Genomic DNA, 72,089 nt, shown 5'->3' with positions numbered 1-72,089 from the left:
AGGCAGAAAATACGCTAAAGCAGTGAACGTTCACAAACTAGCAGATTCAGCCGGCTGCTGAAAAACAGAAAGCGTATTACTAAGAATACGTTTTTGGAAGAAGAAAGCGTAAACTTCACTGAAGAAGCGGAGAATACGTTTCCAGAAGAAGAAAGCGTAAAGTTGGGAATTATGCTTCCACTTAATCCGACGTGGCAGGGCGAGTCAACGCCGTGCGGCTGACTGGTGGGGACGGGGGCAGCGCGGGGCCTGCCTGGACCATGGTCGTCTTCTACCTTGTTCGCACCCGCGAGGCAGAGGCACAACACGCGGCGCCGGAGCTGGCCCGGGCGACTCCGGCTGCCTCTGGTTTAGCTCCGACCACCGGAGTGCTCGAGAGGGGGAGCCGCATCCATCAAGGGTGAAAACTAGCGCTGAAGAAGGGCTGGGATGGCAGAAATGTGCAGCAACCGAAAGCAGGGGCGGCGGCGGATCTTGGGGATGGCAGCAACAAGGGCTCCGGCGACTCGATGAGGGGATGGGGAGGAGCGCAGGAGTGGTGGGGGCCTACTGGTGGTGAAATGAAGGGGTAGTGAGACGGGCGTCGAGGCAATTTAGGCGAGCCGAGGCGGCGGCCATGGCGGCAATGGAAGGCGAGGAGGGGCTCTGGAGCTCGGGCGAGAGGCTGGGCGGGGTCCTGGGAGTGAGGGGACGATGCTAATGCGCTTGGATGAGGCCGGGGATGGCTATATATAGCCGGGCGAGGAAGGGCGAGCTTGGGTGTCACCGCGGGGATCCGGCCAATGCTCTGCTGGCCGCAGAAGTCACGAGGAGGCTCGAGAAGGCGACGAGGGGGAAGCGGACGAGTGGTAGAGGCTCACGGAGACGAGCAGCGCTCGGGGACATGAGCAGGAAGAAGCCACGGTGCGAACAGAGACGGTCGGCTACAGGTTTCCCGTGGGCGCGCGACGACGAGCGCCAGCGAGGAGGTTTCCGGGGGGAGAGAGGTCCAGGAGGACGGCGACGATGCGGTTGAGCTGGTAGACACACCCGTGCTCGCTGAGACGGCGAGGAGCAGAGGGGCTCAAGCAAGACGACGCTCTGAATGCGGCCAGTGCGTGCCAAAATGGTGGTTACCACCCAGACTGGAATGAAGAGGGGCAATAATCTAGCAAACATTGTCTGGGATTTAGTCCTTCCAGTGGAGGTTGCAACTGAGGTGGTTACTCAATCAAAGACCAATTGTTTAAGTGGTAATGCCCTTTTGAAGTTTACTGTTGCAAACTTGATCAAGCCAATGTGATCAACAGAGAGATGCTGAGGGCCAAATAAGTTGTCTGGGGGTTTAGGATAGGAAGGACTATAGTTTTGTGAAGTTTGGAGTGATTTGGGTCAAGGAGTAATACACTTGCTTTGCAACTGACAAAAATGATCCAGAATCAAGATTATGATGATGCACTCAAATGAAGAAGCCACTTGAGCTGAAACTTGGCATGTCAAGGTTATGTGGCCATATGAAGATGCTGTAAAAATTCCATGACAATTCGATAAACCAAAATGATACTTGCTTCAAAACATCTCCTTTGGACATAAACTTGAGGAAATTCTAGAGGAATAATGGCTTGATGAATTGATCCCAAAATTTGTGGGGATAGGTTATATGGATAGGAGAAGGTCCTGGAAAATTTTCAGCCATAGTGAAGCAATACAAAATATACTTGCTTCCCAAACTGAAAATTTGGACAGAAACAAAGAATTGAAGATGAGCTCACATGGAGGCATGACATGAGCTCAAATTTGGTTGAGAGCTATGATATGATGATATTGAGCTCATGCATAAATTTCACCTCATTTGGATATGCCTAGCTTGTACCTCCTTCACAAAGTTTCTTTCTAGACAGAAACTTTAGAAAATCATTGATAAATAATTACTTGGAAAATGAGGTTGAATTTTGGCATGTGGCAATGATATGGACATGAAAACATGTCCAAGAAGTTTGGAGTCAATTGGGCAAAGATAAATAGCACTTGCTTCACAAAGTGCCATTTAGGACAAAATAGGAAATGAATTAATTAACCATGATGGGAAACATGGCAAGTGAAATATTTTGCCACATTTGAGGAAGATATGACCCAAAAAAATTTATGATAATTATTTGGGAATTTTACGAGTGATGAAAATATAGGTTGCTTCACAACCTAGGGCAAAAAGGATTATTCCTTTAACAGAAAAAGGAATATTTCCTAGAAAAAGAATATTAGGGTTGGTCCAAGATGTAAATGGCAAGGTCTAGGGATGGATTTGTGGATGACAAGCCACTCTGGAAAGAAAGAAGAGGTCATCTTCTTCAATTTCCAGACCACACAGCCACGGAAAAAGAAAACTCAAGCAAAAATCTCAGGAAATAAAGGGCCAAAAATCAGGCTGTGACAAACCTTCCCCCTTAAATAATCTCGTCCTCGAGATTTGGTTGCTTAGGGAACAAGTATGAATATATCTGACCTTAAGGAAACCATTTCCAACTCGGGTATCCTTTTTCCCTTTATTGATTGTTCCCACTGAATTCTTCATCTGACTTACCTGGCTGGCTCTGGGGTGGTTTGCTTCACTGTATCCACATTTCTACAAATCTTACCTCACATGTTCACTCTTATACTGAGATTACCATGACTGAAATATATGTCTATCTCACAAATTCGAGGGTGATTCTCGATGGTTGTGTGTGTACTGACAACCTTCCATGAAGTGGTGATCAGATTTTCCTGATGAACACCCAAGCTCTGACTCCTTGCATTGGGTTTCTCAGCTAATAGTAGGTCCTTCGGGTTCCAACTAGTGAATTGAGGCATAACCATTTTCCTAACAGATTCTAACATTGCAGGAATTTCTTAATCATCATGACTGGCTCCACTTTCTAGAGTATCAGATCTGTTCCAAATATTTGACTGTCGCTTGTCGTGACCAGCATGAAGGGGTACGACCTTATATTATAATATCCTCATCCTTGACTGACGGTGGCTCTGGAGGAATTTTTTTGTTCCAGACAGGATATCCTTTGGTGACTCACATAAGTAAGGGCACCTGCTTCCAGACTGTTATTCACATTCTGATTCCTCACTTTGTCGGTATGTCCATGGGGATAGTACGCTGTGTGATGCTTTACCATAGTTGTCGGGGTCAACTGTTGAATGGCCCCTTGGTCTGATTTGACAGACTTAGATATTTGATACTGACAAATTTGAGCACATGATGTTTGACTAAGCGGGTTGTCTGGATATGGGGTCCTTACCAAAATTGAGTAGATCCCTTTGGAGGATATTGATGGTGTTCGGTACTGACTCAGACTGTCCTGGGTATCTGCACCATGTGGGTCTTGCAACAATTATCAGTCTTGCTCCTTCATTACTGTTTTCTTGATCCAGATCCTTTGCTGAATGAGCAAGGGCATATTTCTTCTTCGTGTGACCATAGGTTTTGGCGGGTGCAATATTCTGACAGGCATACTCGTATCCTCATCTTCTGACATGGTTACCCATTAAATGGCAGGTTAATCACCTCTCAAGTTCTGACCGTAGGGAAATGATTATCCGAATCCTTGTCTCCCTCCCCCCTCATTTCACCACCAGTAAACCCCCACCACTCCGGCGCTCCTCCCCATCCCCTCAGTGAGTCACCGGAGCCCTTGTTGCTGCCGTCCCCAAGATCGTCCGCCGCCCCTACTTTCGGTTGCCGCACATCACCTCCATCCCAGCCCTTCTCCGGCGCTAGTTTTCACCCTGGATGGATGCAGCTCCCTCTCCCGAGCACTTCGGTGGCTGGAGCTCCACCGGAGGCAGCCGAGTCACCCGGGCCAGCTCTAGCACCGCGCGCCATGCCTCCGCCTCGTGGGCGTGAGCGAGGTAGAAGACGACCACGGGCCAGGCGGGCCCCGCGTCACCCCCGTCCCCACCAGTCAGCCGCATGGCATTGACTCGCCCTGCCATGTCGGATTAAGTGGAAGCGTAATTCCCAACTTTACACTTTCTTCTTCTGGAAACGTATTCCTTGCTTATTCGGTGGAGTTTACATTTTCTTCTTCTGAAAATGTATTCTTAGTAATATGCTTTCTGGTTTTCAGCAGCCGGCCGAATCTGCTAGTTTGTGAACGTTCACTGCTTTAGCGTATTTTCTGCCTAAAAAGTGAACGGCCACAAATTTAGGCTCGAGACTCCGATTGAGGTGAATGTGAATCCAACGCCCACGTCTTCGTCTTGTCGAGCCCGTTCTCATCGCATAATTTTCACTATGGTTTGACATACTGGAAATGAGCATTTTGCCCTTGCCCCTAATCAGCCCCCTCCGAGAGAGAATCTTTTCCGCTGAATCTTTTCGCGGCCTCACAACACTTCTTCCCAGAGATTTCTTCATCCCCAGGCAAGCCACAACACCCACTTGCATGATGGCCATGCAGTAGCCATGGTTTTCAACTTGAACACTTAATAATTGTCTGTTTGTTTATCTGCAACTATTATCGTTGTTTCCGTACTACTTATGGTTTCATGTTCATCTTCGTGCTATGTTTCGATGCATCTGGTTATCTTGTGTTCTTGCTAGCATTACTTTTGTATGTCATGCTTAGTAGTAGTACATGCTGGTGTTCGAAGTGTGCTTCGGTGCATGACTATCATCTATTACCGAGTACCGTGGTTATGCATGTTCCATTGCATCTAGCTGATTACATGATTACTTGAGGTGTTATCTCACTCTGTGCGTTCGGTTTACACGGTTCGGTTTGTATGGTATTAATACTTCAGTAAATATGGTTTGGTTTCGGTATATACCAAATTATTTCAGTATGGTTTCGGTAATACCATAATAACAAAAGTTGACGCGAATTTGAAAATGACGCCGTAACAATTTACAAATTTTTATTTTGGTTTATTCGGGTAACCATTCGGTTTTTGGGTATATACCATAAAACCAAAGTTTAAAACGGTATAAAAAGTTCATACCGTACCAAAACAAGAAACCATAAAAACCATAAAATTGGTTCGGTAAGGTTTATTTTCGGTATGGTTTTTCGGTTCAGTTTCAAAATGCACAGAGTGAGTGTTATCGCTATATTCTTGCATGGTATTTACTTCTGATGCTAGTGGTTATGCTATGCTTATGAGTAGTGTTATGCTTGTGATATTCATGCTTGTTAGTATGCCATGCTCATCTGGATAAATGATTCACTGTTGTATGCTTAAGGTTTATGTTGCATCCATGTTTATGTTTGTATCATGCATATTGTTGCATCATGTTATTTTCATATGACTCAGCTTATTGCATTCAAGTTTAACCAGACTTAAATTGAACTTGAACAACTTTTGGCTGAGTCATGGTGCCACCATATCGAGCTGACTAGTGCTGCCACATTTGCCTTTTATGGGAAAGGTCCTAACTGGGTCTATTGTCCTGCCTCTCGCCGGTGCCTCCAACCAGGGAAGGTTATGCGCAGGCGCTACCTTGGCCGGGTAGGACGACATAAGCCGTGTGTTAAATCTATCGATAGCCGCGCCCGCGGATATGGGCCCAGTTCGTAATTGGTCACACTATGGGTCAACAGTAATAAAAATGATGTGCTTAATAACAACCCTGGTTCGATGATGAAAGAAGTTGGTTGATTTTTATGTGATCGTGAGAGGATCACCATGGTATCGAGGATACCAAGTTGTTGGATATTTGTGGTGTTATGCGAGCATCATGGGTAAAGGTCAAGCTCCTTGTGGTCATGTAATGATTACTACGGTATTGTTTATACCAAGATTGATTGGATCCTAAGATGGTCATGTCGTGTTCGCGGTGGTAAGTGATGTGTGAGATGGTTACGAGGTAACCCGAGCAGAGTAAGTTGGTGCATGATAGTGTCATCATGTTGCATGCTAGTTTCATCTTGATTTTATGTTCATGCCATGCTCATATTGTTCTAGCGGTATCATGTTCATTTTGTTCATGCTATAATTGATTTGATAATATCATGTTAATCCTTGTTAACCTGTAATTGCCATGTTGTTGTTTGTCTTCATTGCTCTTGGTTACTATGAGCTTGCAAGTACATTCAATGTACTGACCTGGCGTGTCATGCCAGTTTGCAGGTCAAGCCAAATTTGATTGCTTGTTTGCCGTGGATTCCTTGTTTGCGAGCTAGGATAAGCGTTCCAGCCAGAGTCCCTGCGGAGTGGAGTTCACCACCGTCGTCGATGTTCCGCTGCCAATAGTTATTCCGCTGCTTCGTGTTGTTCTACTGTTTTCATAGGCAACCACGACATGCATAGTGTCGCAGTGCCGATGTAATCCCCTTGTACCCAAATAGATTGTAATAAAGAGCTGATTTGTTCTATCCTAAGTAGTGTCAAATTCCAGAAGACTTCTCCTCGATCTCTAGGCTAGAATATGGGGCGTTCCGGTTTCTCTGTGCTGGGGTGACACAACGCTTGGTATCAGAGTAGGTCTGGATGTAGGATGCCCTAGCCCGCGCGATCATTAGAATGCGGTAGTATAGAGTTTAGTTGGTTTGTTGCACTTGATTGTTGCATTTGTTTGTTGCATAGCATGCATATAGGCTCAATTTCTTGTCACCAACGGTTAATCTTGTGAGTGTAGGTGGCATCAGTTTCGATCCACTACCTGCACCCTCCTTGTTAGCATGCCTGCTCTTTGGTGTTCGGCGTCATCTCTGTCCTAGCAGAGTGATGCCCTGGTGCCAAGTGTTCCAGACACCATTTGCAGGAGTTATGCTCGGATATCGCGTTGATATCTTTCCTCCACCCTCCCATACCATTTTGGTGATAGACGTGTTTCTATCCCGAAACGTGCCCTCCATCTCGTCCCTTTGGCAACCCTTACTAATCTTTGTTATCAAAAAAGGGCAAGGCCATCGAGCCTTGCTTTTCCTCCCCCTATCTTGTCATGTCATTCCATTCTTTGTACGTGCATGATTCCCTTTCATACGCTTGATGATGATGTGGTCATGACCTTTGTGTCTTGCTGCATGATCACCATGTCTGTCCTTGCCTCCATATCCGTCCAGTTGCAACCGGTGTTCAGCCAGCGCTTGGTGTAGCCTTGGTTACGCCAAATCCTTCACACATGGATTTCACTTTCGTGCACATCGCCACAGCATGTTAGATCGTAATACCAGAGCTTCCGCGAGATTTGTGTGCTTAGGTGTGCATGCATATTATTGATGTGAGTAGCAGTGATATGTGATGATTGCTTGATATTATTTATATTATTTGTATGCTTGTGTGCTTTTGTTTTCGTTGCTTCTTTTGCTTCTATCTTTGGGCCTTCGGTGTGCCATATTTCCCCCTTATTAAAGTTGCTCGTCAACCAACACTAGACCCAAAGAACCAGCAAGGAGTTCAAATATTTGGAAGCTCGGCTAAACGAAATGAAGTTATCAGCTGACTGAAGTGAAATTGGGAATATCTCGTCTGAATGCAAATGATATCCTGGATGGACTGTCAGTATCAAGTTTGCATTAGCGTGCACTCCTCACAACCGTACGGATAATCCAGTCTACCTCAGTGTGCACTCTTCATAGTAGTAAGGATTAGATCAGGAAGCAGATAAGACAATACCGACAGTGCATTATCAGTCAAGGTATGGTTCAGATGCAAGGTTTGATTCTTCATTGAGGACAATTTTGAAACATGATATACCTGGAAGAAAGCAAGGATGTGTCGTATACTCAGAAAGAAGGATAGTCCAGCAAACTCCGGTTCATACAAGAAATCAACAACAGAAATATTAAGATGGTATATATGTGTGGTAATCGGTCTGCGTGTCACAATGAGAAGCTTCTGGTGTAAGAAACCCAATTTTCCCTCGCAATCTACCAGAGAAGCTTCCAAGGCAAGATTCCTCGGTATGATATATGGATGACTTCCCGTGCAAGATACTCCACCTCCTTTAGTAAGAAACTGCAAAAGCTTTCGGCATAAGGAACTGAGTCTTCCCTAGCAAGTCTTTAAGGGGGGAAGCTTCTGAAGCACGATGCCTAGTCTTCCTCCGTAAGATAGTCTGATGGACTCCAACATAAGTCATCCAATGTTCCTCAGTACGGTATCGGTACAAGATATTCCACTGCGAATTGAAAACCTTTGGCAATGCATCTCAAGAATCAGATCCGCAACAATTTGGTCAGAAGCAAGAATCAGTCAGAACACAAGTCTGCATCAAGAGTCAGATTCTCATATATACCACCAAGGTATTACAAGTCACTCGAACGAAGATCTGACAGTCACATGAGGATTGTTAAAAGAAGGAAGCCAGCTGCGTGACGAAGGATTATGAAGGTTGACGACAACACTGAGCTCAGTACAAGTACCTGTGAACCTGGAAGATGATCCTGATGAGCCCTTGTCTCCTTTTCTCCAGCGACGGCACCACGCCTGTGATCTGAACTGTTTTTAGCTATCCGGGGTGGATGCCAATTTTTATTTCTCTATTCAACAACTGTCACGAGTTCTGAGCTGCTTTCCGGCCGTCTCATACAGTTGTTGAGTTTCTTTTTGTGACAGTGGCCCTATGATTTTAGCTACTTTTCAGCTATCTTAGGGAGCTGCCACTTTCTTCTTATCAACCCGGTCTCATGCTCTGAGCTACATTTCGGCTGCCCTGAGCCGTGGTTGAGTTATTTCAGTAATGCCCCAGATCTGAAAAACCATTATGGTGGCTACTGAGTTATTTGCTAGGCGAGCCGAGGCGGCGGCCATGGCGGTAATGGTAGGCGAGGAGGGACTCTGGAGCTCGGGCGAGAGGCTGGGCGGGGTCCTAGGAGTGAGGGGAGGCTGCTGATGTGCTTGGATGAGGCCGGGGATGGCTATATACAGTCGAGCGAGGGAGGGTGAGCTCGGGTGTCGTCGCGGGATCCGACCAACACTCTGTCGGCCGCAGAAGTCACGGGGAGGCACGAGAAGGAAGTGGACGAGTGGCAGAGGCTCACGGAGACGAGCGGCACTCGAGGACACGAGGAGGAAGAAGCCACGGCGCAAACAGAGACGGTCGGCTACAGGTTTCCCGTGGGCGCGCGACGACGATCGCCAGCGAGGAGGTTTCCGGAGGGGGAGAGAGGTCCAAGAGGATGGCGACGACGCGGGTGAGCTGGTAGACACGCCCGCGCTCGTTGAGACGACGAGCAGGAGAAGGGACCGAGCAAGACGACATTCTGGACGCGGCCAGTGCGTGCGAAAACGATGGTCACCGCCCAGACTGGCATGAAGAGAAGGCAACAAGCTAGCAAACATTGTCTGGGGTTTAGTCCCTCCAGTGGAGGCTGCAACTGAGGTGGTTACTCGATCAAAGACCAATTGTTTGAGTGGTAATGGCCTTCTAAAGTTTACTATTGCAAACTTGATCAAGCCAATGTGATCAACAGAGAGATGCTAAGGGCCAAATGAGTTGTCTGGGAGGTTTAGGATAGGAAGGACTCTAGTTCTGTGAAGTTTGGAGGGATTTGGGTCAGGGATTAATACACTTGCTTTGGAACTGACCAAAATGGTCCAGAATCAAGATCATGATGACGCACTCAAATTAAGAAGCCACTTGAGCTGAAATTTGGCATGTCAAGGTTATCTGGCCTTATGAAAATGCTGTAAAAATTTCATGCCAATTGGATAAACCAAAATGGTACTTGCTTCACAAACATCTCCTCTGGACAGTAACTTGAGAAAATTCTAGAGGAATAATGTCTTGATGAATTGATCCCAAAATTGGCGGGGATAGGTTATATGGATAGGAGAAGGTCCTGGAAAAGTTTCACCCATAGTGAAGCAATATAAAATATACTTGCTTCATAAACTGAAAATTTGGACAGAAACAAATAATTGAAGATGAGCTCACATGGAGGCATTACATGAGCTCAAATTTGGTGGAGAGCTATGATATGATGATATTGAGGTCATGCATAAATTTCACCTCATTCAGATATGCCTAGCTTGTACCTCCTTCACAAAGTTTCTTTCTAGACGGAAACTTTGGAAAATCATTGATAAATAATTACTAGGCAAATGAGGTTGAATTTTGGCATGTGGCAATGATATGGACATGAAAAGATGTCCAAGAAGTTTGGAGTCAATTGGGCAAAGATAAATAGCACTTGCTTCACAAAGTGCCATTTAGGACAAAATAGGAAATGAATTAATTGAGCATGATGGGAAACATGGCAAGTGAAATATTTTGCCACATTTGAGGAAGATATGACCCAAACAATTTATGAGAATATTTGGGAATTTTAGGAGTGATGAAAATATAGGTTGCTTCACAACCTAGGGCAAAAAGGATTATTCCTTTAACAGAAAAAGGAATATTTCCGAGAAAAAGAATATTAGGGTTGGTCCAAGATGGAAATGGCAAGGTCTAGGGATGGATTTGGGGATGACAAGCCACTCTGGAAAGAAAGAAGAGGTCATCTTCTTCAATTTCCAGACCACACAGCCATGGGAAAGGAAAACTCAAGCAAAAAATCTCAGAAAATCAAAAGAACAAGAAAGGGCCAAAAATCAGGCTGTGACAAAAAGGCATCTTGTGGGGAACCAAGAACCAGCAAGTCAGTAGGGTATTTTATTTTCCCACACAAGACTTCAACATATCTAACAATCCCAAGTGGTGTGATGGTCTCTATTAGCAAGTTTAATAGTAACATCTATGTCTTCTATTTTGGCGGGTGCTATATCATTAATAATTTCTTGATATAGGGTGAAAGGAATAGCACTCACGCTAGCACCTAAGTCACATAAACCATGATAACAGTGATCTCCTATTTTGACCGAGACAACAGGCATGCCAACAACTGGTCTATGTTTATCCTTTTCATCGGGTTTGGCAATTCTAGCAGCTTCATCACATAAGTAAATAACATGCCGATCTATATTTTATGGGTCATTTACATTTGTGCCCCTAACTCGAACCCACTACTCAGATTTGCCCCTAATTTCTAAGCATGCTCAAATTTGCCCCTATGCCGTTAAGTGACCTTACAGAAATGCCCTTCCGTTCCGTTTCCGTCCGGTCAAAGGGGTTTGACCGTTTACCTGACGTTTTCTGGACAATTTTCCCCTGCATCCATGTGTCACTTACGTGCGGGACCCACTCGAAATAAAATAAGAGCAGAAACACTTTCTCTCACCCCCTCTCTCACACACACTTACATGTGGGCCCTAACCGATGAAAAAACTAGATAAGGATCGGCCAAACTAGACATAGGGCCCACATGTCATTGTATTATTATTATTATTATTATTATTATTATTATTATTATTTGAAATATATTGTGTTAACTAAGGGTGGGTCCACTGCTCAGCCAGACAAAAAGATCATGAAACTAATTCACAAAACATCATTAAACTAATGCCCCCTAAACTAATCCCTTCGAGGGATGCCGACGGCGACCAAATCCAGCGGCGGAGGCATGCCGGGAGGCCAAGAGGAGGCCGGCTCAGGGAACCAGGCGGTAGCCTTGGCTCAGCCGCGTCCAGGGTTGGTCTCTTAGGGCCATATAGTTGCCGGAGCTAACGGCGGTGACCGTTCTCACGGCGGCTCTGGTGGCGCAGGCAGGGAAGCTGTAGTGCAAGAGGGAGAGGGTGGCCGGGTGCCTAGGCAAAGGAGATCACTACAAGGACGATGGCCGCGCCGCTGGGGCTCGGGGACCGGTCGTGGAGCTTCAACGGCGCCGAATCGATGGCGCGGTCCGAGGCCGGAGGTGGGGAAGACTATTGGGGAACGTTGCAGAAAATAAAAAATTAACTACGGTTTCACCAAGATCCATCTATGAGTTCATCTAAGCAACGAGTGATAGGAGTGCATCTACATACCCTTGTAGATCGTGAGCGGAAGCGTTCAAGAGAACGGGGATGACGGAGTCGTACTCGGCGTGATCCAAATCACCGATGACCAAGTGCCGAACAGGCAGCACCTCCGCGTTCAACACACGTACGGAGCGTATGACGTCTCCCCCTTCTTGATCCAGCAAGGGGGAAGGAGAGGTTGAGGAAGAAGGCTCCAGCAGCAGCACGACGGCGTGGTGGTGGTGGAGAGGCAGTACTCCGGCAGGGCTTCGCCAAGCTCTTAACGGAGGAGGAGAGGTGTTGGGGAGGGGAGGGGCTGCGCCTTAGATGTTGTATGCAGCCCTCCCCTCGCCCCTCTATTTATAGGGGAAGGGGGAAGGGGCCGGCCCCCTCTAGATGAGATCTAGAGGGGGGCGGCGGCCAAGGGAGGGGGCTTGCCCCCCAAGCAAGGGGTCGCCCCCACTAGGGTTTCCCCCCAACCCTAGGCGCATGGGCCCAAGGGGGGGGCGCCCATCCCTCCAGGGGCTGGTTCCCTGCCCACTACGGCCCATGAGGCCCTCCGAGAGAGGTGGCCCCTCCCGGTGGACCCCCGGAACCCCTCCGGTGGCCCCGGTACAATACCGATATGCCCCCGAAACTTTCCGGTGACCGTATGACAACTTCCCATATATAAATCTTCACCTCCGGACCATTCCGGAACTCCTCGTGACATCTGGGATCTCATCCGGGACTCCGAACAACATTCGGTAATCACATACAAGTCTTCCTAATAACCCTAGCGTCACCGAACCTTAAGTGTGTAGACCCTACAGGTTCGGGAATCATGCAGACATGACCAAGACAGCTCTCCGGCCAATAACCAACAGCGGGATTTGGATACCCATGTTGGCTCCCACATGTTCCACGATGATCTCATCAGATGAACCATGATGTCGAGGATTTAAGCAACCCCGTATACAATTCCCTTTGTCAATCGGTACGTTACTTGCCCGAGATTCGATCGTCGGTATTCCCAATACCTCGTTCAATCTCGTTACTGGCAAGTCACTTTACTCGTATCGTAATGCATGATCCCGTGACCAAACACTTGGTCACTTTGAGCTCATTATGATGATGCATTACCAAGTGGGCCCAGAGATACCTCTCCGTCATACGGAGTGACAAATCCCAGTCTCGATCCGTATCAACCCAACAGACACTTTCAGAGATACCTGTAGTGCACCTTTATAGTCACCCAGTTACGTTGTGACGTTTGGTACACCCAAAGCACCCCTACGGTATCCGGGAGTTACACGATCTCATGGTCCAAGGAAAAGATACTTGACATTGGAAAAGCTCTAGCAAACGAACTACACGATCTTGTGCTATGCTTAGGATTGGGTCTTGTCCATCACATCATTCTCCTAATGATGTGATCCCGTTATCAACGACATCTAATGTCCATAGTCAGGAAACCATGACTATCTGTTGATCAACGAGCTAGTCAACTAGAGGCTTACTAGGGACATATTATGGTCTATGTATTCACACATGTATTATGATTTCCGAATAATACAATTATAGCATGAATAAAGACAATTATCATGAACAAGGAAATATAATAATAATCTTTTATTATTGCCTCTAGGGCATATTTCCAACAGTCTCCCACTTGCACTAGAGTCAATGATCTAGTTACATTGTGATGAATCGAACACCCATAGAGTTCTGGTGTTGATCATGTTTTGCTCGCGAAAGAGGTTTAGTCAACGGATCTGCGACATTCAGATCTGTATGTACTTTGCAAATATCTATGTCTCCATCTTGAACATTTTCACGGATGGAGTTGAAACGACGCTTGATGTGCCTGGTCTTCTTGTGAAACCTGGGCTCCTTGGCAAGGGCAATAGCTCCAGTGTTGTCATAGAAGAGTTTGATCGGCCCCGACGCATTGGGTATGACTCCTAGGTCGGTGATGAACTCCTTCACCCAAATTGCTTCATGCGCTGCCTCCGAGGCTGCCATGTACTCCGCTTCACATGTAGATCCCGCCACGACGCTCTGCTTGCAGCTGCACCAACTTACTGCTCCACCATTCAACATATACACGTATCCGGTTTGTGACTTAGAGTCATCCAAATCTGAGTCAAAGCTAGCGTCGACGTAACCCTTTACGACGAGCTCTTCGTCTCCTCCATAAACGAGAAACATGTCCTTTGTCCTTTTCAGGTACTTCAGGATATTCTTGACCGCTGTCCAGTGTTCCTTGCCGGGATTACTTTGGAATCTTGCTACCAACTTACGGCAAGGTTTACATCAGGACTGGTACACAGCATGGCATACATAATAGATCCTATGGCTGAAGCATAGGGGATGACACTCATCTCTTCTTTATCTTTTGCCGTGGTCGGGGACTGAGCCGAGCTCAATCTCACACCTTGTAACATAGGCAAGAACCCTTTCTTGGACTGATCCATTTTGAACCTCTTCAAAATCTTATCAAGGTATGTGCTTTGTGAAAGACCTATGAGGCATCTCGATCTATCTCTATAGATCTTGATGCCTAATATATAAGCAGCTTCTCCAAGGTCCTTCATTGAAAAACACTTATTCAAGTAGGCCTTAATGCCGTCCAGAAGTTCTATATCATTTCCCATCAAAAGAATGTCATCTACATATAATATGAGAAATGCTACAGAGCTCCCACTCACTTTCTTGTAAACGCAGGCTTCTCCATAAGTCTGCATAAACCCAAACGCTTTGATCATCTCATCAAAGCGAATGTTCCAACTCCAAGATGCTTGCACCAGCCCATAAATGGATCGCTGGAGCTTGCATACTTTGTTAGCATTCTTAGGATCGACAAAACCTTCCGGCTGCATCATATACAGTTCTTCCTTAAGATGTCCGTTAAGGAATGCCGTTTTGACGTCCATCTGCCATATCTCATAATCATAGTATGCGGCAATTGCTAACATGATTCGGACGGACTTCAGCTTCGCGACGGGAGAGAATGTCTCATCGTAGTCAACCCCTTGAACTTGCCGATAACCCTTAGCGACAAGTCGAGCTTTATAGATGGTAACATTACCATCCGCGTCCGTCTTCTTCTTAAAGATCCATTTGTTTTCTATCGCTCGCCGATCATCGGGCAAGTCTGTCAAAGTCCATACTTTGTTTTCATACATGGATTTTATCTCGGATTGCATGGCTTCAAGCCATTTGTTGGAATCTGGGCCCACCATCGCTTCTTCATAGTTCGAAGGTTCACCGTTGTCTAACAACATTATTTCCAGGACAGAGTTGCCATACCACTCTGGTGTGAAACGTGTCCTTGTGGACCTACGAAGTTCAGTAGCAACTTGATCTGAAGTACCTTGATCATCATCATCAATTTCCTCTCCAGTCGGTGTAGGCACCACAGGAACATTTTCCTGAGCTGCACTACTTTCCGGTTCAAGAGGTAGTACTTCATCGAGTTCTACTTTCCTCCCACTTACTTCTTTCGAGAGAAACTCTTTTTCCAGAAAGGATCCGTTCTTGGCAACAAAGATCTTGCCCTCAGATCTTAAGTAGAAGGTATACCCAATGGTTTCCTTAGGGTATCCTATGAAGACGCATTTTTCCGACTTGGGTTCAAGCTTTTCAGGTTGAAGTTTCTTGACATAAGCATCGCATCCCCAAACTTTTAGAAACGACAGCTTAGGTTTCTTCCCAAACCATAATTCATACAGTGTCGTCTCAACGGATTTAGACGGAGCCCTATTTAAAGTGAATGTAGCTGTCTCTAGAGCGTATCTCCAAAATGATAGCGGTAAATCGGTAAGAGACATCATAGACCGCACCATATCCAATAGAGTGCGATTACGACGTTCGGACACACCATTACGCTGAGGTGTTCCAAGCGGCGTGAGTTGTGAAACGATTCCACGTTTCCTTAAGTGCGTACCAAATTCGTGACTTAAATATTCTCCTCCACGATCTGATCATAGGAACTTTATCTTTCGGTCACGTTGGTTCTCTACCTCATTCTGAAATTCCTTGAACTTTTCAAAGGTCTCAGACTTGTGTTTCATTAAGTAGACATACCCATATCTACTCAAGTCATCAGTGAGAGTGAGAACATAACGATATCCTCCATGAGCCTCAACGCTCATTGGACCGCACACATCGGTATGTATGATTTCCAATAAGTTGGTTGCTCGCTCCATTGTTCTGAAGAACGGAGTCTTGGTCATTTTGCCCATGAGGCATGGTTCGCATGTGTCAAATGATTCATAATCGAGAGACTCTAAAAGTCCATCAGCATGGAGCTTCTTCATGCGCTTGACACCAATGTGACGAAGGCGGTAGTGCCACAAGTATGTGGGACTATCGTTATCAACTTTACATCTTTTGGTATTCACACTATGAATATGTGTAACATTATGTTTGAGATTCATTAAGAATAAACCATTGACCATCGGGGCATGACCATAAAACATATCTCTCATATAAATAGAACAACCATTATTCTCATATTTAAATGAGTAGCCATCTCGTATCAAACGAGATCCAGATACAATGTTCATGCTCAAACTTGGCACTAAATAACAATTATTAAGGTTTAAAACTAATCCCGTAGGTAAATGTAGAGGTAGCGTGCCGACGGTGATCACATCGACCTTGGAACCATTCCCGACGCGCATCGTCACCTCGTCCTTCGCCAGTCTCCGCTTATTCCGCAGCTCCTGCTTTAGTGTTGCCGGCCTTCTTGTCCGCTAAGTATTTGGGGCAGTTCCGCTTCCAGTGACCCTTCCCCTTGCAATAAAAGCACTCAGTCTCAGGCTTGGGTCCATTCTTTGACTTCTTCCCGGCAACTGGCTTACCGGGCGCGGCAACATCCTTGTCGTCCTTCTTGAAGTTCTTCTTACCCTTGCCTTTCTTGAACTTGGTGGTTTTATTGACCATCAACACTTGATGTTCTTTCTTGATTTCTACCTCCGCCGACTTCAGCATTGAAAATACTTCAGGAATAGTTTTCACCATCCCCTGCATATTGTAGTTCATCACAAAGCTCTTGTAGCTTGGTGGGAGCGACTGAAGGATTCTGTCAATGACCGCCTCGTCCGGGAGGTTAATGTCCAGCTGGGACAGGCGGTTGTGCAACCCAGACATTTTGAGTATGTGCTCACTGACAGAACTATTTTCCTCCATCTTACAACTATAGAACTTGTCGGAGACTTCATATCTCTCGACCCGGGCATGAGCTTGGAAAACCATTTTCAGCTCCTCGAACATCTCATATGCTCTGTGTTGCTCAAAACGCTTTTGTAGCCCCGGTTCTAGGTTGTAAAGCATGCTGCACTGAATGAGGGAGTAATCATCAGCACGTGACTGCCAAGCGTTCATAACGTCTTGGTTCTCTGGGATGGGTGCTTCACCTAGCGGTCCATCTAGGACATATGCTTTCTTGGCAGCTATGAGGATGATCCTCAGGTTTCGGACCCGGTTCGTAGAGTTGCTGCCATCATCTTTCAGCTTGGTTTTCTCTAGGAACGCGTTGAAGTTCATGTTGACATGAGCGTTGGCCATTTGATCTACAAGACATATTTGCAAAGGTTTTAGACTAAGTTCATGATAATTAAGTTCATCTAATCAAATTATTTTAATGAACTCTCACTCAGATTAGACATCCCTCTAGTCATCTAAGTGTTACACGATCCGAGTCGACTAGGCCGTGTCCGATCATCACGTGAGACGGACTAGTCATCATCGGTGAACATCTCCACGTTGATCGTATCTTCCATACGACTCATGTTCGACCTTTCGGTCTCTATTTTCCGAGGCCATGTCTGTACATGCTAGGCTCGTCAAGTTAACCCTAAGTGTTTTGCATGTGTAAAACTGTCTTACACCCGTTGTATGTGAACGTAAGAATCTATCACACCCGATCATCACGTGGTGCTTCGAATCGACGAACTTTAGCAACGACGCACAGTTAGGGGAGAACACTTTCTTGAAATTATTATAAGGGATCATCTTATTTACTACCATCGTTCTAAGTAAACAAGATGCATAAACATAATAAACATCACATGCAATTATATAGTAGTGACATGATATGGCCAATATCATATAGCTCCTTTGATCTCCATCTTCGGGGCTCCATGATCATCTTTGTCACCGGCATGACACCATGATCTCCATCATCATGATCTCCATCATCGTGTCTCCATGAAGTTGCTCGCCAACTATTACTTCTACTACTATGGCTAACGGTTCAGCAATAAAGTAAAGTAATTACATGGCGTTAAATCATTGACACGCAGGTCATACAATAATTAAGACAACACCTATGGCTCCTGCCGGTTGTCATACTCTTCGACATGCAAGTCGTGATTCCTATTACAAGAACATGATCTCATACATCACAATATATCATTCATCATTCATCACAACTTTTGGCCATATAACATCACAAGGCAATTGCTGCAAAAACAAGTTAGACGTCCTCTAATTGTTGTTGCATCTTTTACGTGGCTGCAATAGGGTTCTAGCTAGAACGTTTTCTTACCTACGAAAAAGCCACAACGTGATTTGTCAACTTCTATTTACCCTTCATAAGGACCCTTTTCATCGAATCCGCTCCAACTAAAGTGGGAGAGACAGACACCCGCTAGCCACCTTATGCAACTAGTGCATGTCATTCGGTGGAACCTATCTCACGTAAGCGTACGTGTAAGGTCGGTCCGGGCCGCTTCATCCCACAATACCACTGAAGCAAAATAAGACTAGTAGCGGCAAGAAAGTTGACAACATCGACGCCCACAACAAATTTGTGTTCTACTCGTGCAATGAAGAACTACGCATAGACCTAGCTCATGATGCCACTGTTGGGGAACGTTGCAGAAAATAAAAAATTTCCTACGATTTCACCAAGATCCATCTATGAGTTCATCTAAGCAAAAAGTGATAGGAGTGCATCTACATACCCTTGTAGATCGCGAGCGGAAGCGTTCAAGAGAACGGGGATGATGGAGTCGTACTCGCCGTGATCCAAATCACCGATGACCAAGTGCCGAACGGACAGCACCTCCGCGTTCAACACAGTACGGAGCGGATGACATCTCCTCCTTCTTGATCCAACAAGGGGGAAGGAGAGGTTGAGGAAGAAGGCTCCAGCAGCAGCACGACGGCGTGGTGGTGGTGGAGAGGCAGTACTCCGGCAGGGCTTCGCCAAGCTCTTAACGGAGGAGGAGAGGTGTTGGGGAGGGGAGGGGCTGCGCCTTGGATGTTGTATGCAGCCCTCCCCTCGCCCCTCTATTTATAGGGGAAGGGGGAAGGGGGCCGGCCCCCTCTAGATGAGATCTAGAGGGGTGGGGCGGCGGCCAAGGGAGGGGGCTTGCCCCCCAAGCAAGGGGGGCGCCCCCACTAGGGTTTCCCCCCCAATCCTAGGTGCATGGGCCCAAGGGGGGGCGCCCAGCCCTCCAGGGGCTGGTTCCCTGCCAACTACGGCCCATGAGGCCCTCCGAGAGAGGTGGCCCCTCCCGGTGGACCCCCGGAACCCCTCTGGTGGCCTCGGTACAATACCGATATGCCCCCGAAACTTTCCGGTGACCGTATGACAACTTCCCATATATAAATCTTCACCTCCGGACCATTCCGGAACTCCTCGTGACGTCCGGGATCTCATCCGAGACTCCGAACAACATTCGGTAATCACATACAAGTCTTCCTAATAACCCTAGCGTCACCGCACCTTAAGTGTGTAGACCCTACGGGTTCGGGAATAATGCAGACATGACCAAGACAGCTCTCCGGCCAATAACCAACAGCGGGATCTGGATACCCATGTTGGCCCCCACATGTTCCACGATGATCTCATCGGATGAACCACGATGTCGAGTATTTAAGCAACCCCGTATACAATTCCCTTTGTCAATCAGTACGTTACTTGCCCGAGATTCGATCGTCGGTATTCCCAATACCTTGTTCAATCTTGTTACCGGCAAGTCACTTTACTCGTACCGTAATGCATGATCCCGTGACCAAACACTTGGTCACTTTGAGCTCATTATGATGATGCATTACCGAGTGGGCCCAGAGATACCTCTCCGTCATACGGAGTGACAAATCCCAGTCTCGATCCGTGTCAACCCAACAGACACTTTCGGAGATGCCTGTAGTGCACCTTTATAGTCACCCAGTTACGTTGTGACGTTTGGTACACCCAAAGCACCCCTACGATATCTGGGAGTTACACGATCTCATGGTCTAAGGAAAAGATACTTGACATTGGAAAAGCTCTAGCAAACGAACTACATGATCTTGTGCTATGCTTAGGATTGGGTCTTGTCCATCACATCATTCTCCTAATGATGTGATCCCGTTATCAATGACATCTAATGTCCATAGTCAGGAAACCATGACTATCTGTTGATCAACGAGCTAGTCAACTAGAGGCTTACTAGGGACATATTATGGTCTATGTATTCACACGTGTATTACGATTTGGGAATAATACAATTATAGCATGAATAAAGACAATTATCATGAACAAGGAAATATAATAATAATCTTTTATTATTGCCTCTAGGGCATATTTCCAACAGCATCATGGTGCTTGGTCCTTAACTTCTCTGGCCAAATTCATAGGCTAAGATGATGAGGGCATCTCGTAGGGGCTTTTTGGAGAGGTGGTCGTGCTTGGGGTTGCAGTTGGCCACGTGAGTGACCGGCGACGGCGACGATGCGCTCTCCGGCGTGCTTGCGGGAGAGGTTAGAGGGCGGGAGAGAGAATGAAGGCCTCAGGGGAGGTGAGGGGCAGCATCAAGGGAGGCTAGCGGCAGCGCCAGACGAGCTAGCAGTAGCGGCGGCGGCCAGGCCAGGGCCTGTGGTTCGCCGGAGGTGAGAGATGCCACGAGGGAGGGAGAGATAGAGGTGGGAGATATTTTTTATTTTCTTTTTTGTAGCCCTACATGTAAGTGATACAGAGAGAGAGGTGAGAGAGAGTTTTTTAGTGAAAGGGCCCAGTTCTCAGGAGGGGCAAATTGTCCAGAAAACGTCGGGTAAACGGTCAAAGGCCTTTGACCAGACGGAAACAGAACGGAAGGGCATTTCTGTAAGGCCACTTAACGGCATAGGGGCAAATTTGAGCATGCTTCGAAGTTAGGGGCAAATATGAGTAGTGGGTTCGAGTTAGGGGCACAAATGTAAATGACCCATATTTTATACCAAGAGATGTTTAACCATAGCAACACTAGGTTCTACTTTGATTTGTTCATCAGGTTTGGAAGTTCTAATATAACTTTTGTTGACCACAGTTGAAACTTTAGCATGTTCCTTTATCCTAACTGGGAAAGGTGGTTTTTCAATATAAGCAGCAGGAACAACTGGATCAACATTATAGATAATAGTTTCATCTTTAGCTATTATCGGTTCTTTAATTTCTTCTTTAATAGGTGGGTGATATTTAAACCACTTCTCCTTAGGGAGATCAACATGAGTAGCAAATAATTCACAAAAGGAGGCTACTATCTCAGAGTCAAGTCCATATTTAGTGCTAAACTTTTGAAAAGCATCGGTATTCACAAAAGATTTAACACACTTATACTTAAGCTTAATACCTGACTCCTTACCTTCTTCGAGTTCCCAATCTTCAGAGTTGCATTTAATTCTTTCTAAAAGATCCCACCAGAAGTCAATAGTCTTCTTCACAAAGGAACCAGTACAAGAAGTATCAAGCATGGATCGATCATCATGAGAAAGCCGAGCATAAAAATTCTGAATAATAATTTCTCTTGAGAGATCATTATTGGGGCATTAATATAACATTGACTTAAGCCTCCCCCAAGCTAGAGCGATACTTTCTCCTTCGCGAGGACAAAAATTATATATATAATTCCGGTCACAATGAACTAGATGCATAGGATAAAAATTTTCTTGATTCCGATTTCAATCGATTCCAATTCCAGGATCCAATATCATCGCATAGCCTATACCATGCCAATGCTTTTCTGTTCAAAGATAAAGGGAAAACCTTCTTCTTAGATTCATAATTTCATCCACATATATCAAGTGCATATCAGGATGTTTGGTTCTGTCTCCTGCATAAGGATTAGCTAGCATTTGTTCTATCATACCCGAAGGGATTTCATAACCAATATTTTCAGTAGGTGCAGCAGGTTGAGGGGTAACTAATTGTGGTTCCGGTCGAGGTGAATATACCCCTAACAAACCCCTCAAAGGATTGTTCTCCATAGTAACAAGTGACAATAAATTTCAGCATGTTGTAATAAATTTTCCTTACCGATTTTCACTTACCAAGAGCGCTTCACTCCCCGGCAACGGCGCCAGAAAAGAGCCTTGATGACCCACAAGTACAGGGGATCAATCGTAGTCCTTTAGATAAGTAAGAGTGTCAAACCCAACGAGGAGCAGAAGGAAATGACAAGTAGTTTTCAGCAAGGTATTTTCCGCAAGCACTGAAATTATAAGTAACGAGTAGTTTGATAGCAAGATAATTTGTAACGAGCAAGTAACGGTAAAGGTAACAAAAGTGCAGATAGGTAGCCCAATCCTTTTGAGGTAAAGGACGGGCCAAAACTGTCTCTTATGATAAGCAAAGCGTTCTTGAGGGTACACAGGAATTTCATCTAGTCACTTTCATCATGTTGGTTTGATTTGTGTTCGCTACTTTGGTAATTTGATATGTGGGTGGACCGATTCTTAGGTGTTGTTCTTACTTGAACAAGCCTCCTACTTATGAGTAACCCCCTCACAAGCACCCGCAACTACGAGAAAAGTATTAAGAATAAATCTAATCATAGCATTAAACTTTTGGATCCAAATCAGTCCCTTACGGAATAGTGCATAAACTAGGGTTTAAGCTTCGATCACTCTCGAAACCATCACCTAATAACTACTCCACAATTAATTCTCTTAGGCGCAAATATGGTGAAGTGTCATGTAGTCGACGTTCGCATGACACCACTAAGGTAATCACCACATACGTACCATCAAAATATTGAACACATATCAAGTTAACATGATTACTTGCAACAAGATTTCTCCCGTGACCTCAAGAACAAAAGTAACTACTCACAAATGATAACCATGCTCAAGATCAAAGGGGTATTAAATAACATAATGGGAACATATAATCTTCCACCGAATAAACCATATAGCAATCAACTACAAGATGTAATCAACACTACTAGTCACCCGCAAGTACCAATCTATAGTTCTGGTACAAAGATTGAACACAAGAGATGAACTAGGGTTTGAGAGGAGATGGTGTTGTTGAAGATGTTGATGGAGATTGCCCTCCCCAAGATGGGAGAGTTGTTGGTGATGATGATGACGATGATTTCCCCCTCCGGGAGGGAAGTTCCCCGGCGGAATCGCTTTGCCGGAGGGCAAAAGTGCTCATGCCCAAGTTCTGCCTCGAGACAGCGGCGCTTCATCCCGAAAGGCCTCTCCTTTTTTTATAGGTCAAAATGACTTATATACCAGAAGATGGGCACTGGAGGTGGGCTGAGGAGGGCACAACCCACCAGGGCGCGCCTGGGCTCCCTGGCGCGCCCAGGTGGGTTGTGCCCACTTGGTGGGCCCCCTCTGGTAGTTATTTGCTCCAATAATTCTTATTTATTCCCTAAAAAATCCCTGTGAAGTTTCATCTCATTTGGAGTTGTGTAGAATAGGTGGCCTGGCGTAGCTTTTTCAGGTCCAGAATTCCAGCTGCCAGTATTCTCCCTCTTTGTGTGAACCTTGCATGTTATGAGAGAAAAGGCATTAGAATTATTCCAAAAAGCATTATTATGCATAAAACATTATAAATAACAGTAGGAAAACATGATGCAAAATTGACGTATCAGTTGTTTCCCTGATGATGGTAGCCACCACCACCACCGTAGTGGCCGCCGTTGCCGCCGTAGTGGCCGCCGCCACCACCACTGTTGTTGTTGTAGCCGCCGCCACCAGTGCGAGACCCGCTGCCGCCACCACCCTTCTGCTGACTGCGGGAACCCTTGTGGGATCCCTGGCGACCGTGAGAAGCAAGGTTCGCGGAGGACTTAAAGTTGTCGGCGCCTGTCCCATGGAATATCTCGACACGCTGGTCAAAATTGGCTACCATGGAGAAGAGGTTCTCGACGGCGACTGGATCAGTGTGTGCGTCCCAGGCGGAAATGATGGGCTGATACTCCATGTCAAGCCCCGCGAGGATGAACGGCACCAGCTCGTCCTCCTCGATCAGTTTGCCTGCCGCCGCAAGCTCATCAAAGAGAGCATGCATGTGCCTGAAGTAGGTCACCGCTGGCTGGTTGCCCTTCTGGGCGTTGGTGAGGGAGACACGAATGTTGTTGACGCGGGACAGCGAGACGATGGAGAACATGTTGCTTAGAGCCGTCCAGATCGCATACGATGTTTCCATCGATGCTACTTGAATCAGTACCTCCTTGAAGAGATTTTGAAGGAGATATGCAACAATATGTTGGTCTTGGACTAACCAGGGGGGCATATGTAGGGTTGGTGATCACCTGGTCCTTGTCGTCCTTGTCCTTGGTTGTGATGAGCTTGGAAGGTTCTGCCATGGTTTGGTCGATGTAGCCATACAGGCCGGCGGCCATTATCTAGGATCGCCCAAGGGCTCGCCAAAGGACGTAGTTCGTCCGGGTGAGTGGCTTAGAGACGTTGTAGTTGAGGCCGGAGGAGACGGAGTGGTGGAGGTAGACATGGCAGCGAGGTGGGTTTTGGGAGATCGATGAAGGTTAGATGTGGTGGAAGGGACATGCTCTGATACCATGAAAGTAATGATGAAGCGTCTCAACCCCTAACATGGATCCCGCATGGTATTATATTGATCTAGTGAGAAGACCTCACACGGAGTACAAGGCAATCGGTTGGAGAGGCAATCGAACAGATTACAGAGAGAGAGGGATTCGGGGTAGAGAGATAGAAGAGATTTAAATAGAAAAACAACCTATCCCCAACTACCTCAACTCATGACGCAAGTAACCCTTGATGCCTAGAATATCTCACGCTTAACAGGGATGGGGGGATCATCGCAGACCAGTGAGAAAATGTCTACGATGTTCTGGGGTTTTCAAACGGCCCGCAAAGCATAATCGTGTGCAATTCTTGTATGGTTTGCACGCACACCGTGTATAAAATATATTTTTTCACGAAATAAGATGCATCATAGACAATTATCTTGGTGTCGATCGTGTCCAATGTTGTTGTAGTTCGCAAACAATTTGGCGGACCAAACGGTGTGTAAATTGTCCACCAATAGCAGATGATTATTTTTGTATGAATGTGTGCGATGAAGTTATCTATTGTAGTCGAGTTGTTTAAACAAAATGTGTGCGTTGTTTGAGTTTAAGGCTCACAAATTTTCGCTAAGAACCATGGGCAATGTTATATCGAGCATCAGGTATTAGATTCTACACAATTTAATTATTATAATAGCTAATACACCAGACAATCCATACTGTAAATAGAGTCGGCTGTCCCATTGTCCAGCATCAGGTCATATAGTTCAATAGGGCAATGCTTAATTAGGCAAAGATTGCATAGAAGGGCTTAAGTAGCTACAATTACATTTTAGAAAATGCATCCCAATTTTTGACGGGATATTTTGTGGGGAATACATGTATTTTGTTTTGTAATAAAATCAAAATGTCTGAATTAAATCTTGAATTCGTTGAGTCTGAATTGAACTCTAAAGTCAAAATCCCTAATATTGTCACCCTATATTTTTAGATCACGGTCTATCGCTGGTTGATTTCTACTAAACACTTCATTGTAGAACCGGGAAAAGATCAATCCCGATCAGGATCACATGCTTCTCTCACTGGGCCTACGTGTCACATCCATCTTTATAAATTTGAAGACATGGTTCAATTCAGGTTTAGATTACAAATTTAAGATTTATTTTGGACTGTTCGCTTGCTAAAATGCTGCAGATCACATGGCTCTTTATAAATTGATTATTAGGTCTTCAAAAGAATTCATCATGTTTGGAGAAGCCATGGTCCTTGCTAGTCCCATATGAGTGCTGCTTCTATACTGTGTTATAATAAAAAGTTACTCAAAAGACCACAAATGGACATCAAACAAGTGAGGCCCCCTCATCGCTCGATTCAGGTGGCGCATCAACCACCACCACCACCATAGGCCTCCTTCCTTCCTCGCCACCACCGATCGGCGCCATCGGTGCAAAGCCTCAGGCGGTGGTTGGTGGCGGCGGGGCCTCGTATGCGTGACACTTGACCCCGAGCTCTATTAGGTTGTTGCCAGGTGTCTCCCAACCCTCACAATCGTCTGGTTGCGCCTTGATCGCGGTCATCATTGATGGTGTCTCGAACTAGGGGTCACTCACCATGATGTCTCCCCGCCAGGTGGGCTGAGCCGTGGACCCCCTATGTCAGTTCACCAGTAGGAGGCCCATGGCGCGTGGAACAAATATTCCCGAAGACTTGTCGCATACTCCAAGACTTAGAGCTCGTCTACAATATGATTGCTATATATACGTAGCCGAATTACATGTAACCCTAGAACCCTGGTATCTATATAAACCAAGTGGTAGGGCATGTAGACCACACGGAACAATCTCGTGGTAGATCAATGTCTACATTCTAATCCATCCCAAATCAATACAAACACAAGAAAGGCGTAGGGTATTATCTATTCAAGAGAGCCGGAACCTAGGTAAAACCTGGTACCTTTGTTACCATCGCATCTAGGCTACTAGCTCGGGAGCCCCTACCCGAGATTCGTCGGAATCAACTCTGCCAGTCGTGCCTCGAGGGGATGTAGCTGTCCTGCTCCTACCATTGGGCAGTGCAACCACCATTGCTGCATCCGCGTAGATCCAGCGGTACTGGCCAAAGTAGTTGGTTTTCCTCAGATCCGTCCATGGCGTGGAGCGGGGGTGCCCAGGAACATGGAGGGAGGCAGCTTCCTGGCCCTCCTCCTCAATCAACGCTCTCTCAGATGCGGCGGGTATGGTCTAGGGTGCCCTAATCCAATGGCTATTGTAGGTGGCGCTTACTAGCGAGTTTGTGGTATGCAGCCAAAAGGTTCATTTCTTGTTTTTGGTGGCTCTCACTCCAACCAGCTTACCTTCAGCGATTAGATGCAATTTATGGACAGCGATTTGACGCAAAGGGTATGATTGTGCAGCTACAGTGGTGGAATTTCTAACCCAACGCATATAGCTATTGGGATCACGAAAAGTAGTGGCGATAACACATGATGACTCTTATTTGATGACATTTCTTACGTACCTGGTCTCGAGCTCGGGGGTGAAAATATTAGTTGTGACCTAAGTTGGTTATGCTTGACAATAGTGATGTTTTTGCGATGTTACCTTGTTGAAAGCATTGGTCGAATATGCTCGGACTTGTTCTTCAGTGTGGAAACTAAGACTCTAATCATTGGTGGTCGGATCAGGTGATGGCGGCACTTGAGCGGCGTTCCCTTCCTGAAGGCATCGATGGTGAACCTTTTTGTTTTCCTTATGACATCATAAGATGTTGGTGCGGATATGGTTGTTGTTGTAGTTTGTCGATCGATAGTTTGATTGCTTCGGGGTTTTCTTTTCTTTTTCCTTAGAGCAACTCCAATGGGGCGACCCATTTCGTCCACCGCCATTCGTTTGGGTCGGTGCGGACACAAAAGGTGGCCCAATGCGCCGACCCAAATGGATGCGCGTCCGCTTTTCGTCCGCGGGCGACCCATTACCGGACCATTTTTGAGCCAGATTTGCATCGGCGCGGACATGCTCCCCCGGGCCCGCTGGTCGGTGCACAATGGCCTCCCCCATCCAACAGCATCCCTTGCCCACCTCCTTCATCGCCAACGCCGCCGCCCATTTTTGTCGGCGACTCTGCCAGCTGTCGGCGCCTCCACATCCGCCCAACAACGCCGCCCACTCTCACGTCACTCGCCACCGCCGTCTTGCCGCCGGGGAGCCGACTGCTTCCCACCCCCCCCCCACCACACAGCCGCCCCACCAGATCCTCACCGGCATGCTCGTCGGACGCCGGCAGGGCAGCTAGTTGGTCCATGCGCGCCGCGACTCCCTTCGCTGGCCGTCTGCTTCGTCGATCCCTGCAAGATGTTTGACAATTTGCCAAGGTACAAAATGGACTCCGCCGACAAGTTCTTTTTTCACAATTTCCTTTGCGACTCCGATGTTTCGTTGTCCAATGACAAGGAGGAGATATTGGCTGCCATGTTGGTCTATCACCACCTCAACAGCCAGCGGCCATTGTTCCGTGGCTCCATTCCGGGCCACCTTCCGGCGTTGAATCGCAACCGAGAGAGCGGGCATTTCCTTCTTTGGAAGGACTAATTTAATACAACAAACCCATTCAAACATCAAAAATTCCGCCGCCGTTTCCGTATGAGTAGGCATCTTTTCAACCGTATTAGAGAGGGGGTGGTCGGCTATGATGACTATTTCGAGTGCAAAGAGGATGCTGTTGGAATGATTGGTTTCTTCTCTTACCAGAAATGCACTGCCGCCATCCGAATGCTTGCATACGGAGTGCCCGGTGATCTCATTGACGAGTACGTCCGTATGAGCGAGTCTACATGCCTAGAGTCCCTGTATAAGTTCTGCAAGGCTATTATTGTTGTGTTTGGCCCTGAGTACTTGAGAGAGCCGACCGCTAAAGATACAGCCTGTTTGTTGGTGATGAATGCCAACAGGGACTTCCCAGGGATGCTTGGTAGCATAGACTGCATGCACTGGGAGTGGAAGGACTGCCCTTCTGCTTGGCAAGGGCAGTATGAGGGCCATGTCAGGGCTTGCACTGTCATACTAGAGGCCATTGCGTCTCAAGATCTCTGGATCTGGCACTCTTTCTTTGGCATGGTCGGATCACACAATGATATCAACGTGCTTCAGCGCTCGCCGGTGTTTACTAGGCTTGCCGAAGGCAACAGCCCACCGGTGAACTTTACTGTCAACGGCCACAACTACGACAAAGGATACTACCTAGGTAACTGTATCTATCCTCAGTGGACCACTATTGTCACGACATACCCAACCCTGTCGGAGAGAAGAGGAAAAGATTTGCCCAAGAGCAAGAGAGTGCTAGGAAGGATGTCGAGCGTGCCTTTAGTGTTTTGCAACCTCGATGGGGCATCGTTCGGTATCCTGCTAATACATGGAGCATACAGAAACTGTGGGAGGTGATGACTGCTTGTATGATCATGCACAATATGATCATAGAAGACGAGCGCCTGGAACGTCTGTACGATCAAGGGTATCAGTTTCAGGGTGAGAATGTTGTGCCTGAGCATGGAGGAGCGGCAATATTTGAACAGTTTCTCCCAATTTCATCATGACATGCGTGATTGGGAAACTCACGTGCAACTGCAAAATGATTTGGGTTGAGCATATGTGGTCTCATGTTGGCAACCAATAGATGTATCTTTTTTTATTCGTTTGCAAAACTATGTGAGAACTATGTCACACATTTTTATTTTTATTCGGCTTGTAAAACTATGCTATTTCATTCGGTTCAAACTATGTTATTTGACTATATGTTTAAATGCAAATTCATCAATGCAAAATAGGGCGGCCAGCCGGCCATGCCGGCACATATGGGTCGGCGTGTTGGGCGCGCTGGCGACCCATATCTAAAACAGGGTGGACGCCGAGAGGGCGGCCGACCCAAACGGACAAAAAGCGAACGAACTCACCGTCCGTTTGGGTCGCCCCATTGGAGTTGCTCTTACTTAGGCATATCTTTGGTCTTGTATGATTTTGCTCTTTGATGACATATTTATTTATGTTTGTTATGTTGGTTGTATGCATTCTACATGTCGAGAGGCTGGGTATGTGTGCATTGTGTTGAAACATCGTCGATCAGTTTTTGGTGGCACTTGACGAGGGACTCCCGCCCCGTGTGGCCACCGCCAGGCCGCACCGGGTGGCCACCTCTCGACCTCACCTCGACTCCCCGTGCATCCCCTTCCCTCCGCCGCCGCCGGCAACGCCGCTGGGTGAAGGCCCTGTGGCGCGGCGGCGGCGGACCTCCTCTGGCGTCCCGAGATCTGAGGTGACGGCGGCCTGATTTGGATCTCACTCCCGATGAGGATGGTGAGCAGCGGCGATCGGAGCGCGGCGGGGGGCTTGGCTGCAGCTGGCGGGAGTAGTGCGAGATGGCGGCAGCGGCGACCGTGGCGCGTCCTGGGCTCGATCTAGGACCTTTGGGTCTAGGCGGGCGGCTGCCGTTACGTCCTCAAACTGCTGCATCTCATCGGATTCGGCGATGGCTCGCTGAAGCACTCCGGGTCTGCATCGCATCACGAGGATTATGGCGGTGGTGGTCATCTCCTACGTCGGAGGTGGTTGACCTGAGGCTAGATGATCGGATCTCGAGATCTGTAATCTACTCCCGGCTGCGAGTTGGGGAGACATAGTTGCCGGTGAAAACCGAGCCGACGGTGGACGATGGCGGCGTTCTGCGCCGTTACCTTGATGAAGGCATCATTCTGTAAGTACTGTCGACCCACTAGTGCTGCTCCGGGGGAAACCCTATGATCTGGTTTTCCAGATCGGATGATGGCGGCACTGAGGTGTCGTTTCTCTCTTGGGAGTATCGTTTGTGGAGCAGCGCTGGAAGTCAGAGGTAGGAGGTGGAGCGGCTTCGTCTTGCAGGGAGCTTCGGTGGAGATGTCAAGTCATGCCTGGCCGACAGGTGCTACGCTTTGTCATGCCTAGTCGGCAGGTGCTACGCACGACAGATCTTCCAAAGACTTCAAGTTGTGTCGGCTGGTGGTACTTGGCGGCATGGTGCTGAGGTGTACTGACGGTGACAACTACGTGCTAAGAAGTTCGCGTGCAGAGAGGTGGTGACCGTGGGCGCCGTGGTGGTGCCAACGACAGTTAGACCGGGCAAGGATGATGCGTCAGTATAGCTGTGAAGATGGAGTGGTAGCAGTTGGTGGCGGCGGCCTCTGAGAGCGCGCCGGACCGGTGTGTGCCCCATACCCTGCAAGTGGCTTGGTTGGGGCCTCAGGTCTTAGATGTTAGGCCTGACTGCGAGGTCTGTGGTATTAGGCCCGCACTATCAGCATCCCTTCATTAAATTGATAGGAGTAGCGACGTATGTTGCCCAGTAGGCGGCTTCAGACTTACTGTTGTATTTCTTTGTAAGGTCTTTTGTCAATAATTAGTAAAGTGACTGCACGTATCGCCCAGATGCAGAGGCTGGGGTCTTTCTCCTTTTTGTAAAAATGTGTGCATTGTGTTTATATCTTCGTTTTAAGTCAACAAAATTCACATTTTATCGGGGGGAAAAACGACCGCGAAAGAAACGGGAAGAGAAAAGTGATGTATGGCATTCATTTCGCGCGGTTTTGATCTCGCCTGTCTAGTGGGTGTTTAAGCTGACCGTAGCTTTGACTATCTCCATCAAGCACTAAAATTCAAACCTCATACAACTCCACGGCGCCCGTTTTGGGTGGTCTTTCAATTGCGCGCGTTCAGACGCTTGTTCATTCGGAAGAAATAGAAACGCAAACCATTCCACGGTGACACCTCCCCGCACCCGCAGTAGGTAGGGAAGAAGAAATCCGCCGCAGAATTGTGACGATTTAAGGTGCTGCAACGAGGTCTCATTAATAGTCAGCCACGCAGAATCATGGAGCCACACCTAATTCCTAGCCCGGCCATGGACTCGTCATCTCCTTGGAGAACACTACTGGCCTCTCTCATCATACTCATGGCGCTCGTCTCGCCCAACGCCGCCCTGCCGCCAACCCCCGGAGAGCAAGCAGGAGCGCTCCTGGCCTGGAGAGCCACCCTCGGCGGCCAAGGCCAGCACGCCCTGCGGTCCTGGGGAAACACGTCGACGCCCTGCAGCTGGCGCGGCGTCAGGTGCGGCATGCGGCGCCGGCCGGTGATCACCGGCATCCACCTGCGCGGGGTGCGGCTCGCAGGGTCGCTCGGGTCCCTCGACTTCGCGGCCCTGAGGGCCCTGACGAGCCTCGACCTCTCGCGCAACAGGCTGGCCGGGACCATTCCTCCGAGCATCGCGGCCCTAGGCGAGCTCCATGCTCTGCTCCTTCAAGGGAACCAGATAAGCGGCTCCATCCCACCTTCTCTAGCAAACCTCACGAAGCTGCATCTCCTGATGCTCCATGACAACCAAATGTCCGGTGAAATACCAGGACAGATAGGAGAGCTGGGTAACCTTGTGAGCCTAGACCTGTCAGGCAATCAGCTGGTTGGTAGCATCCCCTGTGAAATAGGCCACCTAAATCACCTGGTCAGGTTGGATTTGTCTGACAACAAGCTTTCAGGTCCAGTTTCCTTTTGTCCAGCTAACTCCACAGTAATAAATCTAGAAAATCTGAATAGGCTATCATTATCCAGAAATAACTTAGCAGGTCCCATTTCCAAAGATATTGTGAGTTTATTGAGCCTCCAACACCTAGACATAAGCCAAAACAACTTTTCAGGCTCGATCCCAAGCGATATAGGCGGCCTGAACAAACTCACATTCCTGCATCTTTCAGATAATCAGCTCTCAGGACAAATTCCTCTTGGAATCGGAAAATTAGCGACGCTTAAGCAGCTTAACCTTAGTGCAAACCACCTTGAAGGCTATATTCCAACTAGTTTAGGAAACTTAACACAGTTAACAGCTCTAAATCTTTCGATTAACGAGTTTATCGGGCCCATCCCTAAAGAAATAAGGAATTTAGTGAACCTAGAGCGTTTGGGACTAGGACAGAACAAACTTACGGGGTCCATTCCAAACAGTTTGGGGAATTTGACAAAACTCACCACCTTGGACCTTCACGATAACTAACTTTCTGGAAACATCCCTCATGAACTAGGTTACTTAGTGAACTTGGAGGAACTCAACATTTACAACAACACGCTAAGCGGCTCCATCCCAAGTAGCATAGGGAACTTGACAAAGCTCACTACTCTATACCTTTGCTACAACCAATTATCTGGATCCATTCCACAAGAAATTGGAAACTTAAGAAATCTTGTTTGGTTGACGCTAAGTTCTAACAAACTCTCCGGTGCCTTCCCATCCGGTCTTTGTTCGGGAGTCCGGCTACAAAATTTCACCGCTTATAACAACATGTTGGTTGGACCCTTGCCAACAAGCTTGCTAAGATGCACAAGCCTGGTCAGATTTCGCCTTGAACGAAATCAGCTCCAAGGGGATATCTCTGAGATGGGGGTTTATCCGAATCTTGTCTACATAGATATCAGCTCAAATAAACTATTTGGTCAACTATCTCATCGCTGGGGTGAGTGCCACGGACTTTCCATGTTACGTGCCTCAGAAAATAGTATCACTGGAGTCATACCACCAAGCATAGGGAAATTGTCTCAGTTGAGGATACTTGATGTTTCATCAAATAAACTCGAAGGACATATTCCTCCAGAAATTGGCAATATAATGACATTGTTCAATTTGAGCCTCGGCAACAACTTGCTCAGGGGAAGTATACCGCAGGAAATTGCGTCTCTAAAAAATCTCGAGTATTTGGATTTATCTTCGAACAACCTAAGCGGACAGTTAGGAGGATCTGTTGGGCAGTGCTTAAAGCTTCGCCTTCTGAATTTGAGCCATAATCAACTCAATGGTACCATTCCTATGGAACTAGGGATGCTGGTAAACCTGCAAGGATTGTTAGATCTGAGTGACAATTCATTTAGTAGCATGATACCGACTGAGTTGGGTGATCTTAGCATGCTTGAAGCCTTGAATCTTTCACATAATGCATTAAGCGGCAGAATTCCGTCATCATTTCAACGCATGAACAGCCTCTTATACATGGACGTGTCTTATAACAAACTAGAAGGGCCAGTGCCACAAAGTAGGCTCTTCCAAGAAGCTCCAACCGAATGGTTTGTTCATAATACACATTTGTGCGGTGATGGTGTGAAAAGTCTGCCCCCTTGTGACGACACTTCAAGCTATCAAAAAGGAAGGAAGTCTAGAGTTATTTTACTAGCTACAATACCTGCTGCTGTGACTTTTTTGTTCATTACTGCACTAGCAACATGGCAATGTAAAAGGAAGAAATCCAAGGCTGAAAGTGCAAAGGGACTGGAACAGGTCAAGATGTTCGCCATCTGGAACTTTGACGGGGAAGATGTGTACAAGCAAATTATTGACGCCACAAAAGGATTCAACGATGCTCACTGCATTGGAACTGGAGGGAGTGGATCTGTCTATAGAGCCCAGTTACCAACAGGTGAAATATTTGCAGTAAAGAAGATTCACACGATGGAAGATGACAAGCTATTCCATCGTGAAATAGATGCTTTGATTCATATTCGGCATCGCAACATTGTGAAGTTATTTGGCTACTGTTCTGCTGCTCATCAAAGATTTCTTGTGTATGAATATATGGATAGGGGAAGCTTAGCAAAATCTTTGCAGAGCAAGGAAACTGCAACTGAATTGGATTGGACAAGAAGATTAAATATCACTAAGGATGTTGCAAATGCTCTGTCCTATATGCATCATGATTGCTTTGCACCGATCGTCCATAGAGATATAACTAGCAGCAACATTTTGCTTGATATGGATTTCAGTGCCTGTATATCAGATTTTGGTCTAGCAAAAGTACTAGACGGAGATGCATCAAACTGTACAAGGCTTGCTGGGACGAACGGATATCTTGCCCCAGGTAAAATTATATCTATCGGTTAAATCTTTGTGTTGTCATGTTTTCTCCATCTCGTAAACGTTTCGATGAGGTCATTATTTGGCGAATTTGTAATAAAACGTTGTAACAGGTTAGTTTTTATGCATCTATAATGATGAGGCCGGGGGGGATAAAAGCGTTCATTATCTGAAAGCCTAAATACCTATTAGTATTTACTTTGCTTATGATCACTAGAAGTAATGTAGAACAGTTTACCATGCATTTGCCAACAGTACACATTTTGTCTCTAATCTCTGCAGTACACGTTAGCCACATCAATCATTGAGCCCATTTTTTTCACTAACTATTTGCTGTTAGCAATTTGTAATAATGGACATTGGCTGTGTACGCCTCTAGGTAAGATTCCAAGTGATCTCCATTTGTCTAAAAACGGTAGCTACGTCGATACATATATAGTACTTTTTGCATCTTTACATACACATTCACAAAAAGTTAACTCGTCAATATTGGCATAGCAGAGCTTGCATACTCAACAAGGGTGACAGAGAAGTGTGATGTCTATAGCTTTGGAGTACTCGTGCTCGAGTTGTTCATGGGACATCATCCAGGTGATTTTCTTTCTTCCATGGCCAACAAAAGTACACCACTTGAGGATTTGTTGGACATCCGGCTCCCATTCCCTGAAACTGAGATTGCAAGTGAAATATTCAAAGTGATCGTGTTTGCCGTTTGTTGCATAGAACCAAATCCATCATACCGTCCAATGATGCAACAAGCAATCAAGGTGTTCTCTACAACTGAAAGACCTGATGATCAGCTTGATTATCTGCAAACGGACATTGTCATCCCTTCCACCTGGTCGTGAATGTGCTCAAGACATTTTTTTTTCATTTTAATTAGAGAATGTTTGCAATACATCATTTGTATGGTGTTTCATTTTTGCATGACTACATGCCATGTACAGTTTATGTTGGTTGTAAGAAATTAAGAGAAAAGTTTGTAACTCCCTCCGTTCACAGATATAAGATGTTTTGGATATTTCAATTTGGACTACATACGGACTCAAACGAGTGAACAAACACACTAAAACGTGCCTATATACGTCCAATTCGTAAAAAACTTAGAACACCTGATATTTGTGAACAGAGGGAGTACTAGTTAGGTTCTTGTAAATATTTCTATAGCAGGGCTCTTGCTGTCTATCCTATGTGTTATTCTTGAAGGATTATAATCCTTACGAGTTTTCTCTACATGCATTATTTGATTTGTAGGATTGCAATCCTTATTTTTTTTCCATAGGATTCAGTTTGAGTGGTGTGCTAGTGATAGGCTTCTCAGTATTTAGAGTGGTTTTGTTTAGTATGTTCGTTCGAGTGGTTTGATAGTTTTGTTGTTTCCCTCATTTTTGGCAAGACCATTGTTTGCAAACTTTGTACTCAGCGATGTAATAACTTAAGCCGTATGCATCTCATGATTCAGAGAGAGGGGCTAATAAAAACTTCCGTCATCAACTTTTACGATGATGGAATATGGAGCACTGTCTATGTATGCTATATGTATTTATTTATTTTGAATAGTATAGTATGCTACATGTATTAATCAGATGGTTTCCAAGGGATACATGAAAAATAATAGAAATGCAAATATGGTTAGAAATGCAGAAAAGTAGACAAGACACACGATGTTTTGTTAACGAGATTCACCATCGTGACTAATCCCGAGGCATGACTATGGGGGCTCACCTCCCCATCTACCAAATCACATAACACAGATCAACAATAACCCCTCCAAGGCCATCAGGCAACGCCACACCGACGCCCCAACCGTCCCTTTCGTGATTTCTGTCAGTCAAATTTGGCTACCCGTGGTGACTTTATATAATAGTCCCAAGTTACACGTGTGTGCTTCAAACACCTAACCCTCCACGTGCTATAAGTCTAACTGTAGCCCCAATACACATATTCAACACAATTTTAACAAATACACATCAACAATGATAATTACTATTCCTTTCAACTTTTAGAAATATGCAGGATCACAGTGATCCAAGGACAAAAACAAACTGAGGCCAAAAGGATGTACCATATATCATATCATACAAAAAAATGTAATGGAAGAAGAAACTAAAATGCAAAATCTAGTACAGTATAATTATCCTTCCCTTTATGTGTCATTTCAGGTGGATGCCGTGGACATAATCTCGAGCTCAGCCCACCACAGCGGGTTGTTCCTCGGGGTCGTCTGCTCTGGCGACAGTCCGACGGCGCCTTTCATCAGCCCCGCGACCTCGCCCATGGACGGCCTCTTGGCCGCCTCGCGGTTGATGCACAGCCTCACGACATCACACAGCGCCGCCAGGTCCCCTTCGGGCACAGGCGACGACGCCCTGAGCACCGGGTCGGCCATCGAACCGATCAGCCGCTTGCCGTCCAGATAGCTGGAGGCCCAGAGGACAAGCAGGCCGTGGTCCTCGGAGAAGGGCAGCCGGCCGGAGATCACCTCGAGCAGCAATATCCCGAACTTGTAGACGATGCTGTCCTGGCCTGCGGATCGCGTCGGCGCCACGTCTCCGTCGTCGTCCTTCCAGAACTCGGTGTCGGAGAACTTGGCCGCGTAGTCCTCGGTGAGGTAGATTGACGAAGAGTTTAGGGTTCTTGGGGTGACAGGAGGGTCTAGCTGGTTCATGTGCTCCAGGCAGTATGTTACTCCCATGATGATGCGCAGCCGGGTAGGCCAGTCCAGGTGCTCTGCTTCCCTGACTGCATCAAAAAACATGGATCGGATGAGCGTTACTGTTTCTGAGAGAGAACTGACAGAAGCGAGAACAGCATATGGAAGGTGTTCAGATACTGATGTGCAGCTAGGACACTCACCGTGCAAATGCTCGAAGAGCGAACCACATGGAGCGTACTCAAACACCATCATCCTGGTGAAGGGATCGTCGCATGTGCAGTAACCAAGTAGGTTCATGAAGTTCTTATGGTTCACTTTGGATAACACAGAGATCTGAAAGAGGAAGACTTGGTCAGGCACAGACAGCACAACATTGTTGTGGTTTCACCTATTAGTTATATCCGTACTAATTATGCAGTAGTACTACGCAAGTTGAAAAAAAAATCGAGCACTGTTGTAGTTTCGCCAATCAGGTTACCTTGTTCCTAAATTGCTCCTCAGACCGATCCGACCATTCTTTGGCAGACTTAACTGGACTGGAGGCAACAGCTATTTCAACTCCACTCGACAGGGTTCCCTTGTACAATGCACTGTCAGATACAGTACCGATCACATTGCTGAAATTCTCACACGCCGCCTCAAGTTCGGCCCTTCCTAAAGAAGGAACACCTGCCCACAAGGTAAAGCACACTCAACATCTCCAAGTTCAATGTGTGGCGCACATTTCAGATGATGTAATACGGCATTTTAGCTTCAGGTAATAGGAGACTGACCTGTCACGAAGGCTTTCCTTAGCTGTCCACTCAGCCCGGTAGCCCATGGATTGACGGTGTTATCCTTCTTTCTACGGGAGACAAGTAGATACACAACAGTCGCTATAACCACAAGGCCAAGCGCTCCACTGACGCACAATGCGTAGATAGTCCAGTGAAGCACAGAAGAAGACTCGTTGGTTTCAGCTTGCGAATGCGATGGCGGCGAAGGCATGGGAGGCTGGCTTTTATGAGGCTGATTGGTAGCCTTAGAGGAAGGTGCTGATTCTTGCAGCTCCCTTGCCTGTAGGAGTTGCCTCAGGGTGGTACTCCGTATGGTTCTGCATATAAAACATCAATATAAATTGAAGAGTCTGATTGTTAAACTTGTATAGTCCACAGTTAGCATATCAGTATTCTCCACGCTTCAAGCTTTAACATATCAATGCTCAAGTTTTACTAATGTAAGAGACAGGTTACACATCCCTTGTACAACAGCTGTCATGTATACTTATGTTTGGCATTTGCCTTTAACCTATTTTTAGTGAAAATGAGCATGTATTTTCAAGGGGCCACAATAAGTTTTTCGATAAAGAATGGACATAATAAGTGACAACAGAAGGTACTAGATCTGTTTTTATTTATTACACACGATCTCCAATGCTAAATCTTTCTTGTTTGTTTTGTAGTATAGTACATTTCTTAAACGTTATGGAAGTGAACATGATCAAAACATTATGTAATGGTAAATCTAACAGTAAAAGTTTACCGAAAGATTCAAAGAGTGTGAGTTCTATTTGTTTTATTTTATTTTGTGGGGAAAAGATTGTAAGGTTTAACTAGTCAAAGTCAAGATTGCCGGTTAAACTGAAACAGAGTATTTTGGTTTTCAACTGCCTGTGTCATATCAGTTTTACTTTAGAAGTTATGCCCATCTTACTCACTCAAAAATTCTTACGAAGGGAAGCTGGTATATAAAGAAGAAGACTGACTTTGTTAAACATTTTCTGCACAATTGTTGCCTTCCATCAGTTAGAACCTCTGAAATCATGATACGCTCTTGCAACTCGTTAGGAATTTCAATTGATAGTTTGTTTCCCTTGACTAAGCTGCAAAAATCATCACATGGCTTTAGATTATGTATCAATCCCATAATGTACAAAAAATAAAGATTATGTATCAAGCACTGCAGAAATTTAATTCTGTAATGCTCCAGATGCAATTTACTCACAGAAATACTGTTTTCCCTAGACCTGAAGGAATTGATCCATGAAGGTAATATTTTTCGATATTGTCAAAAAAAAAAGGAACGCATAAAGAAATGCTTAAAAGTCAAAACCTTCTTCCACACACGTATCCTAAATATTCCAGAGACAAAATCATAGCTTCCTCTAGAAAGACATCTAGCTGTCCTGCATATTCTCTAATAGTCATGGCTTCTTCTAGACCCCTTTGACTTGTAAATCCATGACGCTACAAATAAAAAAAGACAATGGCGGGCAATATCATGTACCCCTTGAAATCAAAGGACTTGTTCCATGAGTAACTTAATCATGACTAACAAGTACTCCCTCCGTCCCATAATGTAAGACGTTTTTTTGACACTAGTAGACGTTTTTTTGACACTACTAGTGTCAAAAAAACGTCTTACATTATGGGACGGAGGGAGTAAATGATAATCATAACTTAATCATGACATACAAGATAACTAGGTACTTGCAAATGATTTGACATCTTCACAGAAAAAAACAGGTAGCAATCATTTCACCATGAATTTGATCCTGCAAGAACAAGAAGAGATCAGGCTGACTTACAACGTCACCGATGCGCCGAAAACCTTCTTTTCCCCCAAATTCCATAACGACCCACTTGGGCGCTCTTCTCTGAAACCCATGGCTCGCCCTGAAGCACCAAGATAGACACACAGATGGTCAACGACTGTTCCACTTGAACCAACACCACCATGGCCACTTCCTGGTCGCAACCCCATGGGAAATCCAACTCACCTTCTTCACCGAGGGCGGCACAAGGCCCATGCCTCTCAGACAAGAGGAAGAAGAAGAGCAAGAGCTGCGCCGCTCTGACGCTCCAGACCTCCATTCCGCCCCCAGTGTCCAGGCAGCTCTGCAAGATTAGTAGTAAAAGACAGTAAGAGCAGAACGGGAGACGATAAAAGGAAGGGAAAGATTCCAACAGTCACATATATACCACCACCTAAAGCTGCTGAAATCCTTGGCACCGTGGAAGCACACGGCGTTCCATGCCGCCTGAAGAAACGAATCGGGTAAAGTGTCTCCGCTACTACAAGGTAAGTGGAGCAGCGGGGCAGCGTGGGATTTTTGGAACGAGCAAGTAAAGAATCCACCACCCCTCGCGGATCTGTGTCTCAAGAGCCGGAGATTCAAGAGGGGAAAACGCGCTCACGGAATGTGGAGAAGGAGAGGAGTAGCAGGAAAAGGATAGGATGATTTTGTGCCTGTAAAGATGGCTAAAGGGGGGAATCGAGAGAAGAGGAGGCAGGGCGCGGGCAGTGTGCTGGGAACGGGATGAGCTGGGAGAGGCCGAGAAGGCAGAGGAGAAAGAAGAAGAGCTCCGAGCACAAGTCAGTCCAGGACGCGGAATATTGGGACTGGAGTGTACTTTTGGGTGGATCGGAGGCAGGCGTGGATGTCTGCCTGCCTGCCTGTTTCTTTCAGGCCAGCCAGGTACCATGCACACATGGCAGGTGGAAATTTCCCTCACTTTTCTTTCCTCTCTTAATTCTTCTTGTTTTGCCTGAAATTGCGCAGTGATTATGCGGGATTTTCACGGGAATCGAATCATTGTCCACGGGAACATGACATGGTTGTACTCGTCATTTCGGGCATCTCCAACGCTCCCCAAATCAGACACCCTATCCGTCTGCGGAGCAGTGAAGACGTAAACAGTGATGGCTTTACGAGAACCCCAGACTCACTCAAATACCCCTTATGGATTGCTTTCTTCCATTCCATTCTTGCTTTGCATCCGCATCCTCTTTTTTCAACGCCGCAAGTCACCAAGGCATCGTAGGACGTCCGCGGCCGCCACTAACGCGCTTGCCCTTCTTGGACTACGCCGCCGTTCACCTAGGATCCCTCTGCAGCCAAGTACCCTTCGTCCCCTATCAACGACGTCCATGGCGGACAACGTGCCCGCCAACTGTTCGGTCAAACGCCATTGAGCTTTTTGTTGAACTTCTTGTTGTTTTCTAGAGTAAGCACGATGGCGGGGTACTAGGTGAAGGAGGATGAGTTGTGTGATGCATGGTTGGCCATAGCCGCATACTTTGTAGGCATGAACTCAAGGAGCTCGATCTTTTGATGGCGCGTGCATGATTTGTTTCATGTGTGAAAGCACTCTAGGCATACACATCATCCATGAACAGAATGTGAGGTCAATATCTCACTGATGGTACACCATTTGCAACTCCGTCATGAAGTCCTGCGGCGCAGTTGAACGTGTGGGGACAATGTTGCCATTGGGTGTGTCAACCATGTAGATCGTAAGTTTGCTTCTTCTTGATCTACATGTTGATTAATTCATTTATCCACTCAATGTTACTCTACACATTGTATAGGTTGCACGCTCTGTCGTGTAGTACAAGAGGACCGTGGGCAGGCCATTCACGCACATAAATTGTTGGATGAAGTTTAAGGGTCAACTTGTGTGGGACGACATGTATCGACTCTGATTATAGTATCATTGAATTTGGAATCGGTGAATTCGAACAACTTGTTGAACATCTGGTTATACGTTGAATTTGACCTATTGTTGTACTAGAGATATTTGCTTGCTATTTATGGATGAATTATGCTATTTTCTATAATTAATTTGAGTGTTACGAGCTTGGTTTAGTTAAACGAATGAAATATCATTTGTTTTATGTAAATTATGCCTGAACTTTGATGAACTAAGTCGTGTTTGATGTAGTGCTCCTAGTTTGGGAGAAAACAGACGTTTGGACTGGTCCACGGACGGATGGGGTACCTCGCTGGATGCCAAAACACGTCATGATAGACTGGTCCGGACAGATGTGGGTGGCTTGAGGGTTAGTGTTGAAGATGCCCTTAGTACAACAAAGTTGTGTAATCGTATAGTGTTATCTTTTTTCCACTAATAATAGTAAAGTGTTATCTAAATTTGATGGCAGATATACTGGAAGGAAGAGATGGCTCAAAGGACTTAGATGTAGAAAAAAGATGTTTGTACATGTGGTTTGGTTAATAGTTCTAAGAGTTTTTGGAAAGAAAAAAGTTGCTTACCTTATGGCTGATAGTGGGTCTAAAATCCCATTTTTATTTGGGCTTTGCCTTATTTTTATAGAAAAAGTTGCTCCAAAAACCTAGACAAGCAAGGCCTAACCATATCATGTTTGGTCATATGCTTGTATTTGTAGTTGCTGGAAGAAATTTATGGAGTATCGTCATCAAAGACCTTTCGGCCACATGATAGGAGGAGGTACTAGACATCGAAGGATCGAGAACCAAGAAGCTCACAACCAACTTCAAGAAGAATTTATTGAGCCCATCGACATCTTCATAGCACTTGATTCTTGTGATTTTATCATGTTTATTTGAATGTTAAATTCATTTGAATTGTATGTTGTGTTTTAATTTGCATGGTTAACTTTGAGGACATTAAATTTGATATGTGATAAGATTGAAAATGTTTGACAGAATTAGCAAACCAAAAAAGGGGGGTTAAGTTCCAGGGGTTGTTAGGTGAAGAAAACTTTAGTTCCTTAAAAATTATAAGGAAATGGGATAAGGTGGAGTGTTTGGATTTTTAGGATAGGGGGTATGCTAGAGATGCTCCAAGGGTGCATTGATCTGTATTATCATGGCTTCTTCTCCAAGGCGGTGATCCGACAGATAGGGGCCGACCTAATGAGTCCATCCAATAATGGATAGGAGAAAGGTTCCCAGCCTCTTTCCCCAAGGAGTGACGTTGAGTTATCGAACCCATGAGAGACGTGCACTTGTAACAAGGGTTTCTACAAAGCTTTTGTGAGAGTATTAATTTTCATTTTTTAGACCGGATTGTAATCAAGTTGCTACTGAAAACACTTTAACGAAAACAAACATGGTTATGAGGACTTGATTCTTACAACCATATGTTTGTGATCGGGATAATCATGATCATAATTTGTGCTTTGGAAAACACGCGTTAAGATGTGCTTGCAACGACTCGACGTGAGGGATCCAAATTATGTCTCGACTAGAACGCGCCATGCATCAAGAGTCAGTTGTGAAACCTAGAAAAAAAGATAGATAGATAGATAGATCAGAGAGCATGCAAAGCTATTTAATTATACAGCAAGAAAATCTCAAAAGATTCAATTGATTTCATTGAACAACCCGATTCATAATGTGACAATTATGTCCCAACAAACACACCAAAGAATTACATCAAATTGATCATGATCATGTGAGGTAGCTCACAGGAACATGATATTAAAAATCCAAATAGAGAGAGTCCTCTAGCTACTACTATGGATCCTAAGGTCCTGATGGAACTACTCACACATAGTCATGGAGGCAGCAAGGTTGATGAAGAATCCTCCGGCAGAGCTCCAGAACAAGCCTCTAGATTGGATCTTTGCAAAACAGGAACTTGTGGCGGCGGAAAAATTCTTCTAAAGATATGGCAGGGGGTTTTGGTATTTATAAAAATTTGTGTCAGTGAAATGGATAAAACGCGGTGCAGGTGGGCCCACACGGACTAGGGGGCCTAGGGAAGGGGCGCACCAGGTGGTCATGTGGGTCCCCTATGGCTCCTCTCGATCTCTTCTGAAGCTTCATGGGTCCTTTGTTGCCCGAAAAAAATCGTATTAAATCGGCAAGTTATTTTGACCTCCATACATATTGAATTCTCGTAAAACCAAAAACATGCAAAAAAACAAGAACTGGCACTGGACACTAAATTAATAGGTTAGTTCAAAAGGTAAAATGGTATAAAAAGTATACAAAAGTGATAGTATAATAGCATGGAACAACCAAAAATTATAGATATGTTTGAGATGTATCATAGAACAATTCACATTTGTGGAAAATAATTTTTAGACCAAATAGTTGTTCAAAAGGACACAACGCCAACTTCATATTTCTTGCCTTGGTCATACCAGGCTCCATGAAAATTATAGTATTGTAGGATCGAAAGTATGTCTAGAGGGGAGTGATTAGACTACTTGACGAAATAAAAACTTGTCATTTTCCCAATTTTAGTTGTAGGCAAGTTTTAGAAATACTACCAAGTCAAGTAACACCCTACACATGCAAGTCTAAGAGTTGAACAACGAAAAAGTAAAGATTTGCATATGAACATAAAGGAGGGATCGAAGAAATCAAATGCAATGAAGACACGTTGATTTTTGGCATGGTTCCGATAGGTGGTGCTATCATACGTCCACATTGATGAAGACTTCAACCCATAGAGGGCTCCACCCATGAAGGGTCCATGAAGAAGCAACCTTGTCTATTCCACCATGGCTTACGTCCACAAAGGACTAGCCTCACTCGAGGTAGATCTTCACAAAGTAGGCAATCTCCTTGCCCTTACAAACTCCTTGGTTCAACTCCACAATATCTCAGAGGCTCCCAAGTGACACCCAACCAATCTAGGAGACACCACTCTCCAAAAGGTAATAGATAGTGTTGTTGATGATGAACTCCTTACTCTTGTGCTTCAAATGATAGTCTCCTCAACACTCAGTCACTCTCTCACGGAATTGACTTTGGTAGGAGAAAGATTGGAGTGGAGCAACTTGAGGAGGCTAGAAATCAAGGTTCAAATGGTTGGATTGTAATCTCTTTATCTCAACACATGAGTAGGTGGTTCTCTCTCAGAAAATGAATGGTGGAATTGTAGATTCGTTCTGATTGCTCTCTTAGAGAGTAGGTGGGGGTGGAGCGGTACTTAGCCTTTGCCCAAAATCCAATCATTACACACATTTGACTCAACTCGTGACACTGGTCCAAAAACTCGACGAGACCAACCTGTGTAAAAGATATGAACGGTGGGCTTTTCGGTGGGATCGAAGTGGTAATCTTGGATAGATCAAAATGCGATAACCTAGGCAGGACTTCGTTTTGGTAGTTCTGATCAGTTCAACTCAGAGATTTTGAAGTGAACGAATTGGCTTACAGAAACTTGGTCACAGTAACTCGGTGAGACCGATCGCAATCTCGGTGAGACCGAAATTCTAGGTTTTGGCTTGGAAGTGTATAGGATCAACTCGGTGGGTCCGGAGGGAATGCTTTCGGTGGGATCAGCTTTTTAGGGTTTGGACATATATGAAGTGGAGAAAGTGTTTGAGGGTTTTGGAGCAATGTCATGAAGCACTTGAGCAATTGAGTCATGATCAAAACCTCATCCCCTTTAATAGTATTGGCTTTCCTAAGGACTGTATGTGATCTTGGATCACTTAACCAAAAATGTAGAGTCTTGAATATTTGCCAGTTCCATGTACTTAGCATTTTGAGGGGTCCACATTCTCATGTCTTTGCCATGCCAATCATTGATCTTTTCTGAAATCTAGTTTCGGTAAGCATTAGATTGCTTTGATCTATGAATTACCAAAACCACCCGGGGATTAGTTGTACTTTCAGTCTCTCCCTTTTTTGTAATTGATGACAACATACAGATCAAAGCTTCGACAAATGGTATAATCAATGAAATACATTGTCACTTTGAGAAGTATGTGATAAGTAATAGCTCCCCCTAATTTGTGCATTATTAAGAATTTTTGTTTGAATGCAAATGCACAATCGATTAGGATCATTGGTCCCTCTTCCATGTCACATACATCTTGGTGGAGCACTCAAAATGGTATGATTGCGGTGTAAGAACCACTCATCACCAAGCACATAAGTGAATGATCACACAAAGAGCATATGAATACATATGTAAGCATGTATAGCAAAGAAGTATGGTATGATCAAGCACAAAGTAACGTTCTCTCATACAGGCATCAAACAAAAGTATCACAAAGTAGCACCAAACTCAAGAAAATCAAACGAGAAAAAGAAAGTCTCTCTCTCTCTCTCTCTCTCTCTCTCTCTCTGAGCCTAATGATCTATACTAATTCTCCCCCTTTGGCAACAAGTATCAAAAAGTTTGAAGAACTAAAGTGTCACACCCTAGCTAGTTCATGTTGGAAATATGCCCTAGAGGCAATAATAAATTGATTATTATTATATTTCCTTGTTCATGATAATCGTTTATTATCCATGCTAGAATTGTATTGATAGGAAACTCAGATACATGTGTGGATACATAGACAACACCATGTCCCTAGTAAGCCTCTAGTTGACTAGCTCGTTAATCAATAGATGGTTACGGTTTCCTGACCATGGACATTGGATGTCGTTGATAACGGGATCACATCATTAGGAGAATGATGTGATGGACAAGACCCAATCCTAAGCCTAGCACAAAGATCGTAGTTCGTATGCTAAAGCTTTTCTAATGTCAAGTATCTTTTCCTTAGACCATGAGATTGTGCAACTCCCGGATACCGTAGGAATGCTTTGGGTGTACCAAACGTCACAACGTAACTGGGTGGCTATAAAGGTGCATTACAGGTATCTCCAAAAGTGTCTGTTGGGTTGGCACGAATTGAGACTGGGATTTGTCACTCCGTGTAAACGGAGAGGTATCTCTGGGCCCACTCGGTAGGACATCATCGTAATGTGCACAATGTGATCAAGGAGTTGATCACGGGATGATGTGTTACGGAACGAGTAAAGAGACTTGCCGGTAACGAGATTGAACAAGGTATCGGTATACTGACGATCGAATCTCGGGCAAGTACTATACCGCTAGACAAAGGGAATTGTATACGGGATTGATTAAGTCCTTGACATCGTGGTTCATCCGATGAGATCATCGTGGAACATGTGGGAGCCAACATGGGTATCCAGATCCCGCTGTTGGTTATTGACCGGAGAACATCTCGGTCATGTCTGCATGTCTCCCGAACCCGTAGGGTCTACACACTTAAGGTTCGATGACGCTAGGGTTATAAAGGAAGCTTGTATGTGGTTACCAAATGTTGTTCGGAGTCCCGGATGAGATCCCGGACGTCACGAGGAGTTCCGGAATGGTCCGGAGGTAAAGATTTATATATAGGAAGTCCTATTTCGGCCATCGGGACAAGTTTCGGGGTCATCGGTATTGTACCGGGACCACCGGAAGGGTCCCGGGGGCCCACCGGGTGGGGACACCTGCCCTGGGGGGCCACATGGGCTGTAGGGGGTGCGCCTTGGCCTACATGGGCCAAGGGCACCAGCCCCAAGAGGCCCATGCGCCTAGGGAACCCTAGAGGGAAGAGTCCTCAAGGGGGAAGGCACCTCCGAGGTGCCTTGGGGAGGATGGACTCCTCCCCCCCTCTTAGCCGCACCCCTTCCTTGGAGGAAGGGGCAAGGCTGCGCCTCCCCCCTCTCCCCTGCCCCTATATATAGTGGAGGGGAGGGAGGGCATCCATACCTAAGCCCTTGGCACCTCCCTCCCTCCCGTGACACCTCCTCCTCTCCCGTAGGTGCTTGGCGAAGCCCAGCAGGATTGCCACGCTCCTCCATCACCACCACGCCGTTGTGCTGCTGCTGGATGGAGTCTTCCTCAACCTCTCCCTCTCTCCTTGCTGGATCAAGGCGTGGGAGACATCGTCGAGCTGTACGTGTGTTGAACGCGGAGGTGCCGTCCGTTCGGCACTAGGATCATCGGTGATCTGAATCACGACGAGTACGACTCCATCAACCCCGTTCACTTGAACGCTTCCGCTTAGCGATCTACAAGGGTATGTAGATGCACTCTCCTTCCCCTCGTTGCTGGTCTCTCCATAGATTGATCTTGGTGACACGTAGGAAAATTTTGAATTTATGCTACGTTCCCCAACAGTGGCGTCATGAGCTAGGTCTATTGCGTAGATTCTTTGCACGAGTAGAACACAAAGTAGTTGTGGGCATCGATATTGTTCAATATGCTTGCCGTTACTAGTCTTATCTTGATTCGGCGGCATCGTGGGATGAAGCGGCCCGGACCAACCTTACACGTACGCTTACGTGAGACCGGTTCCACCGACAAACATGCACTAGTTGCATAAGGTGGCTGGCGGGTGTCTGTCTCTCCCACTTTAGTCGGATCGGATTCGATGAAAAGGGTCCTTATGAAGGGTAAATAGCAATTGGCATATCACGTTGTGGTTCATGCGTAGGTAAGAAACGTTCTTGCTAGAAACCCATAGCAGCCACGTAAAACATGCAAACAACAATTAGAGGACGTCTAACTTGTTTTTGCAGGGTATGCTATGTGATGTGATATGGCCAAAAAAGGATGTGATGAATGATATATGTGATGTATGAGATTGATCATGTTCTTGCAATAGGAATCACGACTTGCATGTCGATGAGTATGACAACCGGCAGGAGCCATAGGAGTTGTCTTTATTTATTTGTGACCTGCGTGTCAACTTAAACGTCATGTAATTACTTTACTTTATTGCTAACCGTTAGCCATAGTAGTAGAAGTAATAGTTGGCGAGGCAACTTCATGGAGATCATGATGATGGAGATCATGGTGTCATGCCGGTGACGATGATGATCATGGAGCCCCGAAGATGGAGATCAAAAGGAGCAAAGTGATGATGGCCATATCATGTCACTATTTGATTGCATGTGATGTTTATCATGTTTATACATCTTATTTGCTTAGAACGACGGTAGTAAATAAGATGATCCCTTACAACAATTTCAAGAAGTGTTCTCCCCTAACTGTGCACCGTTGCGACAGTTTGCTGTTTCAAAACATCACGTGATGATCGGGTGTTTTATTCAGACGTTCAAATACAACGGGTGTTGACGAGCCTAGCATGTACAGACATGGCCTCGGAACACACGCGAAACACTTAGGGTTAACTTGACGAGCCTAGCATGTACAGACATGGCCTCGGAACACGGAGACCGAAAGGTCGAGCATGAGTCATATAGAAGATACGATCAACATGAAGATGTTCACCGATGATGACTAGTCCGTCTCACGTGATGATCGGACACGGCCTAGTTTGACTCGGATCATGTAATCACTTAGATGACTAGAGGGATGTCTATCTGAGTGGGAGTTCATAAGATGAACTTAATTATCCTGAACATAGTCAAAAGGTTTTTGCAAATTATGTCGTAGCTCACGCTATAGTTCTACTGTTTAGATATGTTCCTAGAGAAAAATTAGTTGAAAGTTGATAGTAGCAATTATGCGGACTAGGTCCGTAAACTGAAGATTGTCCTCATTGCTTCATAGAAGGCTTATGTCCTTAATGCACCGCTCAGTGTGCTGAACCTCGAACGTTGTCTGTGGTTGTTGCGAACATCTGACATACACGTTTTGATAACTACGTGATAGTTCAGTTAAACGGTTTAGAGTTGAGGCACCAAAGACGTTTTTGAAACATCGCGAAACATATAAGATGTTTTGAGGGCTGAAATTGGGATTTCAGGCTCGTGCCCATGTCAAGAGGTATAAGACCTCCGATGACTTTCTTAACCTGCAAACTAAGGAGAAAAGCTCAATTGTTGAGCTTGTGCTCAGATTGTCTGAGTACAACAATCATTTGAATCGAGTGGGAGTTGATCTTCCAGATAAGACAGTGATGGTTCTCCAAAGTCATTGCCACCAAGCTGTTAGAGCTTCGTGATGAACTATAACATATCAGGGATAGATATGATGATCCTTGAGGTATTCGCGATGTTTGACACCGCGAAAGTAGAAATCAAGAAGGAGCATCAATTGTTGATGGTTGGTGAAACCACTAGTTTCAAGAAGGGCAAGGGCAAGAAGGGATACTTCATCAAACGGCAAATCAGCTGCTGCTCTAGTGAAGAAACCCAAGGTAAAACCCAAACCCGAGACTAAGTGCTTCTGTAATAAGGGGAACAACCACTAGAGCAGAATTACCCTAGATACTTGGTAGATAAGAAGGCTGGCAAGGTCGATAGAAGTATATTGGATATACATTGTGTTAATGTGTACTTTGCTAGTACTCCTAGTAGCACCAGGGTATTAGATACCGGTTTGGTTGCTAAGTGTTAGTAACTCGAAACAAAAGGCTACGGAATTAACGGAGACTAGCTAAAGGTGAGCTGACGATATGTGTTGGAAGTTTTTCCAAGCTTGATATGATCAAGCATCGCACGCTCCCTCTACCAAAGAGATTGGTGTTAAACCTAAATAATTGTTATTTGGTGTTTGCGTTGAGCATAGACATGATTGGATTACGTCTATCGCAATACGGTTATTCATTTAAGGAGAATAATGGTTACTCTGTTTATTTGAATAATACCTTCAATGGTCTTACACCTAAAATGAATGGTTTATTAAATCTCGATCGTAGTGATACACATGTTCATGCCAAAAGATAGTAATGATAGTACCACCTACTTGTGGCACTGCCACGTAAGTCATATCGGTATAAAACGCATGAAGAAGCTCCATGTTGATGGATCTTTGGGCTCACTCGTTTTTGAAAAGTTTGAGACATGCGAACCATGTCTATTGGTGTATATGCATGAAGAAACTCCATGCAAATGGACCATTTTGACTCACTTGATTTTGAATCACTTGGGACATGCAAATCATACCACATGGGCAAGATGACTGAAAAGCCTCGTTTTCAGTAAGATGGAACAAGATAGCAACTTGTTGGAAGTAACACATTTTGATGTGTGCAGTCCAATGAGTGCTGAGGCATGCAGTGAATATCGTTATGTTCTTACTTCACAGATGATTCGAGTAGATGTTGAGAATATTTACTTGATGAAACACAAGTCTGAATTATTGAATGGTTCAAGTAATTTCAGAGTGAAGTAGAAGATCATTGTGACAAGAGGATAAAATGTCTATGATATGATCATAGAGATGAATATCTGAGTTACGAGTTTTGGCACACAATTAAGACATTGTGGAAATTGTTTCGCAATTAATACAGCCTGGAACACCATAGTGTGATGGTGTGTCCAAACGTCATAGTTGCACCCTATTGGATATGGTGCATACCATGATGTCTCTTATCGAGTTACCACTATCGTTCATGGGTTAGGCATTAGAGACAACCACATTCACTTTAAATAGGGCACCACATAATTTCGTTGAGACGACACCGTATGAACTATGGTTTGGAGAAACCTAAGTTGTCGTTTCTTAAAGGTTTGGGGCTGCGACGCTTATATGAAAAAGTTTCAGGATTGATAAGCTCGAACCCAAAGCGGATAAAATGCATCTTCATAGGACACCCAAAACAGTTGGGTATACCTCCTAATTCAGATCCAAAAGCAAGATGAATTGTTTCTTGAATCGGGTCCTTTCTCGAGGAAAGGTTTCTCTCAAAAGAATTGAGTGGGAGGATGGTGGAGACTTGATGAGGTTCTTGAACCGTCTCTTCAACTAGTGTGTGACAGGGCACAGGGAGTTGTTCCTGTGGCACCTACACCAATTGAAGTGGAAGCTTATGATAGTGATCATGAAACTTCAGATCAAGTCACTCCCAAACCTCGTAGGATGACAAGGATGCGTACTACTTCAGAGTGGTACGTAATCCTGTCTTGGAAGTCATGTTGCTAGACAACAATGAACCTATGAGCTATGGAGAAGCGATGGTGGGCCCAAATTCCGACAAATGGTTAGAAGCCATGAAATCCGATATAGGATCCATGTATCAGAGCAAAGCATGGACTTTGGTGGACTTGCCCGATGATCGGCAAGCCATTGAGATAAATGGATCTTTAAGAAGAAGACGGACGTGGATGGTAATGTCACCATCTATGAAGCTTGACTTGTGACGAAGAGTTTTTTACAAGTTCAAGGAGTTGACTACGATGAGATTTTCTCATCCGTAGCGATGCTTAAGTCCGTCGGATTCATGTTAGCATTAGCTGCATTTATGAAATCTGGCAGATGGATGTCAAAACGAGTTTCCTTACCAGTCTTCGTAAGGAAAGGTTGTATGCGATACAATCAGAAAGGTTTTGTCGATCCTAAGGATGCTAAAAGGTATGCAAAGCTCCAGCAATCCTTCCAAGGACTGGAGTAAGCATCTTGGAGTTGGAATGTACGCTTTGATGAGATGATCAAAGATTTTGGATTTATACAAAGTTTATGAGAAACTTGTATTTCCAAAGAAGTGAGTGGGAGCACTATAGAATTTCTGATGAGTATATGTTGTTGACATATTGATGATCAGAAATGATGTAGAATTTCTAGAAAGCATATAGGGTTATTTGAAAGGTGTTTTTCAATAGAAAGCCTGGATTAAGCTACTTGAACATTGAGCACCAAGATCTATAAGGATAGATCAAAACGCTTAATGGTACTTTCAAATGAGCACATACCTTGACATGATCTTGAAGGTGTTCAAGATGGATCAGTCAAAGAAGGAGTTCTTGCCTGAGTTGTAAGGTATGAAATTAAGACTTAAAGCTCGACCACGGCAGAATAGAGAGAAAGGACGAAGGTCGTCCCCTATGCTTAAGACATAGGCTCTACAGTATGCTATGCTGTGTACCGCACCTAAAGTGTGCCTTGCCATGAGTCAGTCAAGGGGTACAAGAGTGATCCAAGAATGGATCACAGGACAGCGGTCAAAGTTATCCTTAGTAACTAGTGGACTAAGGAATTTTTCTCGATTATGGAGGTGGTAAAAGAGTTCGTCGTAAAGGGTTATGTCGATGCAAGCTTAACACCTATCCGGATAGCTCTGAGTAGAGATACCATATACGTATAATGGGGCAACAATTTAGAATAGCTCCAAGTGGAACAGTTATTTGGAATGGCTCCAAATAGAACATGGTAGCTACATCTAGGAGATGACATAGAGATTTGTAAAGCACACATGGATCTGAAAGGTTCAGACCCGTTGACTATAACCTCTCTCACAAGCATAACATGATCAAACCCAGAACTCATCGAGTGTTAATCACATGGTAAATGTGAACTAGATTATTGACTCTAGTAAACTCTTTGGGTGTTAGTCACATGGGGATGTGACCTTGAGTGTTAATCACATATCGATGTGAACTAGATTATTGACTCTAGTGCAAGTGGGAGACTGTTGGAAATATGCCCTAGAGGCAATAATAAATTGATTATTATTATATTTCCTTGTTCATGATAATCGTTTATTATCCATGCTAGAATTGTATTGATAGGAAACTCAGATACATGTGTGGATACATAGACAACACCATGTCCCTAGTAAGCCTCTAGTTGACTAGCTCGTTAATCAATAGATGGTTACGGTTTCCTGACCATGGACATAGGATGTCGTTGATAACGGGATCACATCATTAGGAGAATGATGTGATGGACAAGACCCAATCCTAAGCCTAGCACAAGATCATGTAGTTCGTATGCTAAAGCTTTTCTAATGTCAAGTATCATTTCCTTAGACCATGAGATTGTGCAACTCCCGGATACCGTAGGAGTGCTTTGGGTGTGCCAAACGTCACAACGTAACTGGGTGGCTATAAAGGTACACTACGGGTATCTCTGAAAGTGTCTGTTGGGTTGGCACGAATCGAGATTGGGATTTTGTCACTCCGTGTAAACGGAGAGGTATCTCTGGGCCCACTCGGTAGGACATCATCATAATGTGCACAATGTGACCAAGGGGTTGATCACGGGATGATGTGTTACGGAACGAGTAAAGAGACTTGCCGGTAACGAGATTGAACAAGGTATCGGTATACCGACGTGATCTTGACGTGAGCACATGCCTTGACGTGATCTTGAAGGTGTTCAAGATGGATCAGTCAAAGAAGGAGTTCTTGCCTGAGTTGTAAGGTATGAAGTTAAGACTTAAAGCTCGACCATGGCAGAATAGAGAGAAAGGAACGAAGGTCGTCCCCTATGCTTAAGACATAGGCTCTACAGTATGCTATGCTGTGTACCGCACCTGAAGTGTGCTTTACCATGAGTCAGTCAAGGGGTACAAGAGTGATCCAAGAATGGATCACAGGACAGCGGTCAAAGTTATCCTTAGTAACTAGTGGACTAAGGAATTTTCTCAATTATGGAGGTGGTAAAAGAGTTCGTCGTAAAGGGTTACGTCGATGCAAGCTTAACACCTATCCGGATAGCTCTGAGTAGAGATACCGGATACGTATAATGGAGCAACAATTTAGAATAGCTCCAAGTAGAACAGTTATTTGGAATAGCTCCAAATAGAACGTGGTAGCTGCATCTAGGAGATGACATAGAGATTTGTAAAGCACACACGGATCTGAAAGGTTCAGACCCATTGACTAAAACCTCTCTCACAAGCAACATGATCAAACCTAAAACTCTTGGGTATTAGTCACATGGCGATGTGACCTGTGAGTGTTAATCACATATCGATGTGAACTAGATTATTGACTCTAGTGCAAGTGGGAGACTGTTGGAAATATGCCCTAGAGGCAATAATAAATTGATTATTATTATATTTCCTTGTTCATGATAATCGTTTATTATCCATGCTAGAATTGTATTGATAGGAAACTCAGATACATGTGTGGATACATAGACAACACCATGTCCCTAGTAAGCCTCTAGTTGACTAGCTCGTTAATCAATAGATGGTTACGGTTTCCTGACCATGGACATTGGATGTCGTTGATAACGGGATCACATCATTAGGAGAATGATGTGATGGACAAGACCCAATCCTAAGCCTAGCACAAAGATCGTAGTTCGTATGCTAAAGCTTTTCTAATGTCAAGTATCTTTTCCTTAGACCATGAGATTGTGCAACTCCCGGATACCGTAGGAATGCTTTGGGTGTACCAAACGTCACAACGTAACTGGGTGGCTATAAAGGTGCATTACAGGTATCTCCGAAAGTGTCTGTTGGGTTGGCACGAATTGAGACTGGGATTTGTCACTCCGTGTAAACGGAGAGGTATCTCTGGGCCCACTCGGTAGGACATCATCGTAATGTGCACAATGTGATCAAGGAGTTGATCACGGGATGATGTGTTACGGAACGAGTAAAGAGACTTGCCGGTAACGAGATTGAACAAGGTATCGGTATACCGACGATCGAATCTCGGGCAAGTACTATACCGCTAGACAAAGGGAATTGTATACGGGATTGATTAAGTCCTTGACATCGTGGTTCATTCGATGAGATCATCGTGGAACATGTGGGAGCCAACATGGGTATCCAGATCCCGCTGTTGGTTATTGACCGGAGAACATCTCGGTTATGTCTGCATGTCTCCCGAACCCGTAGGGTCTACACTTAAGGTTCGATGACGCTAGGGTTATAAAGGAAGCTTGTATGTGGTTACCGAATGTTGTTCGGAGTCCCGGATGAGATCCCGGACGTCACGAGGAGTTCCGGAATGGTCCGGAGGTAAAGATTTATATATAGGAAGTCCTGTTTCGGCCATCGGGACAAGTTTCGGGGTCATCGGTATTGTACCGGGACCACCGGAAGGGTCCCAGGGGCCCACCGGGTGGGGCCACCTGCCCCGGGGGGCCACATGGGCTGTAGGGGGTGCGCCTTGGCCTACATGGGCCAAGGGCACCAGCCCCAAGAGGCCCATGCGCCTAGGGAACCATAGAGGGAAGAGTCCTCAAGGGGGAAGGCACCTCCGAGGTGCCTTGGGGAGGATGGACTCCTCCCCCCCTCTTAGCCGCACCCCTTCCTTGGATGAAGGGGCAAGGCTGCGCCTCCCCCCTCTCCCCTGCCCCTATATATAGTGGAGGGGAGGGATGGCATCCATACCTGAGCCCTTGGCACCTCCCTCCCTCCCGTGACACCTCCTCTCCCGTAGGTGCTTGGCGAAGCCCTGCAGGATTGCCACGCTCCTCCATCACCACCACGCCGTTGTGCTGCTGCTGGATGGAGTCTTCCTCAACCTCTCCCTCTCTCCTTGCTGGATCAAGGCGTGGGAGACATCGTCGAGCTGTACGTGTGTTGAACGCGGAGGTGCCGTCCGTTCGGCACTAGGATCATCGGTGATCTGAATCACGACAAGTACGACTCCATCAACCCCATTCACTTGAACGCTTCCGCTTAGCGATCTACAAGGGTATGTAGATGCACTCTCCTTCCCCTCGTTGCTGGTCTCTCCATAGATTGATCTTGGTGACACGTAGGAAAATTTTGAATTTATGCTACGTTCCCCAACAGTTCATGCATTAGAGTGTTGCATCATGTCTATTCCATTCAACAGAAACTTGAAATGGGGATGACAGAACCCCCAGCCCCCTCTGTATCCAACTAGGGTTTACTAAAAATATTTTCAATGAACCTGAAATGCCCTTCTAAAATGTCCATCATTTTTGTCTTGGTTCAGAACCTCTGCCAAAAGTGGTGCACAATTTTCTAGGTCATCCTAAGGTCTTTGAATTAAATCGTAAGTATTTGAATTTGGACGTTTAAAATTTATAAAATATTTTAAATGTCCAAATAATCCTAAACTAAAATGTTCCATGTTGTTTATATTCTAAACAGTGGGCATGAGCAGTTTGGGGATTTTTGGAGTTGCTTAGGTATTTTTAGAAAATCCACAAACTTGCAGAAAAAAATAGAAAAGGAAAATCAAAGCAAAGCAGAGGCTTACCTGGCGCCCACCTGGCAAGCCCACCTACCGGCCCAGCCCAGCCATCGCTCCAGCGAGCTGCTTGGCTTGGCCAGGCAGGCAGGCAGGTGCTCGACATCGGCACTAGCGCGTGCCACGCAGCTGCCCGCCGCCCTGCTTCCTCCCCTCGCCGTTTTGCCGCCCTGGGTCGGTTACCCACTCCTCCCCCGAGCTCACAGACACGCCCCTTCCTCCCCAGCTCCTCTCCCTCGCTCTCCCGCACCATGGCCGACGCCACCGCAGCCGCACCGTCGCCGTAGTCGCGCTCTCCGTCGTCCCTGCGCCGCGCCACCGTGTCCAGGAGCTCCGCCGCCCTCCTCTCCTTCGAGCTAGCCGAGCCCCGAGCGCTCGCTTGCCTCGAGGCCTCTGCACCAACCTCGTCCGACCCCGCCACCGCTGGAGATCCCTTTCACCGTCGCCGCCGCACCAGCTCGTCCCCGACCGCGCCGTCTGCTCCCTCGAGACCGCCGTGAGCCCAGCTACCTCCTTCCCCATCTCGTTCTCGCTCTCGAGCCCTGCATCGACTGCATGAAGCTTCACCGCACGCGCCACCGTCGAGCTCGTCGCCGACGTGTCTCCGGCCAACCACCGGCCACACCACCGTGTCCAACACACTCACCGCATCCCCAGAAGCCCAACGCACCTCACCACGTGCCTCGCCGTGCCCCGTAGCTTCGGGTTCGACCTCACCCAAACTCCGGCGACTGCCAAGGTCGTCGCCGGCAACGTTTCCGGCCACCCCGAGCTCAACCACCACCACCAAGCGCTGCGGCTTGCTCCCAGCTACCCGTAGATGCCCTCCGCCGCTCATTTGGTCGCCGAAACACACTAATGCACTTCCACCGCCGCGTCTGGCCTCGCCGGTGGCTAAACGTTGGCGGGTTTGACCCCGTTGACTTGACTGGGTGGGCCCAAGTTGACTCCTCCTGAGTCTATGACAAGTGGGGCCCGCTCTTCTAATTAACTTAGATTAACACTAACTAAATTCAGTTAGTCCAAATAACTGCTGACACGCAGGACCCACTGGTCAGTTTGACCTGGACCAGCTCCGTTGACCACTGACATCATCCTAATGTAATGCTGACGCAGTAATTTATTTACTGGAATTATTATTACACAGGAAATTCCAGAAAATACCACAAACTTCAAAAAATCATAGCAATTAATCTGTAGCTCCAAATGCAAAGTGTTATATATGAAAAATGATCAGAAAAATCCAATCTATCCATCTGTACTGGTTTCATGCATGTTTAATCAAGCTAACCTGCTGTTTATTACAGAACAAGTTTAAGCACTTAAAAGGGCCACTTATGAGTTTGAAACTTGAACCTTTGGTTCAAAATAGTTCAAACCCATCTGGTCTTAGTTGCATTAGCCCAATACACTCATTTTGCCATGTCTCATGCATGCATCATATTGTTGCATATTGTTTGGTGATGATTGTGTATCGGTGCTCTCTGCGGCAGGTCCTGCCCCTGAGGAGTACCGTGATTACCCCAACGAAGAACAATACCAGTGCACCGACCCATCAGGCAAGCAACCAACCATTTGATCATATCGATACAATCCCATGTTCTCGCTCCTGCTCTCTTTTACTGCATTAAGACAACGCGATTCAAACTGCTGTGTGCTGCGGTAGTTGAACTCATTTCCTCTGCATGACCTGTCATTGCCACAGTAACTAGATGAAACCCACTAGCATGTGTAGGAGTTGAATGAGCCATGTGTATGTGTTGTTCCTACCTTGCTATGCCTGCTATGCTTAGAGTCGAGTCAAGTCTGGTTCATCTGGGTGATGGGCTAGAGTGAAATGATCATGTCAGTATGAGAGTAATGTGTTGAACACGATTTGGTAAAGGTATCAATGAGAGGCCATGTAGGAGTACATGGTGGGTTGTTTCATTGAAGCCGTCCTTCAGCACTGAGATCTGTATGTGTGATTTAAGATTCAGCTACTACCATACATTGGGCCCTGAAATATGACCCCGCTCGACTTCTTATTCACCCTAGTTCTCTGTCCAGGAGTTGCAAGTAGTTTCTGGTGTTTGTAGCCTACTGGAGGCCGTGGACAGCGCTAACCGTGGGGTGGGCTGTGATGCGGTAGGTACGTGGCCGGGTACACCGGGCACCCGTTAGGTGTCTCGGAACCCTGTTCACATCGTTCGGGGCCGTATGTGGAAACCTCGGCCGGACTCCCTGCGGATGGAACCTGAATAGGCGATAAACCTGGACTAGAGACTTAGGTGTTTAGGTAGGTCGTGGTCTACACCCACATCGGCTTTCGCTTGAATTCTGCCAAGCACATGTCGTGTGCAGATGCTAAGTGGTGGAAACATGTATGAAGAAGTACACCCCTGCAGGGTTAACATCATCTATTCGAATAGCCGCGTCTGCGGTAAACGACTACTTGGTTGCCTATACAGTTCATAGACAAGTAAATGGAAACTACTAAAAGCCTCAAGATAAGCGTGAGTGCCGAGGATGGCTCTTCCGTAGGAAGACGAAGGTGGATCCTCGGTAGTGTATTGAAGTGGTGAGTAGTGGACTCGAGTGCGCAAAACCATTTCAAGTTGGAGTCTCGTAGGATAGCTTAGCCAAGAGTCAAAGCTGGCTTGCTGCAATAACCCCACCAACCCTTCTTGATAATGTGCATGTATGTAGGATCTGAAGTAAGTCTTGCTGAGTACCTTTGTACTCATATTGCTTTAATTTACATTTTACAGAAGATGCTACAACCCCTTCTGACGGGTTCTTTGTAGATGTTGACATCGATGAGTAGACTGAGGCCCAGGTGGTGATCCTGAGCTTGTGAAGGACCATGTAGTATAGCTAGGCTTACCCAAGCCTCTTTTATTTTACTAGTTGTCTGTACTCAGACAAGTTACTTCCGCTGTTGGCTTGTATGCTTGTATTACTTGAATGTGGGTCGTGTGACCCGTACTTGTGTGTATGATATGTATGGCTCTCTGAGCCTTTAAATAAAGTACTTGTGTTGTAGAGTCATGTTGTGATGCCTTGTTGTATTTGCACATATCGAGCATATTGTGTGTATGATTGAAATGCTTGGTATGTGTGGGATCTGACTATCTAGTTGTTTATCCTTAGTAGCCTCTCTTACCGGGAAATGTCTCCTAGTGCTTCCACTGAGCCATGGTAGCTTGCTACTGCTGTGGAACACTTAGGCTGGCCGACATGTGTCCTTCTTCGTTCCTGTGTCTGTCCCTTCAGGGAAATGTCACGTGATGAGTACCGGAGTCCTGTTAGCCCGCTACAGCCCGGTTTACCTGAGTCCTGCTAGCCCAGTGCTACAGCCTGGATTCACTCGCTGATGACCGACACGTTCGATGCTGGGTCATGGATGCCTGTCCCTGTAAGTCTGTGCCACTTTGGGTTTACGACTAGCCATGTCAGCCCGGGCTCCTTATCATATGGATGCTAGCGACACTATCATATACGTGTGCCAAAAGGCGCAACCGGTCCCGGGCAAAGGTAAGGCGACACCCGTGGGAATACCATGCGTGAGGCCGCAAAGTGATATGAGGTGTTACATGCTAGATCGATGTGGCATTGAGTCGGGGTCCTAACAGCGTTGGCATCAGAGCCGGACTGCCTGTAGGTTCTCCAAGCCAAACTGGTCGATGTTGAGTCTAGAAATGCTTTAGTTATATGTAGGGGAATTGATTGTGGGATGGAACGTAAGGATCTTTTTATTCCTTTAACTCATGGTATTCTTATCTGAGTCAGTCCATTCTTCCACCGGGGGTTAAGGATTAGGATCTCTTCTCTCTATCAGGTTCACGTGTTACTAATCAGTAGTACCTTATAGGTTTGATGATTACAAGCCTAGTTCAGTTCTACTACCCTGTTATGTTGTTAAGTTGGACCCAGAACCTTGATATGATATTGTTGAGTGTCTATGCAACTCTTTGCAAAATGTCTCAAAATCCTTTTTGAGCATTTACAGCCGTTATGCTGTCCAAATTCTGCTAGAAATTCTAATGCATTTGCATTGTGGTTGTGCTTTCAGATGGCCACTCGTGCTCAAAACCAAGTGGTTCGCCTGACCCGATGCCTCGATGTGCCCGGTCATACGGCTATGTTAGTCCGGGTAATGATCGAGACGGGTTACCGTTGGTATCCCGAATACACTGTCGAAGAGCAGTTCCGAGACTTTAATCAAAGCCAATATCTCTGCATTGTCAGGATATTTCCCTCTTATCCTGGATCTACCGAGCCCCTCCACTGTTTCTATGGACTCGGGATTACTATTGAGATGGATGTGCAGGATGCTGCCTATTTTATGATGACCATCATGCGAGTCAGGACTGGCCTGCTTCGGAACACCGACTTTCGTTATATGCTAGCTTCACTCCCTGGAGCGCAGGGGTATCTCCAGGCTATCTATGCTGATTCCACACAGGAGGACTCACTAACTCGCACCACTGCCGAGATGCTCGAGGATAAGGACCGAGAGAATCGGGCCTTGAGACTGGAGCTTTTCAACACCCGAGCTGATCATTGGGCCACCTTGACTCGGTTTGCACCGGCTGTGCAAGCTGGATGGATGGATACGAGGGATCTGTATCCTGTGAGATCTGCTCTACCAGACATGGTGGATTGGCGTGATGTGGGAGGCATCACCCCACCCCGTGGTCCCCGCAGGCCACCGTTTGTTGGTCCAAGACCTCATCCTAGCCCCTATAGTCCACAGGCTCCTCAGGGCCATGTGTTTTCGGATGCTCACGTTGAACTTCCAGGCTATGGAGGTGACTTCTATGAGGACTACTACGGAGCTGTCTGAGTTAGTAGTAGTTTCACTAGTATTGTAATAGTTGTATTTCCACCGTCCTGCGTGACCTGTGGAGTATGACTTAGTGGGTATCAATTCCGGAGGTGTAGAAAAAATAATGTATAGGAGCTTGGAATGCATCCGATGAGATGTAATCTTCCTTTCACCGTAGTAGTACTCTGTTTGGTTTTGTACTAAACCTTGTATGGTGTGTATGACGATGGAATAAAAGAAGCAATTTCTGTATCTACCATGTCATACAGATGATCATCTTGCATTCCGAGTTATCCATTACATTCTACATTTCTATGTCAGAATCTTATCATCCTGGACTAAACCATTGTCTTGTTTCCTAGGATGGTCAACACCCGCAACAACCCTGCTCCCCCAGAGCAGGCCGAAGGCAGCAGAGTTGGGGAAGCAAACCTGCCTCACCCTCCTTCTCTGGCCGAGGTTATGCTGGAGGCTGAGAGAAACAAGCGAGAGACCAACCGTTTGTTGGAGCGCATCGAACAGAACACAGCACAGCATCAGAGGAATAACTTGGTGTCGCTCAGCGACTTCATCAAGTTACATCCACCTACCTTCCACCACTCCATCGAACCTCTCGACGCCGATGACTGGCTTCGCAGCATTACTCACAAGCTACGTTCTGCACTCGTAGCTGAGGCTGATAAGGTCACCTTTGCTGCATATCATCTCGAAGGCCCCGCCAGTCTCTGGTGGGAGAACTATGAAGCCATGCGCCCAGCTGGCCATGTCACTACTTGGGCAGAATTTAGTGAGGCTTTCCGTGAACATCACATTCCGGAGGGTCTTATGGACCATAAACGTGAGGAGTTCTGCAGTTTCACCCAAGGTCGACTCTCTGTGGACGCTTATAGCAGGGAGTTCGGTAACCTAGCACGCTATGCCACTGAAGAAGTCTCCACTGATGCCAAGAAGCAGGCAAGGTTCCGCAAGGGACTTAGCCCCGAGCTTCACCGAGATCTCCGTCTGCATGAGTGCACCTCTTTTCAGAAGCTTGTGAACAAAGCCATCAGTGCTGAGATGGGTCAGATTGATTTCGAAGCAACATGCAAGCATGGCCGTGACTTGGGTTCCTCATCCGGTGCTGGACCACAGAAGCGCCGGGTGTGGGTGCCCAACACTGCCCTGCCACCCAGGTTCACACCGAGGCCATCCTATCAGGCGCCTCGTCCAGCGCAGCTATATGCACCAGCTAAGCCCTATGGTGGGCCAACCAACAATGCTCCTCCACGCACCAGCCCCGTGACGTGCTTCAAGTGTGGGGATTCAGGCCACTACATGCGCGAGTGTCCCCAGACCAACCCCAACCAGTCTGGAAAGGCTGTTGGCCGTGGCAAGCCAACAGGAAAGGTGTACTATGCCAAGCCGGCCACCACTGCACGTGGCCATGTGAATTGTGTCTCAGCTGAAGAGGCTCAAGAGGATCCCAATGTCGTTCTCGGTACGCTCCTTGTTAATTGCCACCCGACATCTGTTCTTTTTTGATACTGGAGCATCTCATTCATTCATATCCGAAAACTATGCTCGCTTGCATAACACCGCATTCTGTGACATGCCTTCCACCATGGAAATTTCTACTCCTGGTTCTAGATGGCAAACCTCTAGAGTAAGCCATGGGAATGAAATTCAGGTCGACTGACTTGTTTTTCTTGCATTATTGATAGCTCTCAAATCTTCGGATATTAATATCATCTTGGGTATGGACTGGATGTCAGCCCATCATGCCAAGATTGATTGCTTCTCTAGGACTGTTCAACTCACACACCCTTCGGGAAAGATAGTCAATGTCTTGATCCGAGTAGCCAAGCGACAACTATATTCTCTTAATGCCAGTCTCTTGCCAGACCTCGAAGATGTTCCGGTAGTCCGCGACTTTCCGGATGTCTTTCTAGAAGAATTGCCAGGTGTCCCACCTGACAGATATGTCGAGTTCGTGATAGATCTCATTCCAGGAACTGTCCCAATTTCTAGAAGACCCTATAAGATGGCACCACTAGAACTAGCCGAACTTAAGAAACAACTCGATGAATCCTTGAAAAAGGGTTTCATCCGTCCTAGTTCATCTCCATGGGCTTGCCCCGTCCTCTTCGTCAAGAAGAAGGATGGTACGGACCGGATGGTTGTAGATTATCGACCCATTAACTTGGTCACAATAAAGAACAAATATCCGCTCCCCAGGATCAATGACCTATATGATCAGCTCGCTGGATCCTCAGTCTTTTCTAAGATGGATTTGAGGTTGGGCTACCATCAAATCAAAATCAGGAACGGGGACATTCCCAAAACGGCCTTTGTTACTCGTTACGCCAATACGAGTACACTGTCATGTCCTTCGGTTTAACCAACGCTCCAGCCACTTTCTCTAGGTTAATGAACTCAATCTTCATGGAGTATTTGGATAAATTCGTCGTGGTTTACCTCGATGATATACTCGTCTACTCCAAGAACGAGGAAGAACATGCCGAACATCTAAGGCTAGTGTTGATGAAACTTGAGAGCATCGCCTTTATGCCAAGTTCTCTAAATGCGAATTTTGGTTGCCAGAAGTGACCTATCCAGGACATGTAATTTCTGGTAAAGGTATTGCTGTCAATCCCGAGCGAGTTCAAGCCGTCCTTAATTGGACTCCACCTGAATCGGTCAAGCAAGTTCGGAGTTTCCTTGGCCTAGCGAGCTATTGTCGTCGCTTTGTCGAGAATTTCTCCAAAGTTGCTAAACCTCTAACTGAACTCCTCAAGAAAGATAAAAAGTTCGAGTGGACTCCACAATGTGAGCACAGTTTCCAGGAACTGAAAAGATGCCTGACATCTGCTCCCGTACTGGTACCACCAGACTTCTCCAAAGACTTTGTTATCTATTGCGACGCCTCGCGACAAGGACTAGGTTGTATTCTCATGCAAGATCGACATGTAATTGCCTATGCTTCACGGCAATTACAGCCACATGAGGAAAACTACCCTACTCATGATCTAGAGCTTGCAGCTGTAGTCCATGCACTCAAAACCTGGCGACATTACCTCCTCGGTAATCGTTGTGAAATCTTCACTGATCACCAGAGTTTGAAGTACATATTCACCCAACCGGATTTGAATCTCAGGCAAAGATATTGGGTCGAGTTGATCATAGATTTCGACTTAGGGATAACTTACACCCCGGGAAAAGCCAACGTCATGGCTGATGCGCTAAGTCGTAAATCTTATTGCAACAATCCGATGTTGCAACAAAGTTAACCACTTCTCCACGAGGAATTTCGGAAGCTTAACCTTCACATCGTTCCTCAAGGATTCCTTTCCACCTTGGTGGCGAAACCTACTCTTACAGATCAAATCATCGCTGCCAAAAAACGAGATAAAGGAATATCTCGGATCAAGGAGAACATTGCTAGCGGAGATGCTAAATGTTTCTCTACAAATAATCATGGTGTTGTGTACTTTGAGAACCGTCTAGTGGTTCCCAAGAACCAACATTTACGACAGTTGATCCTTAAGGAAGCTCATGAATCTCCTCTCACCATTCATCCCGGTAGCACTAAAATGTATCAGGACCTACGCCAGAGGTTCTGGTGGACAAGGATGAAGAGAGACATTGCTCAATTTGTTGCTAATTGCGACGTCTGTCGTCGTGTAAAAGCATAGCATCAACGGCCTGCTGGCACCCTTCAACCCTTAGCTATTCCTGAATGGAAATGGGATAAAATTGGTACGGATTTCATCACCGGTTTTCCCAGGACCAAGAGAGGGAATAATGCTATCTTCGTCGTTATCGATCGTCTTTCTAAAGTGGCCCATTTCTTGCCTGTTCGTGAGAGTATAACCGCTAGTCAGTTAGCAGACTTGTACATCTCCCGAATAGTGTCCCTCCATGGTGTTCCACTGGAAATTAACTCGGATCGAGGAAGTCTCTTCACCTCTCGATTTTGGGAAAGTTTCCAAAATGCTATGGGAACCCGCCTTTCCTTTAGCACTGCCTTTCACCCTCAATCAAGTGGTCAAGTAGAGCGCGTCAACCAGATTCTAGAAGACATGCTTCGAGCTTCTGTTATCTCATTCGGAATGGATTGGGAGAAATGCCTTCCATTTGCCGAATTTGCTTATAACAACAGCTTTCAATCTAGCTTGGGTAAAGCCCCTTTTGAAGTTCTCTATGGACGAAGGTGTCGAACGCCTCTTAACTGGTCAGAAACCGGGGAAAGACAATTCTTTGGCCCGGATATGATCCAGGAAGCAGAAGAGCAAGTTCGCATCATTCGTGAGAAGTTGAAAACAGCCCAATCTCGTCAAAAGAGTCAATATGACCGAAAACATAAGGCTATGACTTTTGAGGTTGACGAGAAGGCTTACCTTCGGGTTACTCCTCTGAAGGCAACCCATCGTTTCGGTATCAAAGGCAAATTGGCTCCTCGCTACATTGGACCTTTTGGCATTCTTGCCAAACGAGGAGAAGTTGCCTACCAATTGGAACTACCTCCGCATCTCTCTAGAGTCCACGATGTCTTCCACGTCTCTCAACTCAGGCGTTGCTTCTCGGATCCTATCCGTGGAGTGGACCACGAAACGCTTGATCTTCAAGATAATCTCACGTATCGAGAGTACCCCATTCGTATCCTCGATCAAGCCGAGCGTACCACTCGACGACATAATATTAAGTTTCTCAAGGTTTAATGGTCGCTCCATTCTGAGAGAGAAGCAATTGGGAAAGGGAGGATCGTCTTCGACTCGAGTATCCCGCCTTCTTCCCGGAGGATCCTAAATCTCGGGACGAGATTCTTTTGAGTGGGGGTGAGTTGTCACACCCTAGCTAGTTCATGCATTAGAGTGTTGCATCATGTCTATTCCATTCAACAGAAACTTGAAATGGGGATGACAGAACCCCCAGCCCCCTCTGTATCCAACTAGGGTTTACTAAAAATATTTTCAATGAACCTGAAATGCCCTTCTAAAATGTCCATCATTTTTGTCTTGGTTCAGAACCTCTGCCAAAAGTGGTGCAAAATTTTCTAGGTCATCCTAAGGTCTTTGAATTAAATCGTAAGTATTTGAATGTTTAAAATTTATAAAATATTTTAAATGTCCAAATAATCCTAAACTAAAATGTTCCATGTTGTTTATATTCCAAACAGTGGGCATGAGCAGTTTGGGGATTTTTGGAGTTGCTTAGGTATTTTTGGAAAATCCACAAACTTACAGAAAAAAATAGAAAAGGAAAATCAAAGCAAAGTAGAGGCTTACCTGGCGCCCACCTGGCAAGCCCTCCTGCCGGCCCAGCCCAGCCACCGCTCTAGCGAGCTGCTTGGCTTGGCCAGGCAGGCAGCCAGGTGCTCGACGTCGGCACCAGCGCGTGCCACGCAGCTGCCCGCCGCCCTGCTTCCTCCCCTCGCCATTTTGCGGCCCTGGGTCGGTCACCCACTCCTCCCCCGAGCTCACAGACACGCCCCTTCCTCCCCAGCTCCTCTCCCTCGCTCTCCCGCACCATGGCCGACGCCACCGCAGCCGCACCGTCGCCGTAGTCGCGCTCGCCGTCGTCCCTGCGCCGTGCCACCGTGTCCAGGAGCTCCGCCGCCCTCCTCTCCTTCGAGCTAGCCGAGCCCCGAGCGCTCGCTTTCCTCGAGGCCTCTGCACCAACCTCGTCCGACCCCGCCACCGCCGGAGATCCCTTTCGCCGTTGCGGCCGCACCAACTCGTCCCCGACCGCGCCGTCTGCTCCCTCGACACCGCCGTGAGCCCAGCTACCTCCTCCCCCTTCTTGTTCTCGCTCTCGAGCCCGGCATCGACTGCATGAAGCTTCACCGCATGCGCCACCGCTGAGCTCGTCGCCGACGTGTCTCCGGCCAACCACCGGCCACACCACCGTGTCCAACACACTCACCGCATCCCCAGAAGCCCAACACACCTCACCACGTGCCTCGCCGTGCCCCGTAGCTTCGGGTTCGACCTCACCCGAACTCTGGCGACCGCCAAGGTCGTCGCCGGCGACATTTCCGGCCACCCTGAGCTCAACCACCACCACCAAGCGCTGCGGCTTGCTCCCAGCTACGCGTAGATGCCCTCCGCCGCTCATTTGGTCGCCGAAACGCACTACTGCACTTCCACCGCCGCGTCTGGCCTCGCCGGCGGCTAAACGTCGGCGGGTTTGACCCCGTTGACTTAACTGGGTGGGCCCAGTAGACTCCCCCTGAGTCTATGACAAGTGGGACCCGCTCTGCTAATTAACTTAGATTAGCACTAACTAAATTTAGTTAGTCCAAATAACTGCTGACACGCGGGACCCACTGGTCAATTTGACCTGGACCAGCTCCGTTGACCACTGACGTCATCCTGACGTAATGCTGCCACAGTAATTTATTTACTGGAATTATTGTTACAAAGGAAATTCCAGAAAATACCACAAACTTCAAAAAATCATAGCAATTAATCTGTAGCTCCAAATGCAAAGTATTATATATGAAAAATGATGAGAAAAATCCAATCTATCCATCTATACTGGTTTCATGCATGTTTAATCAAGCTAACCTACTGTTTAGTACAGAACAAGTTTAAGCACTTAAAAGGGCCACTTATGAGTTTGAAACTTGAACCTTTGGTTCAAAATAGTTCAAACCCATCTGGTCTTAGTTGCATTAGCCCAATACACTCATTTTTCCATGTCTCATGCATGCATCATATTGTTGCATATTGTTTGGTGATGATTGTGTATCGGTGCTCTCTACGGCAGGTCCTGCCCCCGAGGAGTACCGTGATTACCCCAACGAAGAACAATACCAGTGCACCGACCCATCAGGCAAGCAACCAACCATTTGATCCTATCGATACAATCCCATGTTCTCGCTCCTGCTCTCTTTTACTGCATTAAGACAACGTGATTCAAACTACTGTGTGCCGCGGTAGTTGAACCCATTTCCTCTGCATGACCTGTCATTGCCACAGTAACTAGATGAAACCCACTAGCATGTGTAGGAGTTGAATGAGCCATGTGTATGTGTTGTTCCTATCTTGCTATGCCTGCTATGCTTAGAGTCAAGTCAGGTCTGGTTCATCTGGGTGATGGGCTAGAGTGAAATGATCATGTCAGTATGAGAGTGATGGGTTGAACACGATTTGGTAAAGGTATCGATGAGAGGCCATGTAGGAGTACATGGTGGGTTGTTTCATTGAAGCCGTCCTTAAGCACTGAGATCTGTATGAGTGATTTAAGATTTAGCTACTACCATACATTGGGCCCTGAAATATGACCCCGCTCGACTTCTTATTCACCCTAGTTCTCTGTCCAGGAGTTGCAAGTAGTTTCTGGTGTTTGTAGCCTACTGGACGCCATGGACAGCGCGGACCGCGGGGTGGGCTGTGATGCGGTAGGTATGTGGCTGGGTACACCGGGCACCCGTTAGGTGTCTCAGAACCCTGTTCACATCGTTCGGGGCCATATGTGGAAACCTCGGCCGGACGCCCTGCGGATGGAACCTGAATAGGCGATAAACCTGGACTAGAGACTTAGGTGTTTAGGTAGGTCGTGGTCTACACCCACGTCGGCTTTCGCTTGAAGTCTGCCGAGCACATGTCGTGTGCAGACGCTAAGTGGTGGAAACATGTATGAAGAAGTACACCCCTGCAGGGTTAACATCATCTATTCGAATAGCCGCGTCCGCGGTAAAGGACTACTTGGTTACCTATACAGTTCATAGACAAGTAAATGGAAACTACTAAAAGCCTCAAGATAAGCGTGAGTGCCGAGAATGGCTCTTCTGTAGGAAGACGGAGGTGGATCCTCGGTAGTGTATTGAAGTGGTGAGTAGTGGACTCGAGTGCGCAAAACCATTTCAAGTTGGAGTCTCGTAGGATAGCTTAGCCAAGAGTCAAAGCTGGCTTGCTGCAATAACCCCACCACCCCTTCTTGATAATGTGCATGTATGTAGGATCTGATGTAAGTCTTGCTGAGTACCTTTGTACTCATGTTGCTTTAATTTACATTTTACAGAAGATGCTACAACCCCTTCTGACGGGTTCTTTGTAGACGTTGGCATCGATGAGTAGACTGAGGCCCAGGTGGTGATCCTGAGCTTGTGAAGGACCATGTAGTATAGCTAGGCTTACCCAAGCCTCTTTTATTTTACTAGTTGTCTGTACTCAGACAAGTTACTTCCGCTATTGGCTTGTATGCTTGTATGACTTGAATGTGGGTCGTGTGACCCGTACTTGTGTGTATGATATGTATGGCTCTCTGAGCCTTTAAATAAAGTACTTGTGTTGTAGAGTCATGTTGTGATGTCTTGTTGTATTTGCACATATCGAGCATATTGTGTATGTGATTGAAATGCTTGGTATGTGTGGGATCTGACTATCTAGTTGTTTATCCTTAGTAGCCTCTCTTACCAGGAAATGTCTCCTAGTGCTTCCACTGATCCATGGTAGCTTGCTACTGCTCTGGAACACTTAGGCAGGCCAGCATGTGTCCTTCTTCGTTCCTGTGTATGTCCCTTCGGGGAAATGTCACGCGATGAGTACCAGAGTCCTGTTAGCCCGCTACAGCCTGGTTTACCGGAGTCCTGCTAGCCCAGTGCTACAACCCGAATTCACTCGCTGATGACCGACACGTTTGATGCTGGGTCATGGATGCCTGTCCCTGTAAGTCTGTGCCACTTTGGGTTTATGACTAGCCATGTCAGCCCGAGCTCCTTATCATATGGATGCTAGCGACACTATTATTTATGTGTGCCAAAAGGCGCAAACGGTCCCGGGCAAAGGTAAGGCGACACCTGTGGGAATACCGTGCGTGAGGCCGCAAAGTGATATGAGGTGTTACATGCTAGATCGATGTGGCATTGAGTCGGGGTCCTGACATAAAGAGCTAAACGTCGCTCGGGGCTCGCTCTCTGGTAGCTCCTGGTGGTGAAGTCCTCTTACTTGCAGCGCCAATATGCGTAGATGTTGTTAGAGTAGAGATGAGTGTGTCTGCGAAGATCTCGGTTGATGTGTGTTGGGCTGGTGGTGTAGAGACCGCTGGAGGAACTTACGGAGCAGCTGTGGGTGCAACTGCAGGAGCTGAAACTGTGGCTCTGGAGGTGACTGGCACGGCTGCTTACCTGGGCATCATCTAGAACTGAGTGGTAGTAGGAAGACATGTGCCCTGGTGCTCTTCATCTCTGCTAGAATGCAACCTGGTTTCATCCACTTCCTTCTTCAGACTCTCCACAGTGGTCTACATCTTAGTGAGCTTGACATCTAGATCATGGAATTTTGTCTCAATGATCCTCTCGAAACTCTCTTGGTTCCTCACGATGTTGGCCAGACTTCACTCGATGCTCTAAATAGCTCAAATGATATAGTTCATCTGATCTGCCTCGGTCTTCAGCAAGGGGGTGGTTGTAGCACTAGGCTCTATAGCATCCCTAGCAGCCTCAGCTTCTGCCTCAATCTCTGCATGTGCTGCAGCCAAGGTGGGATGGGAAGGATCCATCATCACAGTGTTGTCCTCGAACTCTAGTTGTAGCGGCATATGCGGACGATCAAGTAGATAAGTCTTGCTACCAAATTTGGAGTTGATGAGCATCTGAATATGTGGTGTGAAGCCACACGATTGCTTCTAATCTGCAGCAATCCTCTTGATAGTTTCAACAATTAGATCCATCACTCTAAACTTCTGATGACTAACAATTTGATGTAGCATGTTGACGGAGTGGCCTGTGATCATCTTATCATCTCCTACTTTGGGCATCAAGGTGTGCCTCGTGATAGTGTTGGAGGTGGCAAGTCCTGCTAAAAGATCATGTACTAACGCAAACTTGTGAGACTCCAAGTAATTCTTGGGAATGTGAATGTATATGTTCTTCATGGAGTTTTGATCCATCTTGGACTTGGCGTAGACATCAACGTTATTCTCACCAGCCTCCGAAATACCTAGCAATGAAGCCCACTCAACAATCTTGTACTGGTACCTAACTCCCTCTGACATTCAAACAATCCTGCCATTGGGGTAGAAGTGTGCAGTTGAATAAAATTTGTTAGGACCGAGAGTATATCGACTAGAGGGGGGTGAATGCGAGATCCAAAAATTCTTGCAAATGTTTTGAACTGATCCCAAACACAGGAGTGGAAATAAGGTTCAATACAAATGAACTTAGTCAAGCATGTTATTGAGGAAACAAACTATCAAGATAGGATGCAATAATAGACCGAGCATATAATATCATAGGTTTGATGACAACGATGGTAATGCAACATGCGAACAGAGACAGTAGCATGAGAGAACATAACACAATAGGTTTATACGAGGAAAAATACGATAAAGAACAATGACGAGGTGAAAGAGAATAACACAGGGAAAACACTCCAGTCTTAATGGAATAAGTGCGAGGAGAAGTTCATACTACTGGGACCACTGACATGAATGATGAGAATGCAACCTGATGAGTAACAAACATAACCGATGGGAATGACAGATAAGACAGAGATGGATGAAATGCAATAGTCAAAGATTGATCAGATAAACTATCATCACAGAGCACGAAAGTAAACTACAGAAGGTAATGCAGTAAAGTAAATTGAACCATTGGTGCTCGATTGCGATAGATGGATTTGGTCGACCAGTTTGCCCTTCTGCCAAAGGACTATGTCTGGTTGGAGGGGTTGTGTTTTAACACAGAAGATAAACTCTCTTCGTCCTATTCTCCTTAAACTCAGAGCTGATCAGACTCCAGTTGATTTCACTTGTGGTAGATACTTGTCGGCGATCTCCAAATCTTCGACAGACCCTCTTCGCAAACCACAATGACTCTGGGTAGCTGAAGATCCTTCTCGGTGA

General features: G+C 46.2%; 1 protein-coding gene and 1 pseudogene across 2 annotated transcripts; one reads left to right on the top strand and one right to left on the bottom strand.

The window, feature by feature from the left end:
- The first annotated feature begins 31,448 nt into the window (after positions 1-31,448).
- On the top strand, positions 31,449-35,507 carry LOC119308520 (annotated as a pseudogene).
- Positions 35,508-36,400: 893 nt separating this feature from the next.
- Positions 36,401-40,486, bottom strand: LOC119308519 (protein MALE DISCOVERER 2-like). Of its 2 annotated transcripts, none has more exons than XM_037584650.1 (8): positions 40,056-40,486; positions 39,851-39,968; positions 39,659-39,746; positions 38,837-38,953; positions 37,866-38,185; positions 37,571-37,761; positions 37,293-37,425; positions 36,401-37,178 (listed from the first exon to the last, which is right to left on the bottom strand). In XM_037584650.1, exons 2-8 carry the CDS (start codon positions 39,942-39,944, stop codon positions 36,595-36,597), a joined length of 1,527 nt encoding a protein of 508 aa, XP_037440547.1. In that variant the 5' UTR covers positions 39,945-39,968; positions 40,056-40,486; the 3' UTR covers positions 36,401-36,594. The 2 variants fall into 2 exon arrangements, with proteins under 2 accessions (XP_037440547.1, XP_037440546.1); XM_037584649.1 differs by having other exon boundaries at positions 40,059-40,486.
- Between the last annotated feature and the right edge of the window lie 31,603 nt (positions 40,487-72,089).

This window comes from Triticum dicoccoides, chromosome 5B, assembly GCF_002162155.2.
Source record: "Triticum dicoccoides isolate Atlit2015 ecotype Zavitan chromosome 5B, WEW_v2.0, whole genome shotgun sequence".
Classification (NCBI taxonomy): domain Eukaryota; kingdom Viridiplantae; phylum Streptophyta; class Magnoliopsida; order Poales; family Poaceae; genus Triticum; species Triticum dicoccoides.
This window is presented reverse-complemented; position numbering and strand designations above follow the sequence as displayed.

Excerpts from the sequence above, each read along its gene's own strand:
- LOC119308519 (XM_037584650.1), bottom strand. The coding sequence starts at position 39,944 with ATGGAGGTCTGGAGCGTCAGAGCGGCGCAGCTCTTGCTCTTCTTCTTC. Across the intron at positions 37,762-37,865 it reads AAGGAAAGCCTTCGTGACAG|GTGTTCCTTCTTTAGGAAGG; the intron begins GTCAGTCTCCTA and ends CCTTGTGGGCAG. Across the intron at positions 37,426-37,570 it reads AGGAGCAATTTAGGAACAAG|ATCTCTGTGTTATCCAAAGT; the intron begins GTAACCTGATTG and ends TTCCTCTTTCAG.